The following is a 71,657-nucleotide window of genomic DNA, read 5'->3' as shown; positions in this document are numbered from 1 at the left end:
TTACCACAACGAAAGGACCTGCCCATCAAGACTTAAGCTTTCTGGGTAAAAGCTTCAACCTCGAATTAAACAAGAGAACTTTTTGACCTGGCTCAAACTCGCAATGTTGGATGTGCTTGTCATGCCACCTCTTGGTCTTTTCTTTATACAACTTGGCATTTTTATACGCGTACAATCGAAAATCATCATGTTCGTTGAGTTGTAGCAACCTCTTCTTGCCGGCTAAGTCCATATCAATATTTAGATTTTTAATCACCCAATAGGCTTTGTGTTCAAGCTCGACGGGCAAGTGGCGCACCTTCCCATAAACTAACTTATACGGAGAAATACCTATGGGTGTCTTGTATGCAGTTCCATATGCCCATAATGCATCATCCAGCTTTGTGGCCCAGTCCTTCCTATTTCCACTTACCGTTTTCTCCAGAATATGCTTCACCTCTTTGTTTGACACTTTCGCTTGACCACTCGTTTGGGGGTGATAGACGGTGGTAACCTTGTTCTTAAATCCATACTTTACTAAAACATTATTCAACAACTTGTTACAGAAGTGAGTTCCTCTGTCACTTATCAGCACCCTTGGAGTCCCAAAGCGTGTGAAGATGTGCTTTTTTTACAAATTTTACCACTACGTTTGCGTCATTAGTAGGAAGAGCTATGGACTCCACCCGCTTAGACATATAGCCGACCGCCGCCAAGATGTGCTTGTGACCATTAGAGTATGGGAACGGTCCTATGAAATAAATCTCCCAAACATCAAAGAGCTCTACTGCCAGAATATTTTGCAAAGGCATCTCGTGCTTCTTCGTGATTGTTCCGATTATTTGGCACCTGTCATACTTTTTAACAAAGGCGTGTGCATCCTTAAATAGTTTTGGCTAATAGAAACCCGATTGCAACACTTTTTGGGTAGTCTTGTCCCCCACTATGATGACCTCCATATGGAGAAGCATGACAGTCATGAAATATTGCATTCATCTCCTCCTCAGGGACACACCTTCGTACCAACTGATCTGCGCACTGCTTATATAGGAATGGCCCATCCCACATGTTGAGCCTCACATCATGTAGAAACCTTCTTCTATTATCGGGTGTCAATTCTGGTGGAGTCACCCCACTTGCAATAAAATTCACATAATCTGCATACCATGGGGCTTCACTCGAGGTGATTGCTATAATTGCTCATCCAAAAATATTTCTTTGATCAAACCTCCCTCAACCACATAGTTCCGATTTTCTAATCTGGACAAGTGATCAGCCATTTGATTCTCTTTTCCTTTTTAATCTCGGATCTCCAAGTCGAATTCTTGCAAGAGGAGAACCCATCGAAATAGCCTTGGCTTGGCGTCTCTCTTTTTAAACAAGTACCTTATAGCTGAGTGATCTGTGTAGACGATAACTTTGGTTCCCACTAGATAAGATCTGAACTTGTCAAACGCCCACACCACTGCAAGTAACTCTTTTTTAGTAATAGTGTAGTTCATCTGTGCTGGATTCAGAGTTTTTCTCACGTAATAAATGGAGTGAAAAACTTTATCCCTCCTTTGCCCCAAAACAACTCTGATTGCTATGTCAGTCGCATCGCACATCAACTCAAATGGTTGCGCCCAATCTGGGGCAATGATAATTGGCCCAATCACCAATCTTCCCTTCAGCTTCTCAAATGCGTTCATACAAGCATCATCAAACTTGAAGAGGGTATCTTTCTCAAGAAGCCTACATAATGGAGAAGAAATTTTTGAAAAATCTTTAATGAAACGACGATAAAAACCTGCATGGTCCAAGAAATTGCGAATGCCCTTGACGAATGTCGGTGGGGGCAATTTTTCAATCGTCTCCACCTTTTCTTTGTCCACCTGCAAACCATTTTTGTAAACCTTGTGTCCTAGGACTATACCTTCACACACCATGAAATGGCACTTTTTCCAGTTTAGCACCAAGTTTGTCTCTTCACACCTAGCAAGCACATTATCAAGGTTCATTAAACAATTATCAAAAGAGCACCCAAATACAGAAAAATCATCCATGAGCACTTCTACAAATCTCTCAACCATGTCAGTGAAAATATAGCCATCATACACCTTTGAAAAATCGCAGGTGCATTATAGAGACCAAAGGGCATTCTATTAAATGCATACATGCCATAAGGACATGTAAATGTAGTTTTCTCTTGGTCCTATGGGGCTATAGCAATCTGAATATACCCCAAATAGCCATCTAGGAAATAGTAGTAATATTGTCCAGCTAAACTGTCAAGCATTTGATCAATAAAGGGGAGGGGAAAGTGGTCCTTTCAGGTGGCATTGTTTAATTTTCTATAATCTATGCAAACCCAGTCACAGTTCTTGTGGGAATCAGGTCATTATTTTCATTAACCACTACAGTCATCCCCCCTTCTTAGGCACACATTGAACGGGGCTTACCCATTTGCTATCAGAGCTTGGAAATACAATACATTGTGTCAAGCCACTTAATCACTTCTTTTCTTAGCACCTCTTTCATGATTGGATTTAGGCGGCATTGTTGCTCTACACTCGGCTTGTGCCCTTCCGACATGAGGATTTTATACATACAGAAGGATGCAATAATGCCTCTTATGTCAGACATCGTCCACCCAATTGCTCGTATGTGCTCGCGTAGCACTCTCACTAGCTTTTCTTCCTGCAATTTAAGATCCAATTTTGGAGCTTCTTCAATTAACAGCTTTGGAGGAGTCCCACTTGGCCTATTTAGGGGCTCAAAGGGGTTTAATCTATGTATGTAAGTATAGGATGCATCTAGGTTATGCATCATCTCCTCAACCTTATCATCAATCTCCAAGCTATCGAACAACATGAGTGCTTTCTCTAAAGAATCATCTAGATATACACTCATGTTGATAAGTTTCCCATCCACCTCAACAACAGATATCATAGAGAACTCCTCATAATGGCAGGGAAGTTGGATTGCCTTGTAGGAATTAAAGACTACTTCCTCATTGTCCATCCTCATAATCATTTTTCCCTCTCTCACTTTAACAATTGCATCACATGTAGCCATGACAGTTCGTCCCAATATAATTGGAACTTGTTCATCAGCCTCATAATCTAGGATAATGAAGTCTGATGGGAAGATGAATTTCCCAATTTGCAGCAACACATTTTCAATCACTCCTTCAGGGTAACCTATGGATCTGTCTGCTAGTTGGAACATCACATTAGTTGGTCTTGGAGCTCCCAGAGCCAATTGCTTGAACAAGTATAAGGGTATCAGATTTATGGCCCAAATCACAAAAAGCACGACCCATATCTATATTACCAATCCGGACAGGGATGGTGAAACTGCCAGGATCTTTAAGCTTTTGAGGAAGCTTGTTTTGGACCCTTGAAATGCACTCCTCAGTAAGTGCGACTATCTCAAATTCATCCAATCTCCTCTTGTGATATACTATACCCTTGATGTACTTAGCATACTTTGGAATTTCGTGAAGTACATCTACTAATGGAATATTCAATTGAACCAAGCTCAACATAGAGAGAAATTTGTTAAACATGCGACCATCGTTCTTCTTCTGCAATCTTTGGGGGAAAGGTAGTGGTGACCTTGCAGCATTCACTGGCTCTGAACTTGCATCATCTTTATTTGACTCATGTGTTGCCTTATGAATCATCTCTCCCTCAGGTATAGGCTTGTCCTTTCTCTTCTTCGGAACTTCTTCTAATTCCCTCCCATTTCTGAGTGTAACTGCATTAACTTGAGGGTTCTTCTTTGTATCACTAGGAAGAGCGCCTACAGGCCTAGTATTTTGACTCGACGCTAACTGCCCCATTTACGTCTCAAGATTTCTGAAATGTTATATCCCGTACTTTTCTACATTGGATTTGTCATAGATAATTGACATAAGTTCAAGGAAAAGACTATTTTTGAGGTTATAAGTATTTGTGACATTCCAAAGAAATGATAAGTAAGTGATGTGAAGGTCAGAGGGTAAACAAATCGAAGAAAGCGAGTTTCGTTGATGATTGACATTTTGGGATAAAATACGGTCCAAGCTATAATACCCTATATTTATGGACTAGTGTTATACCACATGACCATGATAGTAAGGTATATGAAACATATTAGTATTTAAGTGAATCGAGACCTAGAAATTATTGTGTGAATAATTGGTTAAATGTTGGTATAAAGTCATGGAATTAGTTATAAGTGAATAAGTGTCATTTGTATGAATCCACGTGGAATCATGAGGATAAGAGGGACTTATAACTAATCAACTTTATAAGGATTGAGGTGGCAGCAAGTAGGGAATTTAATATTGACTAGGCAAGTCTTGGAGCTAGGTGAAAAGATTAGAGATTTTTGGTGGCTTAGTCATCAAATTATTGGGATGGATAAGTAATTAAAATATTTGGATAGGCTTGATAAGCCTCCCAACGTGGAAGCCAAGGAAAACCCAATAAATTGGTGGATTTAGGAAATTGGTGGATAAGTTACGTGGGAATATCACCCCCCCCCCACGTGGCAACAAGTGAAAACGACTCAAATAGCTAAATGGTGACTCTTTGGTTATGAGATTAGGTGGAATTTTAGGGGAATTTGTGGGTTGCCACATGGCATAAAATTGGCCAAGGGTGGCACCAAAGTGAATATGAGTCATAGCACTTGGTGTGCGTTGTTTACACGTGATAATGCAAGCCTTTAATCCTTCATATTATACATCTTTTACAATTGAGATATAAAAAGAAGGTTGAAATCTTTTCTTCTATTAATAGTCTCTTACTTTAGAAACATAGCAAAAACATACATCCATGATACTCCATATGTCTAGCAATATGAAATATGCCATGATCATAAGAAGTGCTTAGTTCTTGTTCAAAGATTTAGAAGGAGCAAACATTATTCTTGCAAGCTCAAGTAAAAGTGTTCAATAAATTCGTCAAGTAAGGTATATTTAAACTATCCCTTCTTTCCTTTTGGCATGATCCATATGATGCAATGAAACGAGCAAGCACACAACTTTCATAAATAATTCTATTCCTAGAAGTACTAGAGTAGCCTATGTTCTTGATTCACCATATGTCCTAATATTATATCGTCTATTTATGGGTTTCGTGACATTCCGAGAGATCTTATTAACTTACTTCATTATGCATGGCATTCATTTATACATGTATATTGATCTATGACCAGATAGCATTATATACGTGTATATTATATGTATATGGGGTATGAAAAAAGGTTATGACATTATATACGCACCACAACCTGATTAGTTGGTATACATTGATGATTTTGCCCACAGAGGCTGAGATGATATGATGGGATGCCCTCAAAGGCTTCATGATGTTATGTACGTACAGACCTATGCATTATATGACATTTATATGCATATGCATGACATTATAAATATTTCATAATTTACAGAGCTATCCAGACTTATAGGTTGAGTCCTTTACTCCATGTTTCTTCCATGTCCTTTATATACTGATTTACATGCCTTAATACTCGGTACGTTATTCGTATTGACATCCTTTTATTAAGGACGCTGCATTCATGCCTACAGGTATAGATAATCAGTTTGACGAGCCCTCATAGTAGACAAGGTTAGCATTCAGCAAAGGATCGGTATGACTCCACCTCATTCGGAGTGCAGTCGAATCTATAAGTCATCGTGTCAGAGTTTTGCTACAGACTTATGGGTAGACCGGTACCCTGTCCCATTTGATGTCAATAATCTTAGAGGCTAGACACATATTCATTATTTACAGTATGTTAGAGGCCTTGATGGCACGTATGTATTCACGTTTTAAGAACGATGGTTCATTGTTGCAACGTTTTCCCACTTTTAGTTATACATTACAAGTTGTGGCCATGTTGGCCCATGATAGTTATAGAAGAAAAAAATGAGTTATAGAGTGGTTCGATCGGGCCAGTACGACACCGGGTGCTAGCCACGCCTCCCCAGGTTTGGAGCATAACAGAAGTGGTATTAGAGTAGGTTGTGTCCTAGGGAATATACAAAGTTGTGCCTAATAGAGTCTCACTTATGGGTGTATTGCGCGCCACATTTATAATTGAGAGGCTATAGGGATTTAGGAAATGTTACCCTTCTTTTGTTTCCATATCGTGCGATAAAGCTGAGTCATAAGAAGTCAGTATGAGCTTTCGCTAGATTTTGTATGCACTAGAGGTGCTATCATAATAGAGCTTTAAGGCGTATATATAATTTCTACCTATGTAGAAGGGAGATTATAAAAGCGACAGAAGATACGATGCGATATTGAAAGGTACGTAAGGTAAAGGTGAAGAAGATACGAGATACTCAAGTACAAAAAGTTGTGAATAGTCGAGACTTCAAATAGAGGTTGGGTTTAGTTTAGTTTAGTTTACAGAGAAGATCCTAGTAAAATTTTTGTAAATCTCTAAGAGTTAACATTCAAGGACGAATGTTTCTAATGGGGGAAAGGATGTTATATCCCGTACTTTTCTACATTGGATTTGTCATAGATAACTGACATAAGTTCAAGGACAAGACTATTTTTGAGGTTATAAGTATTTGTGACATTCCAAACAAGTGATAAGTAAGTGTTGTGAAGGTCAGAAGGTAAACAAATCGAAGAAAGCGAGTTTCGTTGATGTTTGATATTTTAGAATAAAATACAGTCCAAGCTATAATATTATGTATTCATGGAATAGTGATATACCACATGAACATAGTAAGGTATATGAAATATATTAGTATTTAAGTGAATCGAGACCTAGAAATTATTGTGTGAATAATTGGTTAAATGTTGGTATAAAGTCATGGAATTAGTTATAAGTGGATAACTGTCATTTGTATCCATGTGAAATCTTGAGGATAAGAGGGACTCATGACTAATCAATTTTATAAGGATTGAGGTGGCAGCAAGTAGGGAATTCAATATTGACTAGGCAAGTTTTGGAGCTATGTGGCAAGATTAGGGAGTTTTGGTGGCTTGGTCATCAAATTATTGGGATGGATAAGTAATTAAAATATTTGGATAGGCTTGATAAGCCTCCCAACATGGTAGCCAAGGAAAGTTCAATAAATGACTCTTAAGTCATAGAGCAAGATGGCATATTTAGGAAATTGGTGAATAAGTTAGGTGGGAACATCACCCCGCCACGGGGCAAAAAGCGAAAATGACTCAAACATCTAAATATTGACTCTTTATTTATGAGATTAGGTGGAATTTTAGAGGAATTGGTGGGCTGACACATGGCATAAAATTGGCCAAAGGTGGCACCAAAGTACACATGAGTCATAGCACTTGGTGTGCCTTGTTTACACGTGAAAATGCAAGTCTTTAAGCCTTCATATTATACTTCTTTTGTTATTAAGATATAAAAAGAAGGTTGAATTTTTTTCTTCTATTAATAGGGAGTCTCTTACTTTAGAAACATAGCAAAAACATACATCCATGATACTCCATATATCCAGTAATTTGAAATATGCCATGATCATAAGAAGTGCTTAGTTCTTGTTCAAAGATTTAGAAGGAGCAAAAGTTGTTCTTGGCAAGCTCAATTAAAAGTATTTGATAAATTCGTCAAGTAAGGTATGTTAAGACTATACCTTCTTTCCTTTTGGCATGATCCATATGATACAACGAAACGAGAAAGCACGCAACTTCTATAAATGATTCTATTCTTAGAAGTACTAGGGTTTCCTATGTTCTTGATTCCCCATATGTCCTACTATCATATCGTCTATTAATGGGTCTTATGACATTCCCAGAGATCTTATTAACTTACTTCATTATGCATGGCATTCATTTATACATGTATATTAACCTATGGCCAGATAGTGTTATATACACGTATATTATATGTATACGGGGTATGAAAAAAGGGTACGGCGTTATATACGCACCACAACCTGATCAGTTGGTATACATTGATGGTTTTGCCCATAGAGGCTGAGATGATATGATGGGATGCCTTCAGAGGCTTGATGATGTTATGTACGTACAGACCTATGCATTATATGACATTTATATGCATATGCATGACATTATAAATATTTTATGATTTACAGAGTTATCCAGCCTTATAGGTTGAGTCCTTTACTCCATGTTTCTTCCATGTCCTTTATATACTGATTTACATGCCTTAATACTCAGTACATTATTCGTACTGACTTCCTTTTGTTGAGGACACTGAATTCATGCATGTAGGTATATATAATCAGTTTGACGAGCCCTCATAGTAGACAAGGTTAGCATTCAGCGAAGGATCGGTAAGACTCCACCTTATTCGGAGTGCAGCTGAGTCTATAAGTCATCATGTCAGAGTTTTGCTACAGACTTATGGGTAGGCTGGTACCCTGTTCCATTTGATGTCAATAATCTTAGAGGCTTTGTAGACACATGTTTATTATGTACAGTATGTCAAAGGCCTTGACGGCCCCGTATGTATTCACGTTTTAAGAATGATGGTTCATTTTGTTTTGGTAATTAAACTTTTATATATACTAGGGAAAGTATTTACACTCAATACAGAACCCTTACAAAGTTTCCTATACTTTCCTCCCTCCCCAGTACACAATATTTCTATCCTTCTGCTACTCTAGCTATTATATTGGATAGTAATCCATTCTACTTAGAATTCTTGCTATTTCCCTATTGCTTCTACAGTGCACTTCTTGTACAATTAGCTTGCTAAGAATCTCACAGTTCCTCGCTTTAGCTTGAAATAGTCTTGCATTCCTTTCCTGCCTCACAAAATATACACAGCCTGCTAAGATAATCTTGAACAGCTCTGTTGTTGCACTTCTATTTCTTGCCCAGTTCTCTGCCCATTGTAACTCCTCAGACCAGCCATAGATGTTTCTATTGATACCTTGCCAGTTGAGCAATATTTTCCATACTTCAGCTGCATATTGACATTCAAAGAATAGGTGTTGTATAGATTCATTTGCTTGTGAACATAAAGGACATGTTTGATCATTGTGAATTCCCCACTTTAGCAATCCATCCTTTGTGTACAGCCTACCATTTGCCACCAAGATTAGCATGAATATCCACCTAGGACATCCTGCATTGTTGCAGACCAATTTCCTCCAGCTCACTTTGTTAAAGTCTTCTTGCAATTTATAGTATAAGTGCTTTATAGAGCAAGTCATCATCTGCCTGAGATATTCATAATTGTATCCTACTTTCTCAAAGTTTTCTTTAGCTTTCAATATTTTCCTCATGATCCATGATGCTTGGTTCATTTGCACCTCCCATACATGTTTACTTTTTATGTAATAACAGTGTACTCATTGTATCCATAGCTTGTTCTTTTCTTTGCAGATTCCAGAATTATTTGCTGACAACTGCTTTGTTCCATAAGCTAATATCCATAACATTGAAACCTCATGTTGACCTGGGTTGGCATACTTTCTCCCAAGCTAGTAAAGCTTTCTTTGAAATGTTGCTATCTCCTATCCATAAGAAGCTTCTGCAAATTGTCTCAATCAGCTTGGTGATATTTTTTGGTAGCATGAAAATTTGAGCCCAATAGGTTTGAATGGAGAACAAGACACTTTTGATGAGTTGCATTCGCCCTGCATATGAGAGTAGCTTGGCTATCCAAGATGTGATTTTTCCTACTAGCTTGTCAATTAGAGGTTGACATTGTGCTAGTGAGACCCTTTTAGAACTTAAAGGTACTCCAAGGTATCTTACTGGAAGCTCCTCTCTTTGGATTCCAAGGTACTCCAATATGTATTTTTGAACATCTTGTGATACTCCTCCAAAGAAGATGGAACTTTTCTTCTTGTTAATTTCCAATCCTGATGCTTTTGAAAAATCCAAAAAAGTAGTCATATAGCAGCTGAACTGAACCAAGGTCTCCCCTACAAAACAACAAAAGGTCATCTGCAAAACCAAGTTGCATGATCTGCATCTTTGCACATTTAGGATGATAGTTGAAGTCTGGTATGTGGTGCAATGTCTTCAATCTTCTTGTTAAATATTCCATTGCCAACACAAAAAGAAATGAGGATAGTGGATCCCCTTGTCTAAGCCCTTTCCTGGCTTCAAAAGGCTGAGTTGGTGAACCATTCAAGATGATAGCATATGTAACACTTTGTACACAAGCCATTATCCATTTCACAAACTTCTTTGGAAATGCTAATGCACTCAAAACCTGCTCAAGAAAAGTCTATTCAAGTGAATCATATGCCTTCTGCATGTCCAGTTTCATCATGCATCTAGGTGACACTCCTTTCCTTCCATACCCTTTTACTAACTCATGTCTTAGAAAGATATTATCAATAATGACTCTTCTAGGGACAAAGCACACTGAGTCTTATTTATGAGATCATCCATGACTCCTTGTAATCGACTGGTCAAGACCTTTGAGATGATTTTGTAAATCATGGTACAACATGAAATAGGTCTATACTCCTTGATGGTAGCAGGATTTCTGACTTTAGGAATTAGAGTTATTGATGTGCAATTAACTGGCTTAAACATATATGATGTCTAAAAGAAGTCCATCATAGCTTGTGTTACCTCCTCCCCTATGATATGTCATGACTTCTTAAAAAACTGCATTGAGACCATCATATCTTAGGGTCTTCAAGTCATTTATATCTAGTAGAGCTTCCCATATCTCTTGCCTTGTGACAGGCTGAATCAATTTAACTTGTTATTCTCTTTTGAGCATTGTCCCTTTTTGCATTACATTTAGATCTATTATTGGGATTGCAGGAGCATTTGAACCTAGCAATTCTTTATAGTGTCCAAGTATTTCTGCCTCTATTTCCTCCTCCATATGTATCTGTACCCCTAGATCATTCGTGAGGGCATGTACTCCCTTCAAAGTGTTCCTCTTCTTCATATGAGCAAAGAAATATGCAGAGGTAGTATCTCCCAACTTCAGCCACTGTACCTTGACCTTTGCCTATAAATGCTTTCCTCTATCAGTATCCACTTCTCTAGGTTCTTTTTCAGTTCCTTTTCTTCCTCAATTAATTCTGTATTCATCATTTTACATCCTATTTTCTCTTGCACTTCCTGTAGTTCCCTTATGGTTTCTTTGATTCTGTCCTCAACACCTTTGTAGTGTTGTGTGTTAAGCCCCTTAATAACTTGTTTGACTCTCTTTAGTTTGTTCCATACTCCTTGTAGCTTCCCAGTATCTCCATTTGTGTTCCATACTTGTTCTACTCATTGTATAAATTGAGGGTGATCAGCTATGCAATTAAAGAATATGAATAGACTGTCCTTCTTCCTCCGCATTTGTGAAATCATCAGTTTAAGTGGAGAATGATTAGAGAAAGATGGTTCTAGGATTTGTATACACAGGTCGGGCATTGTCATCATCCAGTTTATGTTTACCAATCCTCTGTCTATCCTACTATATGTATGGTTATTTGTCCATGTATAGTCCCTTCCCATAGTAGGTAATTCATTCATGCTAGTATCACTCATGAACTCCCTAAAATCCTTTGTTTCCACATCTTGTATTATAGTGCCATGTTGTCTATCCTGACTATTCAGCACTGAGTTGAAATCTCCCATTGCTAGCCATGGTCCTTGCTGTATACTGTTTATCTGCCTCAATTTCTGCCACATACTCAACGTGTCTTTGATAGTATACAAGAAATATATTGTTGTGAATCCAAATGCTAATAATCTTGAATGTGTTCTGACTTGCCCATGTATGTATTGGCAATCTATGTCAATTGGTTCAAACTCAAAGATTCTTGGGTCCCATAGTATCCATATTCTACTCTTATTGTTGCTGCTAAAATTTGATATCCACTGCCATCCAGGTGCAATTTTATTGGTAATACCGGTAGCTTTCTGTTCCTTTATTCTGTGCTCTACTAATGTTATCACTGCCTTTTTATTCTGCTTTATGAACTCCTTTGTCTTCTTTTGCTTGTATGCTTTATTGAAACCTCTAACATTCCATGTAATCACGCTCATATTGGTATGAATTGAGTATCATGGAATATCTCATGTGCCCCATAAATCCTCATCTACATATTGCTTGATCCTGGATCATTGGTTGCTTGTACACTTACCAAGGATTGAAACCCATTGCTGCCACCTATGATCTTGCCTTTAGCTTGCTTTGTTTTTTCCATTCTTGCTGCTGACTTCCCACTAACTGTTGTCCACCCTTCTTATTCAGGTTGTTTAGAAGCTACACTAACCTATATTGTGGTATTCTCTAATGGTTTTGTTATTTCCATCCTTTGTGTTTGCTCCTTCTCGTATTTATTGTCCTTAGGTCCAGCTTTCTCAGTCTTCTGCCAGACTTGTTTGACTTTATTTCTTCTCCCTCTATATGCCTGCCTATGTGGTTGTTGCATTGTGTTTTTATTGCAATTGTATCCTATCTGTAGACATTTGTTGCAGTGTGTTGATTCCCAATCATAGCTTATCTCATGTTCAATTGTTTTGCCTATTGGATCCTGCATCTTCACCCTTCTAGGAAGGGGTTTTGTGATGTCCATCTCAATCAACATTCTCGCATAAGAGATTCTGACTGTACCAGTTGTATAATCATCAGCATACACTGGATTTCCCAGGGCACTCCCAATCTTGCTTAATGCCTTCATACTCCAACAAATCAGGGGAAGATTTGGGAACTTCACCCACAAAGGAATGGTTCTCAGTACTTCATCATGCAAATTAAAATCTGGTGTCCATGCTTTCATTAGAATGGGACGATTGTTGATAGTGTGAGGTCCAGTATATAACACTTGATTCATTTCCTCCAAATTTGCAAATCTAATTACAAAATAGTCTTCACTATGATAACAGATCTGAGGTTTTATGGAGTACTTACCCACTAAATTTAGGAATCATTCCATTGCACCAATGGATGGTGAATCCCCAATTACATACAGTACAATTACTGTACTCCATTTTGCAATTTCATGCTCAACATCCTCTAGATCTAATTTCACAATTTTCTCCCCATCTTGAATCATTGGTGCAATATATTGAAGATTCATTCCTCTCGATGCCAGCTTATTCCTTGCTACAACATTTGCCCATGACTGAGTTCCACTTGCCTTCTCTATTTGTTCAGTACCTTTGAGATTTTTAGCCTTTTCAGCTTTGCATGGCATTATTACATTGTTGTTGGGTGTAGTAGAGTTCATCTGTGTCTTTCCGCTCCCAGATCCATAAACTATTCCACTATTAGATACAGGTATAGCTATCACTGCTTTCATCTTGACATTGTTGATTGCTAGATCTGAATCTAGCTTACTCTGCTCACTCATCATGTCCTAGAGTATTGTTTCATGTTGGTTCTTCTATTCTCACCCCTTTTGGTGAGACAAAAAAATCCATTATTGCCTTCCTTGCATCTGTTGATCTCGGATCAGTAGTTGGAATTTTCGTTAGATTCCGATTAGGTTGTCCTCTTCCTCCCATGGCTTCCATCTGCGTACGTTAGCAAGGCCACATTAACGTGTGCCAAGAGAAAACGTGGAAGAAAGTTCATTGATGCAACGTTTTCCCACTTATAGTTATACATTACGAGTTGTGGCCATGTTGACCCATGATAGTTGCAGAAGAAAAAAATGAGTTACGAAGTGGTTCGCTTGGGCCAGTATGACACCGAGTGCCAGCTACGCCTCCCCAGGTTTGGGGCGTAACATGAAATCGGTCCTGAGTTGTTGATTGTCAAGCAACAACTTCTACAACAAGTCATTCGTACTCTCTTCTATTTGCTAGGGTAGCTTCTGAGGTTGATTAAAATTTCCTTGGGGCCTATAATGAATTGAGTCGGCTGATTTCCACCCTAAGAGAAGTAGGATGATTCTTCCAATTTGGGTTGTAAGTGTTCCCATATTGTGCATGCTGATTTATCGGACCTCTGCTCTGTTGCCCCACATAGTATATAGATTCAGGATTCATGGGGCACATGTCACTCGTGTGACTGTTACCACATAATTCGCAGCAAGTAAACATCTGTTGTACATGTTGTATCTATTGTGTTTGGTACATTGTCATCCTATTCATCTGGTTTGCAAATTCTGCTATATATGCTCTCATGGTCGAGAAGTCATCAAGCTCAATTACACCGGCTTCGTTCTGCATAAGTGCTCTTCGTGATTCCCCATCTCCTTGCCAATTATGATCATTAGCAGTGAAGTTGTTTAGCAGGAGTTAGATTTCACTATACGGCCTCGCCATGCAACTAACCCCACAAGCTGGGTCAAGATTCATCTTTGATGTCTCGTCTAACCTATCAACAAAAGTATGACCCAACACCTCATCAGTCAGACAATGATGCGGGAAATCTATGAGTAGCTTCTTGTATCTTTCCCAAGCTTGACGAAGAGTCTTGCCATCCCATTGTTGAAACCCAAGAATCTGGCTCCTCAGCGACGTTGGTGGGAAAAAACTTGATTAAGAACTTTCTTGCTAGATTATCCCAACTGTGGATTAAGTTCGTGGGCTCCTTTTACAACCATTCTTTGGCTTCCCCCAGCAGTAAAAAGGGAAACAGTGTCAGCCGGACATAGTCCTTGGAAGCAATCGGATTATTATAAGTGTCTGTAATTTTCAGGAAGTTTTGAATGTGCCGCTGCGGGTCTTCATGAGATAGACCCACATATTGCCTTGTGGACTGAATTAGTTGTACCATATATTGTTTGAGTTCAAAGTGACCCGTGATATCAAGCTTCACAATACTCTGAGTCATATTAGCAAGATTGGGCCTTGCGGCTTCTATCACCGGACGCTCTTCATTACCTGCCATCTCTAGCGGTTGTGGTTGAACTATGATGTCCAACTCTCTTTCTATTCTAGTTCTAGCTTCGACTTCCCTCCTCACTCTATGAAGTGTTCGTTCAATTTCAGGATCAAGAGGAAAGAGGTTGTTTGCACTTCTACTCCTCCGCCTTCAAGAGAAGAGCTTGTGTTAACACAAACAAGACAAACTAAAAACTAAAACTTGAACAAATAACTAATAAAAGCTTAACTCAGTCAAGTAGCTAATTTCTAAGTCCCCGTCAACGACGCCAAAAATTTGTTGCGGCCAAACGCACACGCAAGTATATGCGGTCGTCAAATAATAAAGTAATAAAATAAAGTGTCGAACCCACGAGGACTTGTTATCAACTATTAGCTAGATCAGACTATCCTAATTATCTAAACAAGGATTAAACCCAAAAGTAGTGATGCTAAAGTAATTAAATTAAAAAGAAAATAAATAATGAACTCTGAACAAAGGAAGAATAGATTTTTATGTATCAATGTAATAAAATGATCCATGGTTATGGGCTATCTAACATTCCTATTGTATTCTTCAATTGACTTGACTAACTAATTCATCTAGTTTATTGGTTAACACGGTTAATCTTGCTCATAAGAATCTATCGAATTCTTACTCAGCTATTCAAGCTAACATAACATATGTCAATGAAATTAGAATTAACAAGAATAGATTTATAATTTTTGTAAATCAACCAAGCAAGGCAATTAGATACATGTCTATCCTAACCGAGAATCCGTTCCCCGATGCCCAGGTTTAAGAACTTGCTCTACTCAATCCTATATGCAATCTAGAATTCTCACTTTCGAGTTCAATTCTAGATTCGTAGATAGTATTCAATTGGTGATCAAACAATCAAATAATTAAGTGCATGATTGAATAAATAAACTAATACGACAAATCAAGAAATCAAAATCAATATTCGTGAAAGAACTATAACCCTAGAACGTGAAGTTAGCTCCATATAGACATGGTAAACAAACAAAAATTCATACAAAGAACCACAAAAATGACAAAGTTTGGTGAAAGAAAAGATGAAACCCGACCTCCACGGTTGCTCTATGTTATCCCTTCGTTAAAAGTTACTCTAAAAAACTCCCCCTCCCCCCCCCCCAAAAAAATAGGTTTAGGATGACTTTTATATAAGTTGGGGGCGTCTTGAGGTCGAAATAACCGAGTCCCGATCGAAATAGGACACTTTCATGTCTTGAGCGCCCAGGGCAGCGTGGGGCGCTGGCCCTGGCACTCAACTTTTTAGCACTCTTTTGTGTGCCACAAGTAGCACTCCACGCTGCTTGTGGCCCTCAAATGTGCAGTTTTGCTTTTTCTTCCCATTTTCGCTCAAATTCGCACACTTTCGTCCCAAATTGCATCTAAATGATTCTTATACATAGAAATACCACAAATTAGCACAGATCATTATATTATACATCCGAAATCTACGAGACATGAGCACAATGTGAGGCAATATACATCAAAATATGCATACATTTAATTCGCATTGTTTAGGGGTTGCACACATCAAGCGAAGTTCTTTATTAACTGAGAAGTTCATCGGCTTGCCTTTGGCTCTATCTCTTATTTAATTCGCTACTTCGTCAACTTCTTCTTCGTGATTGTGGCACATATCTTTACATATTTTTCTATCTTTAATCAGGGTATTGCTGCTTATAACTACTAGCTATCCATCTAGTCTACGCTAGTGAAGACCGAAAAAGAAGAAGATTGAATGAGGTGAGTGTGAGCCGAATGAACTTTGTATATGAAAATTGTATCCTCCTAATTCTATATTCTTACGTGTGGTTCGATGTTTCCTTTTCTTGGATCTTAATTAAGTAAGAATAAAAACACTAAAATCGTTATTCCTATTTATTACTACACTTACACTGCTACTAGCATTTCTTGGGATTCTTTATCTTGAATTCCTCAAAGTATGTAAATTCCAAGAGATTTCGTCAAAACCCAACTTAGAAAGAACAAGAGAATTGAGTTCGTTTTAGACCTTCTTCTCCCTTAATTTTTTTCTCCGTTTGTAACATATTGGGTATAGAGAGTAGGGATGATTTTATAACTTCACAATTTATGATTCTTCATTTTTTGTTTCTCAATTATGAATGGTCGAAAGGTGGAAAGAAATCTGAAAAGAAAATAGAAACTGTCAACTACAAAGGATGCACTAACTAAAGAGTAGAGATTGGAGGTAAGAGCGCTAATAGAAGATTATTGGATATCACTGAAAGTGGCTTAGCTTTAAGCCTTTTTGGTCATCTCCACTTTAAGAAAATATTAAAATAAAGAAAAATATGATCGTAACTCAACTCAAAAATTAGTTTATAAAATAATACTAGTATTCCAAGATCATATATATATATATAGACAACAACTTATTTACTCAATCAACATAGGTCACTTATTAGTGGCTATTCTACATACTTTCTCCTCTTCACTTTAACTGACTTTTTGGCTTTATTTTGTGGTCCACAAATATTTAATTTTTCAAATATCAAGAAAGAATTAACTTTCTTTTTTTAAAGTTGACATTGGAATAAAGAATCTTAGAATATCGGTTATATTTTCAAAGAATAAATTAAGGTTAATATGATAACTTATTTTTTAATTAATGTTAAAAGGTGAATTCTTTAATTTGTGTGCAAATAGCTAAAAAAAATAATTAAAGTGAACCGAGGAAGTACATGAATATAAAATAATAATTTTTGAGTGTATCTTCAAAGAATGAACGAATGAAGGAAGAAGGGAATATTGTGACGAGGGGCTGCCCTAAAATGCCTTATATATGATAATCCCACCATTAACTATAATAATCCGCATTATTATCACATCTTACCAACCAATTATACAACCCTCAATAACATCTCCATTATCCCCTATGGAATATATCCAGATGAGACCCCCACCCCCATAATCATTCACAAAGCATGTCGTAACCACTATTTCTTCCTTTGGAATTATATAAAACTAAAATAATTATTTATAATTTTTATGAATATTGAATTCATTGGAGTATCCCACCTTTGAACTTGAATAGATACGGTGATTTCATATAACTAACCTCAGCAGCCAGGGAACGATTGCACTAAACTCCCGCTATGCGAGGGATCTAGGGAAAGGCCGGACCACAATGGTCTATTGTACGTGGCCTTAGCCTATATTTCTGCAAGAGGCGGTTTTCACGGCTCGAACCCATGACCTCATGGTCACATGGCAACAACTTTACCAGTTACGCCAAGGCTTCCCTTCAAACTAAACCTTTCAAATTATCAATTATCAACTCTATAATCATGTAGACTAACAAATTAAAAGGAGATAAACTCCTATTATATATAGAAAATAAATTTCCATGAACTGCTCAAGTTTCAGGAATGTTACAATGTAGAGCAACCAGCAGTGTGTACAAAGGGGGAAAAGAAATGAGGAAACTAAGCAATGTGTATAAAGGAGCCCCAACCAAGGTATGGGAAGGAGCCTTAAATTTGTGAATCCAGAGTTTCCAGTTAAACAAATCTACATTTCACCCCTCTTGGTGTACACTGCAGGCTGCAGTGATGTAGCTCGCAAACGGAGTGCAGCTCCTATATACATGAATTCGGTTGCTAATTTGCGTAGAACATTCTAATGTACCCATCCCGAGTGCTTCCTACATCTTCTGGGGCATTAAAATGCACCTTCCCTGAACTTCAACAGCCGCCTCCATGCGATAACCTGCTTTCTGAACAGTCATGCAGTGTTGAAGAGTATTCTCTAAGCATGTAACGGAACTGCATGGGTTGTCTTTTCTTCTAACAAAATGTAACCACCACCGTGTTTTAAATGCTACTTGATGTTTCATCCTCATTAGATGGTTCTAAGCATTCCCACGGGTTGGAGTAGAAATAATCCTCTTCTTTAGGCCGGTCTGGAATCACCAACCTCTTTGTAGGGTTTCCCATGCGTTCAGTGTGAGCTTCCTTAACAGCAGCAGAAAATTCATCCCACGTCAAGGACCCAGCATAATATTGGTCTATCAAATCTACTAGATGCTTTCTGTCCAGCAAGATCGTTTTCTTGAATCCAAGATATCTGCATAGAATGGGAAAACTTTAAGTCCTTAACGAAAAGCTACTTACAAAGTACATTCTCAACAACGGATGCTAAAATTTGTATCAAGACCAGTAACTCCTCGGATGTCGTGCGCGCAAGCTGGCCCAGACACCATGGTTATTAAAAAAAAAAAAAAAAACAGTACCTGCGATGTCCTTCAACAACTTTAGCCATGTTTCCATCATATGTCGGGACAAAAATATCACTCTCCAGTGAAACAAGATAATCTAATGCTGCCATCTGTGACGAGTGATTTTGAAAGAACCTAAGCTCAGAAGGCTCAAGTAGTGTTTCCTTCCTCACCTGCTCATAACAAGGACCAAGCACAAAAGGTGAGACGGCAAGTTCAGGCAATATATATGAAAGCTTTTAAGGAAAAGTTGCACTTTCTGACTACCAGATTTGGATAGGCTGCCGTAAGGCTAGCCATTCTCCTTGTCCCACCATATATCTCCCCAGCAGCAATATACACTTGGATGCTAGGATCAATGTCCAATGCCCTTAATGTCAAGGCAGTCTCCTCGGGTGTCAAAGGACAGAGACCATCTCTCCTTTTCAAATCAGAGTTTATGATTTTTTCTTTCCACCATGGATAAGCGTATCTGTAAAAAGGATTGGATCAGCCGAAGAAAGAGGGAAAACTTAAGGCCGCCACTGAATACGAGATATTATTTTACCTCATTCTTGTCAACTCTTCAACCTCTTCCTTGTTGCAGCCCTGAGTACAGCCAGAGAAAGCTAACATATCCATTTCATATCTCAGGTGCAGCACCATAAAAGGACCTTTTTGCCTTAGAAGTCGGATAACCTTTTTACCCAACTCTTCTATCTGAGGGGTGAATTTTAAGGCACTAAAATTGACTCGGCACCGCAGCTTCTGAATTTCCAAAGGTTGACCATTATTAGCAAGCCGAGCATCAGTTCTATTCAAGTGAACAACTTTGTATTTCCGAATTAAAGGAAGGACCTGTATTCAACAAATGTGGCCTTCATCAATACTAGGAAAGAGGATGCAAGTAACAAGTACAAAGCAATTGTGGCACGAAAGCACAAACCTGATTGTGGTAATAAGAAATATCAGACCAACTAATAGGAGGCATGGTATAAATCATTCCTAGTTGTACTCTCCTCTTCAGTCTTGGGGGTAGCTCTCTCAATATTCGAACTTCATCCCTCAAGGACATTATAAAATTATCAACATCAAATATGTCTTGAAACTCACTGCAAGTCAAAAGAAAAGAAGACATTTTAGATTGTACAACAGTCCACAGATCATCAGACATTCTTTCTAAAGAGCTGGTGATTTGAACGACCAAAAAAATGATGAAGATACTTAAGGAAACATACCTTGGATCAGCCCAAAAGGAGGTTTTATCTAGCCCAGGCACTATAAGAGTCACATTCAAATATCTTGCAATAGCAACCATATCACATATCTGCAACACAGGGGAAGATATCAACGGTTTAGTCTTGTCTTATTACATCCTTATGTATGAACTGATAATATCTAAAGTTACTTACTGCTGCCCGCATTTGATTAAGACCTCCATTACATGAAACCATGAGATAACCATTATTCTTGTAAGCCCCTGGATTCAGAAACCATCAGAACTGTCAGTCCCATGAAGTGTTCAGGTTAGACGCCATAACTGAAAATCAATTGGAGAAAACTGCGACAGAGCAAAAAGAAAACGGATCCATAGAAGGACATCGCCCAATTTTTTTGAGCCATAATAACTGCTGATCAAAAACTTTAGATAACCTGAATTGATGTCTTCTTTAGTTATTCAACCAAGATATCCTAGCGATACTCTCAAACATTTCAACTACACACTTCATGATTCTCTCAATCAAAATCATCATTACGCTACAAACTTCCTCCTTCATCAATATGCATACATGAAATTAATTAAGCTATATGCATCAATATTTTCAAATTCTCTTTTCTAAAACAAAACACAATATGGAAGGTGATTTCTCTTTTATCCACCGCTGTCCAACATACTACTGGTAAGATATTAGGAAAAACATTTAATCTATCCACAACATCTCAAAATGCCAAACTAGTTAGTCTGGGTCGGCTTTCATCATAGTTACTACTTTTAAGCTGATTTAACCTATTGCAACACTCATCATTTATCTGGACTTGGGACGAGCTACTAGTAAAACAAATTAACAAGACACATGGACATAAAAATACATATATACACTAAAAATGAGAGTTGTAAGTTAAAAAGACTACTCACTCTTAGGGGGAAGAACTCTAGCAGGGACCTCGAGTCGCGATTTAACAACCAATGCTGCAGCAGACTCCTGAGAAAAGCAACAAGGCCAACCTTTCAAAACTCTAGGCCCCCAAAGTTCCCCCAAAGTTGTCAATTGGACCAAACAAGTCCACAACAATATCATTGTTGTAGCCCTTATCATCCATAACTTCATTCTAGACCGCGAAAAAACTACAGAACTCTTCAGTTTCTCAACACGACTATCTCCTAAAGTTGTCCCTTTTAACCCCATTACACCCAATCCCCACCTCCTTCTCCTCCTTTCTCTCTCTTCCATTTCTCCCTCTATTCTGCACATATCCCTCCCATAAATTTCAAATTACACCAAAAAGCTCATTTCTTTCGGATAATGTAGGATCCGAAATCTCATCGACGGGTTTATCCGACACTTATATTCATAAACTATAGCAGATTCTCCAGTGGATCACTCAAACTGCATACAAACTGACTCGAACACTACCATTAAAAATAGGATCCAATACCAATCAGAAACGAAAAGCAAATTATTCCTAGTCCAGTTTCTTGATAAATTGAACAAATCTCGGACAACCCCACGTGTTACAAAGACAAACAATGTCTATCAAAATGTTCAAATCCGAGCACTAAATGTGATAAAATTTTGGATTCTTAAACCTCTATATAAGGTTTTCTTAGCAAATATAGCAGAAAAATCCGAAAATATCGAGCACAATATAGAAAAGATTCGATCTTTAAGTGATCAAAGAAGATAAAACCAACTGGTTTTTTGTGCAATAGTAAGAATGAATGAATGTATGCTCTGTATGGGTTTTTCCGGCTATGCGGTGGTGTAATCACCGGAATCTTAAAACGCCGGTGGGGGGAAAAGGTTGATGAGGATGAGAATAGGAGAGAGAAAAAAGAGAATGATAAGCACGAACCGTAGCGTAGGATAGAGAATGGTGTGGTTGAATGTACTTGATTATTTCTTAAACGTGGTCATTGGTTGGAGAGTGGTTATCTTATGTGGAGAAGTTCACATTTGTTTCGTGTTCTTGCTTTGCTTATTATGTGCAGCAAGCATGTGGATATGGTGAGCTAAACTATGGGTATTTATAGTGAAAATAAGGTAAGAAATAAATTTTTTTTTGTTTTGTTAGTAGACACTAGACAATATTAACATTCAAACAATATCTGAACATTCATGAAGCAAATCAAATATAGTTTTGTTGTTGTCTCTTTTTTACGAATTCAACCAGGTGGACCAGAGGCGGATCCAGAATTTTAAAAGAATAAGTGCATTATGATAAATGAACGGATTTAGGACTTAAATATGATGTTCAACCTTTAGCTTATTGAAACAATTGGGCGAGCGCGTCCAATTCTAAAGTCCTTTCTTATTCTTAAACCACTTCTCGTTCAGTTGATGAAAGATAGAGATCAGGCTTTCTAAATGAGATTGAGTTCCACAAATATGCAGGCTAGAAAGATGTTATTTGCTGCTATTCTATCACAAATATACACTTCTCTCCCCGTCTCTGCTCATCTCCCCTTCCTTTTCTTTTCTTTTTCTTTTTCTTGTTCTATTTTTCTTCTTCTATCTCCCCCCCCCCCAAAAAAAACTGCAAAGATCCCGTATCGGAGCTCCGGCGACCTTTCGGGTTTGATCCTTTTCGACAACGGGTTTCCTCTTAAAAAATTGTAAGATTTCTACCTTGCAATTATTCAGTTTGTTGTACCACGGTAGAACTTGGTGAATTTTGTATAGTTCTCTGCTTTTTCCCTATAATTCCACTACTACTGTCAGGGTTACACCAGTGGTAGCGGTGACAGCCCTCCTGCTTTTTGGATCGTGGTATATTTTGTGTTCAGGGAAGTTCGCGAACTTGTCGAAGACAAGTTGGGCGTACAAGCACTAGAAAAGGAGAGCAATCTGAGCGAGCGTCATCAAAGGGCGGTGGGAAGCGGTGCGTGAGCGTATAACTACACCAAGTAAAGCCAGTCAACACAGGTTTGGTTCTCGGGAGTTGGTACCTCCCGTTCTACGGTTTCCCTTTTGGTGTTTAGCTAAATTGTTGTCCATTTAGTTCACAATAGTTCAATCATTCTACAAGTGTACTTGTAGTGACTTGTTTCCTTCTAGTTTGATTCGTTGGCCGTTGGGCACTAGCAAGCCCTCTTTAGATTGTCAGTAGGGGTAAGTGGCTGCAGTCTGGGATGGTAGATTAAGGGCATGTCCTCGTGTGGGGCAGAGTGTGGGGCCAGGGTCAGGGTGTGGGACGGGAGGCAGGGGAGGTAGAAGGGGCAAGGGAGCCTATAGGTTGAGAATCGGGTCATGGAACATAGGTTTGCTGACGAGTAAGTCCATAGAGTTGGCAAAGATCCTCCAGAAGAGGAAGATTAATATAGCGTGTGTCTAGGAGACTAGGTGGGTTGGATCGAGGGCGAGAAACGTGGATGGGTATAAGTTGTGGTACTCTGGAGTCCACAGGGGTAAGAATGGAGTGGGTATCCTGGTTTATAGCCATTTTAGAGAGTCGGTGGTTGAGGTCAGGAGGGTGAATGATAGACTAATGAATATTAAATTGGTGGTGGGTGAGTGTACTTTAAATGTCGTTAGCGCGTACGCGCCGCAAGTTGGCTTGGATGAGGAGATTAAAAGGCGCTTTTGGGAGGGGTTGGATGACATCGTTCGTAGCATTCCACCTTCCGAGAGGTTATTCATAGGAGGAGATTTCAATAGTCATATTGGGTCGTCCGCAGGTGATTATACTGAGGTGCATGGCGGCTTTGGTTTTGGGGAACGAAACGGAGGGGGCACTTCGCTGCTGGACTTTGCCAAGGCATTCGATCTAGTGATTGCAAACTCAAGTTTTCCGAAGCGGGAGGAGCATTTGGTTACTTACCAAAGTTCGGCGGCGAAGACTCAGATTGACTATCTCCTCCTCCGGAGATGCGACGGAAGGTGGTTCGAGGATTGCAAAGTTATCCCAGGTGAGACCCTTGCAACGCAACATAAGATTTTGGTGATGGACATTGGTATTACGATAAAGAGGAAGAAGAGGTCAGTACGAGGCCACCCGAGGATTAGGTGGGGTGCCTTGACTGAGGATAAAGCTCAGGAGTTGGCAGAAAGGTTATCGGCAATGGGAGCTTGGAGAAGTAGTAGGGACGCAAACACTATGTGGTCGCGACGACAGACAGCATAAGGAAGGCGACGACAGAGGTGTTAGGTATATCTTCTAGACGCACCGGTGGCCACAAAAGAGACTGGTGGTAGAATGCCAGTGTCCAAGGTAAAGTGGAAGCGAAGAAGGTGGCTTACCTGCGACTAGTAGGGAGCACTGGCGATGAGGAGAAGACAGTGAACAGAGAGAGATATATGGTTGCTAGGAAGGAGGCGAAGATGGCAGTAACGGAGGCTAAGGCAGCAACTTTTGCTCGTCTGTATGAGGAACTAGGGAACAAAGGCGGGGAGAAGAAGTTATTCCGACTCGCTAAGGTGAGAGAGAGGGAGGCTCGGGATCTGGACCAAGTGAGGTGCATAAAAGATGATGACGATAAAGTTTTGACGGGGGAGGACCAGATTAAGAGGAGATGGCAGTCCTACTTTCATAGACTTCTAAATGAAGAAGGGGATCAGGATATTACACTAGGTGAATTGCGGAATGCGGACAGCCCCCATAAAATAAGTTATTGTAGGGACATTGAGGTCGATGAGGTCATGGAAGCAATGCGTAAGATGAGGAGGGGCAGAGCTACCGGGCCAGACGAAATTCCGGTTAAACTTTGGAGAGGTGTGGGTAAAGCAGGCTTGGAATGGCTTACTGGGTTGTTTAATGTTATATTCAAGACTAATAGGATACCTGAAGAGTGGAGGTAGAGTACAATGGTTCCGTTGTATAAGAACAAAGGTGATATCTAGAGCTATAACAACTATAGGGGTATCAAATTACTGAATCATACCATGAAAGTCTAGGAGAGAGTGGTTGAAATGAGAGTGCGAAGGACGGTGTCTATTTCAGACAACCAGTTCGGGTTCATGCCGAGGCGATCTACCACAGAAGCTATCCACCTTATTAGTAGGATGGTGGAACAATACAGGGATAAGAAGAAGGATCTTCACATGGTGTTTATCGATCTAGAGAAAGCGTATGACAGGGTACCTAGGAAGGTCTTATGGAGCTGCTTAGAGGCTAAAAGGGTCCGGGTTGCATACATTAGGGTGATTAAAGACATGTATGATAGAGCTAAGACTCGGGTTAGAACAGTAGAAGGCGACTTCGAGCATTTTTCGGTTGTTACAGGGTTGCACCAAGGGTCGGCGTTCAGCCCTTTCCTATTTTCCCTAGTGATGGATGCCATAACGCACAATATTCAAGGGGAAGTGCCATGGTGCATGCTATTTGCTGATGACATAGTCCTAATTGACGAGACCCGACGCGGCGTCAATGAGAGGCTAGAAGTTTGGAGACAGGCCCTTGAGTCTAAAGGGTTCAGATTGAGCAGGACGAAGACGGAATACCTCGAGTGCAAATTTGGGGACGAGGCGACGAACGAGGGAGTAGAAGTGAGGCTTGAATCTCAAGTCATACCTAAGAGGGGTAGTTTCAAGTACCTTGGGTCAGTTATTCAGGGGACTGGGGAGATCGACGAGGATGTCACACATCGTATAGGGGTGGGGTGGATGAAGTGGAAGTTAGCGACGGGAGTCCTGTATGACAAGAAAGTGTCACCGTTACTAAAAGGTAAGTTTTATAGAGCAGTAGTTAGACCTGCTATGTTGTATGGTACCGAGTGTTGGCCGGTTAAGAACCTACACATCCAGAAGATGCAAGTAGTAGAGATGAGGATGTTGAGGTGGATGTGCGGGCATACAAAGATGGATAAGATTAGGAATGAAGATATTCGAGAGAGGGTGGGCGTGGTCCCAATAGAGGACAAGATGCGGGAAGCACGACTTAGATGGTTCGGGCACATTCAGAGGAGGTGCACTGATGCACCTGTGAGGAGGTGTGAGCGATTGGTGGTGGTGGGTACGAGGAGAGGTAGAGGGAGACCTAAGAAGTATTGGGGAGAGGTGATCAAGCAGGACATGGCGCGACTTAGGATTACTGAGGACATGACCCTAGACAGGGAATTGTGGAGGTCGAACATTAAGGTTGAAGGTTAGGGGGAAGTTGTGAATATCTATACAGCGCACTAGAGTGAGACTAGCCCGTTAGGAGTTAGGCTTAGGATACTACTGGTTAGCTACTGATGCAGGGCTTTATACGCTGGATATTAGTTTACCTTCTATCTCTCTCGTATTTCCTATATTCTCTTATATGGATGTTATTTTGCTATTTTAATTTCTTTTATGTATGTTATGTATTTTATGTTATTATATTATGAGTCTATCAATAGTACTAATATATCGTCACTTGGTGCTTTCTTGAGCTTAGGGTCTCCTGGAAATAGCCTCTCTGCCCCTCGGGGTAGGGGTAAGGTCTGCGTACATACTACCCTCCTCATACCTCACTTATGGGATTATACTGGAATGTTGTTGTTGTTGTTCTATCCCAATAGCTTCGCGGGGACTGCTTTAGGACGACGGACGACTGCCTGTAGGGGGTTTACTGCACATGGCCCCCGCAGAGGAAAGGTTTTATCGTGCTTGTCATAACTTGAAATACGAAAAAATGCTTGACTACCCAAGACAAATAATATATAAACAAAGAAAAAGGGAAAAAAATTAACTTTACTAATATAAATTAACGTGACATCAACATGAGTACTTACTTCAGTATCATTGTTGTAGAGATTGGGTTATCTTTATAATCTAAATAATAATACATCCCATTTAACCTTTTTCTATTGTGCAATCAGTGAGAATATAAAGTCTCAGGGAGGGGAAAAAGTGAGATTCAAAATCATATTAAGCTATTGATTTTGTCACTTATTCAATGTTAATAAATTGAATAGCAAGCGATGTTGAAATTATAAGTTTAATTTTCTTTTAGACATTTTCTTGATATATCTATACTCCATATCGAAAATTTGTTTGTCAAACATGTTAATTGACTCTATACTACATCCTCAATTGCTACTAGTTTTAATATAAGACATTTCGTTTAATTATATAAAATTTTGTTACATTACATAAGGAGAACAGGGAATTCGATAGACTTTGGGGATTTTAAAAACTAAACTAAATAAAGAAAGAAAAATAAAGGAGAAAGTACTTAATCAAAAGGCAAGATGGACAAAAAAAATTAAATCCTTGACCTCACTTGGTGCACCCATTAACCATTACACCATATGACTCTTTGAGCTTGGGTGCACACGCCCATATTTATATCATTAATATAACATTATTATGCATGGTTCAGGAAGGAGAATGTGTGATGACCTTTCGACCCGAAAGGTCATCACTTGATTTAGAAACAAATCATGTGTTCCAAGACCTTAAAACCTCCTTTTTACCTCACCTCGATTTGCGTGCGTGGTTTAGACGTATATCTGGAGAGCTTTTATGTGAAAATATGAGAAATAGAAATTTCTAGAGTTAAAATTTGATTATGGTTGACTTTGGTTCATATTTTGAGCAAACGGACCCGGATCCGTGTTCTGATGATCCCGGGAGGTCCGCAGAAAAATATGGGACTTGGGCGTATGCCCGAAAATAATTCAGAGGTCCCAAGCCTTAGAAATTAATTTTTGAAAGAAATTATTTTGCTGAATTATCTATGAAATAAAGAAAATAATTAATATTTGAAAACATTGGTATCGGGCCCGTATTTGGTTCCGGAGCCCGGTACAAACTTGTTAAAGTATTTAAATGATAACTGTGAAATTTGGTAAAAAATAATGGAGTCTATTTGACGTGATTTTGACTTCCGGTTGAAGAGTTATGAACTTTAAGTGTCCTTGATGAAAATGATGAGTTTTGGGGTTTAATTCATAGTTATTGATGTTATTTTGAGGATTCGATTGCACGAGCAAGTCTGTATGATATTTTTAGGTTGGTGTGCATGTTTGGTTTGAAGTCCTGAGGGCTCGGATGAGTTTTGGATAGGCCACAGAATATTTTGAACTTAGGGAAAAACTGTTGTGTGTTGCAGGTCTGCAGGCTTCGCAATTGCAAAGCCTGGCTCGCAATTACGAGCTCGCATTTGTGAAAAACCCATCGCATTTGCGAATACTGGACTGGGTAGGGAACCTTCGCAATTGCGAAGCTTATGTCGCAATTGCGACCTTAGCAGGCACCGCATTTGCGACCAATGGTTCGCATTTGCGAAGTAAGCAGAGCTAGGCATCCTTCGCAATTGCGAGTTCGCATTTGCGAACATATCATCGCAATTGCGATACCTGCTCCTGTGTAAATCATAACTTAGCCGAAAATTTCTCATTTTTCAAACTTTCTCAAAACCTAAACATCTTTGGGCGATTTTCCAAAGGCAATTCTTCTTCCCAATCGATTGTAAGTCAATTCTAACTCGTTTTCTTCAATCTTTAACATTTTTTCACATGATTTCAACTCAAAATCAAGGGTTTTCATGGGGGAAATTGGGTGTTTTTGGTAGGACCTAGGTTTTTCAAATTTTGGGGATTTGGACCCCGATTTGAGGTCCGATTTCAAAATAAATTATATATTTGGGTTCGTGGGTAAATGGGTAATCGGGTTTTGGTTCGATTCTCGTGTTTTGACCATGCGGGCCCGGGGTCAATTTTTGACTTTTTGGGAAAAACATTAAAAAACTTATTTTCATGCATTAGAATTGATTCATTTAGTATTTATTTATATAGTTAAGTAACTTTTGGCTAGATACGAGCGAATTGGTGGTAGAATCAAGAGGTAAAGCGATAGTTGAGGCTTGAATTGTGTTCGTGGCATCGAGGTAAGTGTTTGGTCTAACCGTAGCTTGAGGGATTATGAGTTGTGTCTTATTTGCTACGTGTTAACTGTGGAGCACGACGTATAGGCATGGTGATGATTATCTATACGTCGGTGTCAAGCATGCCCGTGAGTCTTGTATTGTAATTTTTATGACTCTATTATGGTTTATTCGTGCTTCATATGAGAATTATATTATTGTTCCTTGCCGGGATGTTGTTGTGATATTATTGTTCCCTTGTCGGGATGTTGTTGTAATATTATTATTCCCTTGCCGGGATGTTATTATTATATTATTGTTCCCTTGTCGGGAAGTTGTTGTGATATTATTGTTCCCTTGCCAGAATGTTGTTGTAATATTATTGTTTCCTTGCCGAGATTTATTTATGATTGGTGTTGATAAATGAAATGGGACCGGGTTGCATGCCTGCAATGGTAAGATATGAAATGGGAGCCGGTTGCATGCCTGCAACGGTAATATATGAAATGGGAGCGGGTTACACGCCTACAACGGTAATGTGAAATGGGAGCGGGTTGCACGCCTGCAACGGTAATATGTGAAATGGGAGCGGGTTGCACGCCTGCAACGGTACTATATGAAATGAGATCAGGTTGCACGCCTGCAACGGTATTACATGTGTACTTGTTTTCCTTATTTCCTCATCTTTTATTGGTAATTGATTTATGGCGTTCCTTACATTTTTCTACTGTTATTCTGTTGTTACTTGTTACTCCCCGCAGCATGTTTCCCCTGCCCAACTTTAGCTGTAATTATCTGCTTTTATTTCCGTTGTATATGATTTAACTGCACAGGTTTATTTGGCAGTCTGATCCTAGCCTCGTCACTACTTTGCCGAGGTTAGGCTAGGCATTTACCAGCACATGAGGTCGGTTGTGCTGATACTACACTCTGCAATGTGTGCAGATACTGATACCGGAGCGTTTGGACCGCAGTGAGGGTGCTGTCTTTAGTCCATTCAGGCGACCCGAGGTAGTCCTGCAGGCGTCCGCGGGCCTTGGCGTCTCCTCCTATCTTTTCTCTTCTATTTTTACTTATTCAGAGACAGACTTATGTATTTCATTCAGACCTTATTTGTAGTATTCTTAGACAGTCCGTGACTTTATGACACCAAATTCTGGGTAGTGTTGTATTTCGGATTCATGTAACAATATTTGGTTAAACTATTAAGTTTTCGTCTTCCGCATTTCTGGTTATTTAATTTATTCCGCTGTTTGATCACCTATCATATTAAACTATTGAAAATGCTTAATAAAAAGGGTAATGAATTTATAACACTCGGCTTGCCTAGCTTTCACGAGTAGGCGTAATCACGACTCCTAAGGGTGGAAAATCCGAGTCGTGATAAGTTGGTATCAGAGTTCTAGGTTACATAAGTCTCACAATTCACGGACAAGCTTAGTAGAGTCTGAGGGATTGGTACGGAGACGTCTGTATTTATCCCCAGAGGCTACAGAGTTAGGAAAAACTTCACATCTATTCTTTCCTATCGTGAGGTTTGGTTTCTCAATGCTAATTGAATTTCTACTCTATTCTTTCGCAGATGGCGAGAACACGCGCTTCCTCATCCACCGATCAGCAGCCCGAGCCCCTGGCAGCAGCTCCAACGAGGGGCAGAGGGCGAGGCCGAGGCTGTGCTAGAGGCCGAGGTAGGGGCAGAGCTCAGCCCAGAGCAACAGCACTAACGGCTGATCCTCAGGTTGAGTTTGATGATAAGGTTCTGGCCCAGGCAGTTCCGGTGGGCCCAGCTTAGGTCCTAGAGGGGTTCATTGCTACCCTAGTACTCCAGGATGCTCTGGTCCATCTAGTGGGCCTTATGGAGAGTGTCACCCGGGCAGGCTTGCTTCCTGTAGCACCAGCCATCTCTCAGACTGGAGGAGGAGCTCAGACTCTTGCTACTCGCACTCCGGAGCAGATGGTTCCCCAGTTTCAGACTCCAACAGCTCAGCCAGTTGGAGCAGTTCAGCCAGGTGTGGTAGCTCAGACCGGTGATGGAGCAGCTATGTCTGTCGATGCTTTATGGAGGTTAGACAGGTTCACCAAGCTCTTCACTACCACTTTCAGCGGTGCATCTTCTGAGGATCCCCAGGATTATTTGGACAGCTGTCATAAGGTTCTCAGGAACATGGGGATAGTGGAGACCAATGGAGTCGACTTTGCTACTTTTCACTTATCTGGATCCTCCAAGACTTGGTGGAGAAATTATTGTTTGGCTAGACCAGTTGGGTCACCAGCTTTGACTTGGGAGCAACTTTCTCAGCTATTTCTCGAGAAGTTTCTCCCTATCACTCAGAGAGAGATCTATCCGAGGCAGTTTGAGTGTCTCCAGCAGGGTTCTATGACTGTTACTCAGTACGAGACCAGGTTTATTGATTTGGCCCATCATGCTCTACTTATACTCCCCACTGATAGAGAGAATGAGGAGGTTCATTGAGGGGCTCATTCAGCCTATTCGACTTCAGATGGCTAAGGAGACGGGGAGTGAGATTTCTTTCCAGTAGGTGGCCAATGTGGCCAGGAGAGTTGAGATGGTTCTATCGTAGGGAGGTGGTCAGGGGTCTGACAAGAGGCCTCGTCATTCAGGCGGATTTAGTGGCACTTCGTCTGGAGGCAGGGATTCGTATGGTTGAGGCCATCCTCCTAGCCTTTTCAGTCAGCACTTCAGGTTTCTCACGGGTTTTCAGGTGGCCGTGGTTCTCATATGCAATATTCTGATCAACAGTCCTACAGTGCACCACCAGCTCCTATCAGTGCGCCACCGCTTCAGAGTTTTCAGTGTCGTCAGCCACAGCAGCCGAGGGCTTGTTTTACTTGTGGCGACATGAGGCACATTACTAGATATTGCCCTCGAGCACCGAGCAGTTCTCAGCACCAAGGTACCCGTGCCATGGTTCAGGCACCGAGTGTTCCACCGCCCACCCAGCCAGCTAGAGGTGGGGGTAGAGGTGCTAGAGGTGGAGGTAGAGGTATTGAAGGTGGAGCTTAGGCCGCTAGGGTGGAGGCCAGCAAGTAGCAGGCCATCCCAGAGATGTAGTTCAGAGTGGTGGGGCCCAACCCCGATGTTATACTCTTCCAGCCAGACCTGAGGTTGAGGCTTCCGATGCAGTTATCACAGGTACTATTTTGGTTTGTAGTAGAGATGCTTCAGTTCTATTTTATCCAGGATCTACGTACTCCTATGTGTCATCATATTTTGCACCGTATCTAGTCATGCTTAGTGATTCCTTGAGTGCTCCTATATATGTGTCTACACCAGTGGGTGATTCTATTGTGGTAGATCGTATCCATCATTCATGTATAGTTGTGATTGGGGGTCTTAAGACTTGAGTAGATTTGTTGCTTTTGGACATGGTTGATTTTGTTGTCATATTGGGGATGGACTGGTTATCACCTTACCATGCTATCTTGGACTATCATGCCAAGACTGTGACCTTAGCCTTGCCGGGTTTACCTAGTTTAGAGTGGAGAGGGACTTCTGGTCATCCTACCCGTAGTGTTATCTTATATATGAAGGCTCGGCGTATGGTCGAGAATGGGTGTTTTGCCTATTTGGCATATGTTCGTGATTCTAGTGTCGAGGTTCCTTCTATTGATTCTGTGCCTGTTGTTCGTGAGTTTCCTAAGGTATTTCCTTCAGACCTGCCGGGTATGCCACCCGACAAGGATATCGACTTCTGCGTTGATTTGGCTTCGAGCACCCAGCCCATTTCTATCCCGCCATATCGTATGGCCCCGCCTGAGTTGAAAGGGTTGAAGGAGCAGTTGCAAGACTTGCTTGATAAAGGCTTCATTAGACCTAGTGTCTCGCCTTGGGGTGCATCGATGTTGTTTGTTAAGAAGAAGGATGGATCAATGCGAATGTGTATAGATTACCGATAGTTGAACAAGGTTACAATCAAGAATAAGTATCCATTGCCGAGTATTGATGATTTTTTTGATCATCTTCAGGGTGCCAAGGTATTTTCGAAGATTGACTTGAGATCTGGCTACCATCAGTTGAGGATTAGGGCATCCAATATCCCTAAGACAGCTTTCTGCACTCGGTATGGGCATTATGAGTTCTTGGTGATGTTATTTGGGTTGACAGATGCCCCAGCAACTTTTATGGATTTGATGAACCGAGTGTTCAGGACTTACATGGATTCGTTCGTGATAGTCTTCATTGATGATATTTTGATCTATTACTGCAGCCGGGAGGAGCATGAGCAGCACCTGAGAGTGGTTCTCTAGACTTTGAGAGATATTCAGATGTACGCAAAGTTTTCAAAGTGTGAGTTCTGGTTCAGTTCAGTTGCATTCTTGGGTCATGTTGTATCAACAGAGGGTATTCAGGTAGATCCGAAGAAGATAGAGGCAGTCAAGAATTGGCCTAGACCAGCATCAGCTACAGAGATCTGGAGTTTCTTGGGTTTGGCAGGTTATTATCGTTGGTTTGTGGAGGGGTTTTTGTCTATTGCCGCCTTGATGACTAGGTTGACCCAGAAAGGTGTCCAGTTCAGGTGGTCGGATGAGTGTGAGGTGAGCTTTCAGAAGCTCAAGACAGCTTTGATTACGGTGCCAGTGTTGGTTTTGCCCATAGGTTCAGGGCCATATATAGTTTATTGTGATGCATCTCGTATTGGACTTGGTGCGGTGTTGATGCATGATGACAAGGTTATTGCATATGCTTCGCGTCAGTTGAAGATTCATCAGAAGAACTATCCGGTCCATGATTTGGAGTTAGCAGCCATTGTTCACGCATTGAAGATTTTGAGGCATTATCTATATGGCGTGTCATGGATCACAAGAGTTTGCAATATTTGTTCAAGCAGAAGGAGCTAAATTTGAGGCAGAGAAGGTGGTTGGAGCTATTGAAGGATTATGATATAACCATCTTATATCATCCGGGAAAGGCCAATGTGGTGGCCGATGCTTTGAGTAGGAAGTCAACCAGTATGGGCAGTCTTGCGTATATTCCGGTCGGTGAGAGAGAGCTTGCTTTGGATGTTCAAGCTTTGGCCAATCAGTTCGTGAGGTTGGATGTTTCTGAGCCCAGCCGTATGTTAGCTTGCACAATCACTTATTCTTCTTTACTAGAGCGTATCCGAGATAGGTAGTATGATGATCCTTATTTGTGTGTCCTTAGGGACACGATGCAACACGATAATGCCAAGCAAGTTATATTAGGAGATGATGGAGTTTTGAGGATGCAGGGTCAAGTTTGTGTGCCTAATGTGGATGGGCTCCGAGAGTTGACTTTAGAAGAGGCCCACAGTTCCCGGTACTCTATCCATCCGGGCGCCGCTAAGATGTATCAGGATTTGCGGCAACATTATTGGTGGAGGAGGATGAAGAAGGACATTGTTGCATATGTGGCTCGGTGTTTGAATTGTCAGCAGGTTAAGTACGAGCATCAGAGGCCTGGTGGTTTGGTCCAGAAGATTGAGATTCCTGAGTGGAAGTGGGGGCGTATCACTATGGACTTCATTGTCGGACTCCCACGGACTTAGGGGAAGTTCGATACAGTGTGGGTTATTGTTGATAGGCTGACCAAGTCAGCACATTTCATTCCGGTAGCAGTCTCCTATTCTTCCGAGAGGTTAGCTGAGATCTATATCCGGGAGATTGTTCGTCTTCATGGTGTGCCTGTGTCTATCATTTCGGACCGAGGTACGTAGTTTATCTCACATTTTTGGAGAGCAGTTCAGCGGGAGTTGGGCACATGGGTTGAGTTGCGCACAACATTTCATCCTCAGATGGACGGGCAGTCCGAGCGCACTATTCAGATTTTGGAGGATATGCTCCGAGCTTGTGTCATTGACTTTGGAGGCTCGTGGGATCAGTTTTTGACTCTAGCAGAGTTTGCTTACAACAACAACTACCAGTCGAGTATCCAGATGGCTCCTTATGAGGCTTTATATGGTAGGCGGTGTCGGTTGCCAGTTGGATGGTTCGAGCTAGGAAAGGCTCAGTTGTTGGGTACGGATCTAGTACTGGATGCCTTGGACAAGGTTAGAATCATTCAGGATAGGCTTTATACAGCTCAGTCCAGGCAAAAGAGTTATGCCGACCGTAAGGTTCGTGATTGGCATTCATGGTCGGTGAGCGGATGTTGCTTCGGGTGTCGCCTATGAAGGGCGTGATGAGATTTGGGAAAAGGGGCAAGCTTAGCCGTACGTTCATTGGCCCGTTTGAGATTCTTGATCGAGTGGGAGAGATGGCTTACAGACTTGCATTGTCGCCGAGCTTATCAGTCGTACATCCAGTGTTTCATGTGTCCATGCTATATAAGTATCACGACAATCCATCCCACGTGTTAGATTTCAGCACTGTCTAGTTGGACAAGGACTTGTCCTATGAGAAGGAGCCGATAGCTATTCTAGACCAGCAGGTTCGTCAGTTGAGATCGAAGAGTTTCCCTTCTTTCGTATTTAGTGGAGAGGTCAGCCTACTGAGGCATCGACTTGGGAGTCCGAGTCCGATATGCAGAGCCATTATCCCCATCTTTTCCCCGACTTAGGTACTTCTTTCTTATGTTCGTTCGAGGACGAAAGGTTGTTTTACAGGTAGAGGATGTGATAACCTGAAAGGTCATCACTTGATTTAGAAACAAATCCTGTGTTCCAAGGCCTTAAAACCTCCTTTTAACCTCGCCTCGATTTGCGTGTGTGGTCCGGACGTATATCCGGAGAGCTTTTATGTGAAAATATGAGAAATAGAAATTTCTAGAGTTAAAATTTGATTATGGTCGACTTTGGTCAACATTTTGAGCAAACGGACCCGGATCCGTATTCCGACGATCCCGGAAGGTCCGTAGAAAAATATGGGACTTGGGCGTATGCCCGAAAATGAATTCCGAGGTCCCAAACCTTAGAAATCAATTTTTAAAAGAAATTATTTTGCTGAATTATCTATGAAATTAAGAAAATAATTAATGTTTGAAACTATTGGTATCGGGCCCGTATTTTGGTTCCGGAGCCCGGTACAAACTTGTTAAAGTATTTAAATGGTAACTGTGAAATTTGGTGAAAAATGGAGTTTAATTGAAGTGATTTGGACCTCCAATTGAAGAGTTATGAACTTTAAGTGTCCTTGATGAAAATGATGAGTTTTGGGGTTTAATTCATAGTTATTGATGTTATTTTGAGGATTTGATTGCACGAGCAAGTCCGTATGATGTGTTTAGGTTGGTGTGCATGTTTGGTTTGGAGTCCTGAGGGCTCGGGTGAGTTTTGGATAGGCCACAAAATGTTTTGAACTTAGGGAAAAACTATTGTGTGTTGCAGGTCTGCAGGCTTCGCAATTGCGAAGCCTGACTCGCAATTACGAGCTCGCATTTGTGAAAAACCCATTGCATTTGCGAAGACTGGGCTGGGTAGGAAACCTTCGCAATTGCGAAGCTTATGTCACAATTGCGACTTTATCAGGCACCGCATTTGCGACCAATGGTTCGCATTTGCGAAGTAAGCCGTCCTAGGCATCCTTCGCAATTGCAAGTTCGCATTTGCGAACATATCATCGCAATTGTGATACTTGCGCCTGTGTAAATCATAACTTAGCTGAATATTTCTCATTTTTCAAACTTTCTCAAAACCTAAACATCTTTGGGCGATTTTCCAAAGGCAATTCTTCTTCCCAATCGATTGTAAGTCAATTCTAACTCGTTTCTTCAATCTTTAACATCTTTTCACATAATTTCAACTCAAAATCAAGGGTTTTCATGGGGGAAATTAGGTGTTTTGGGTAGAACCTAATTTTTCAAATTTTGGGGATTTGGACCCCGATTTGAGGTCCGATTTCAAAACAAATTATATATTTGGGTTCGTGGTGAATTGGTAATCGGGTTTTGGTTCGAACCTTGGGTTTTGACCATATGGGCCCGGGGTCGATTTTTGACTTTTTGGGAAAAACATTAAAAAACTTATTTTCATGCATTAGAATTGATTCATTTCGCATTTATTTATACAGTTAAGTAAGTTTTGGCTAGATACGAGTAAATTGGTGGAAGAATCAAGAGGTAAAGCGATAGTTGAGGCTTGAATTGTGTTCGTGGCATCGAGGTAAGTGTTTGGTCTAACCGTAGCTTGAGGGATTAGGAGTTGTGTCTTATTTGCTACGTGTTAACTGTGGTGTACGACGTATAAGCATGGTGACGAGTATCTATGTCATGCCCCGAACTTGGGGGGCATGACAAAGTGGTATCAGAGCAGTTCTATCCTAGGGAGTCTACAAGCCGTGTCTAGTAGAGTCTTGTTTATGGGTGTTTCGTGCACCACACTTATAAGCAGGTGGCTACATGGCATTTAGTATTGTCACTCTTTCTTCTTACTCTAGATCGTGTGATAGAGCTCACTTATAAGAATTCAAACTCCGAAATTCTATTTCATTCGTGATAAGGCGATACCTACATCCGGAATGAAGATTGGAAAGAGAGATTGTTGTGGATGAACTGAGTTGGAGGAATTATATTTTTTATGATGCCAACGATAAGTAAATGTGGGGTCTTTAGCAGATCATGGGTGTACTAAAGGGTGTAAGCTTCCTGATAAGAAGTCTTAAGGCAAGAATGCCTATCTATCATTATGGTAAAGGACAATGAGAGATTAAGAAGATAAGTACAAGTTTTATCAAGTAAATGGAGCAAGGTGAAAATGGGTACAAGGTACCTAGTTAATAAAGGTTAATAGCGTTTATAATTGAGGCAGAGGAACATAAGCTTTTTGAGTTATATTCAATAGTAACCGAGGTATATACAATTGGTCGCACCCATTCCAGATATGCCCTATGAGGGTTAATAGAAGTAGTATAAGAATATATGATGGATTAATTGTTTGTGTCAGTTGACATTTTCGAAGGATAGTGCAAACGTGGATCTCCTTGCGAGACACCCAGATGGCGCACTCTAAAATAGTACAACTAGACATGAGTACTACAAAGACAGGCACTAGAAGCCAGAAAAGGATAAATATTATCTTAGTGTGGCTCGCATCCATAGTAAAGCGAGAATGTTAAGCAACTTGAAGAGCTACTGGATGGAGCAAAGGAAAACTAAAAGAGAAAGAATGTCGTATTGAAATTTCCACAAAAAAGGGATATGCAAAAATATTATCAGAGTATTGAGAAGAAAGATAAGGAAGTATTATGAATAAGGTATGATACATGGATGAAAACAGTAGAGTGTTACAGAACCTATAGTTAAATGAATGAAGAAACGAGAAGTGACATGCCTTAGGACAACAAAAGAGTATAGGCCATACAATCATGTCCTCATTTCAAGAAATAAGTTTGCAACTTTAGCATGGTTACCAAGAGGAAAAGTTAGACTCCAGAGTAATAGAACCAGTACGGATTGGTGAACAAGATAAACTACACATAAATTAAGGACTGAGTGACTGATGATAGTCGCCATCATAAGAATTTCAGATTTTGTTTTGCCAATAATAGAATAGAAGACAGAAGAAGATCCATGATGAATTCAGAGAATGGTCATTCAGGGAGACGCTTCCCTAAAGCAAGCAATGTGAGCAAAGTTAAGCTTAAGAGACTGTATGTGCCAGTTACACTAAGTGTTACCATCACGAGCGAGGGATTTTGTTGTCCTTGGTACAAAAGGATTATCGTAAGGCGAGTAAGGGTAATTGATATTGTGAAAGGACACCAAAGATGAAGAGGAAAAACATCTATAGGCAGGTCGTCATAGCTCCAAGTCTTAGTACTCCCCTAAAGGGGGGAATATGGAGTAATAAATGAAGAATGCGGTAAACACAAAAAAGGAATGAGATTACACTTATTCAGCTTCTACATATATGCTACAATTCCAGAATATTATGCAAATACGACGTCAATGAGAGGAAGTTAGGGTCCCTGCCCGAGATGTTATTGATAGAAAAGGAGTCAGTGTGAGACTTAAGTTAAGACAAAGGAAATAACCCAAGAAAGATTTCGCGGAATATTGATATGAGAATGGGCCAACGAGTAGTTAGTAGTTGATTCAGGAAGAGCCTAATCATGACTAGACAAGAAGTTACAGACAAATCAGCAGATCATGCAAGATAAATGTAGTAAACCCCAACATGGAGAATTCAGCCCCGCAGTTATGACATTGTAATACTTGAGATATATTCATATAGGAGTTGGAGAAGTTAAAAAGGTATTGTATGAGTGTTACGGAAATAAAAGAGAGTGCCACTAGAAAGACGGTCAAGATATCAGTCCAGAAGCAACCCCATAAGCACAAGGGAGTGGAGATAAGTAACTACGGATAAGTATAGGCAATAAAGGATAGCAGAAGGTCCATCGAGTATACGATATAATAAGCTCGCATCTTTACAAACGTCAGAGGATCCTCCCCAAGTATTACAGTGAAGTACTAACTGAGGAAATGAGAAAGAAGGCTTCAGCCTAAGCACCATAACCTAATGAAGAAATGGTCATGTAAAAGCAGTCTCACAACAAAAATTGTATGCCCTCCAAAAGAAAGTGGAACCTACTGTGGCTAATGAACGGGGAGAAAGATCGAAGGTAATATTCAAGATTATATGAGTTGCACAAAAATTCTGGCATGTGTGGGAACTAAGATGAGTTAAGTATGTACGCAACAAGGGGCAGAAAGACCAGAAAAAGTAATTGCACACGTTTATAGAAAGCTAAGATGGAATGAAAGGAATTATTCGATCAATGATTCAGAGTTAGTACATTATGGATACACTCAAGATTTTGGAGCATTATATTTGTTGACAATCATACAGCCATAGAAAACTCCGGTATAAGTTAAAAAGAAGAATTGAGCCAAGGGCATAGACAAATGATTGAATTGTTAGAAGATCATATCATGGATATTCCATAACGCCCATGAAAGGCTAAGGTAATAACTGATACCATGAGCCACAGACCGGAAGATAGCTTAAGCCTACATAAAGGCTGATCAGAAGAAAGAGGAAGCTAAAGAATTACATCACCCAAGTAAATCAGGAGTCTGATTATTGGATCTAGAAAAATTATAGAGGATGTGCTTGAGAACATGACAGAATCACTCTTAATACCAGATGTTCAAGAGAAATAACACAACAACCATAATCTATAATGGCTCTACAAGAAAGCAAGTTAGAAGAAGTACCAGCCTTATAAGAAGTCAGTACAAAGCTCCCATCGGATTGTGTATGTAGCAGAGGTGCGAGTATTATAATAGAGCTTGAAGTTATGGACGTGAATTACACCTAGGTGGAAGGGAGGTCAGGAAAGAGATAGAAGATACGATGCAAAATTTTAAGGTAAGTAAGGAAAAGGTGAACAACGTACGAGATACTCAAAGGCAGAAGATCCTGAGTAGTCCATACTTCGGATAGAAGGCTATAATTATAAACATGGGGATCCAATAACCAGGAATGATCGCGGCATCGTCAGCGGCATGTCTTCCAACCTATAGTTTCTAAGTACTAAGATATCTAGTTAAGAGAGTAGAGAAGAGTTGGAAACGATGTGATGTATCGCTTGACGTTCCAGAATAACATAAGAAAATCTATGGTGTAAAAAAATTGAAGGAAAGTTTATAAATGGATATATATAGGTCGCAAGCTAAAGTATGGTAGTGATAAAGTTTTAAGGAAGCATGAGTAAGGATGAGGAGAGACAAGTGAAAATGTGACGAGAATGGATAAGTCATTAGGATTAAGCCCTAGGGGCAAAATATTACGTAAGAAGCTTTAAGTTATCAATGGTATATTGTAGATCAATATTGAGGTGAATCATCAATAGATGGACAAAAGTCACAAAGTATGAGATGAGATTGAATTGTCATTCTAAAGATGAGCAGTAATGAGGAAGCATTAAAGGACTTAAATTTATACATATGGAATAAGCAACAAGAGTAAGCTGGGATTTGGTAGCAGACCTCAGCAACGACAAATTAAAGTAAGAGTTGTGGCAGTAAATTCATACGGATGGCTAAACGGACCTATGTAATGAGATATAGCAATATTTGTGAATTCAACAAAGTACTGAGTGAAGAACTTCAGTATACTCATATATGCCCAAAGGGACATCTTATCAAGCTCTACATATGAATCCTAGAGATTGGGCACACTTACAAGGTCAAAATTGTACAAGTTGCATGATGAAAGGTAGTAACAGTTACGTGATTGGAAGGATTCCGACTACAAGTTGTGATGTGAGAAGGAGGCCTAAGGGGAGAATGCCCTGGAATTTTGGACTCATTCAGAAAACAGTTGCCTAGATGGCAAGGGCAGTTCTAAAGTATTCGGAAGGTATAAGTTACGAAAATGATAAGTGCATCATTCAATATTCAAGGACGAATGTTCCAAAGGGGGGAATAATGTTACGCCCCGCAATATTATGTCGATATCACGTTCCGAAATATTACATTATGGTGATGTCACGCTTCCAGTATTAAGTTACGACGATGTTGCACCCTGAAGTATTATACGTAGAATTTGTCGTAAGGTAATTAACATCAGTCAAAGTAAACGATTATTTGGAGGTTATAAGGATTATGCTATTTCACAAGTGATTAGTAAATTCGTGAAGGTGAGAGGGGAAGCAAGTCGAAGAAAATGAATTTCGTTGAAAGTGGCCAATTTGGGATAAAATACGGGTCGAGCGATAATACCCGATAATTATAAACTAGTACCATGCGAGATACTGATAAGTAGGATTTTAACATGTTTTATACCCATACTTGCCTGCGCTTTGAGTATAATTTGCTATAAAATAGTCCCAAAATGCTTACAGATTGCGCTTGATTGCAGGTTTGAGCTATAAAGTGACAAATTGTCAAAGATCGGCTCAAATCGGAGTGAAACCTGCTCAAGTGTCAAAGATCAATAAAGTAAGGACATTCAGAACTTGGTGAGGACCGCACTATCATGTCATGTGGCCGCACCATAGGAGTTCAGAGACTGTGAAACTACAAGTCAAACTCATGCGGTCGCGTCCCACTTCATGCGGCCCGCGTCTCACTCATGCGGCCGCACAATCTTGCTATGCGGTCGTGTCCAAGAAGTTTAGAGAGTGTCATATTCCAGAAGCAAACCACGCGGCCGCATCCCACTTCATGCGACCCTCGTCCCTCTCCATGCAGCCGCACTCTATGGTCACGCGGTCCGCGTCAGTGAAGTTCAGAGAAGCTGCCAAAACCATTCATGCGGCCGCACAACAACTTTGTGCGGTCCGCGCCAGTCTTCACGTGGCCGCATTCCAACTTTGTGTGGTCCGCATCACCATCTTCAGAGAGCAAGATTCAGAGGTCAAGTAACCCAATGCGGCCGCGTGCCAACTTTGTGCGGTCCGCACTAACCTCGCAGGGGAATTTTTGTCCAGTTTTTCCAGCCCACTATAAATAGAACATTTTACCATTTTTAGGTTAAGTTTGGTACATATGATAGCTGCTGCACTCGTGAGACTTATATTTTGGCCTATTTTGGGCATTTATAGCTTGATTTCATCATAGATTATTGTAGTTTAACATTAGTAATTAATTAATATGGTTGTTTCATCTTCTATTTCTTCAGTTTCTTCTTTAATTATGTCTAGCTAAACCCATTAGCTAGGGTTGTGGCTCAACCCTAGTGTGGGTAATTAATGGGTGTTGCTTCTTAATGATAGATTGATATTGGGTGTTTGTTATTTGGGTTAATTTTATGGTTTAATTAAGGATTGATGGTTGCAAACATTGATTCTAGCTTAATGGGTCTTGACTCTTCTTGAGAAAGAGAGTCTATGACCCCAGCATTGACCCAACAAGGAATTGGGGTGGACCCATGAGAAATGCTAGTCCCAATTAACGGGTTAAACCTCGAGAGAGTAATCACCCTACTTGAACCCAAGTTGCTTGGTCTAATTGGCCTACCCAATTGGTCTCGAGAGAGTCAATTGGGCAAATTCGCTCTCCCTACCGAGAGGTGTGAGAGTGGATACGATTGTGCAACGGTTATAACATTGATCCCAAATATGTCAATCTATTATTAGTAGTCTCTACCCGTTAGTTAACCACCTAGGTGATGCCACGACCCTAGTGCCTTTCTCTATATTAATCACAACTTAGAACATATCCCTTCAGCATAAATTAGCTTAAACTTGTAGTTGATAATAGTAGTTATTAAACAAAAACCCCAAAAAATGTTAGAAGTACAATTAGGAGCAAACACGCATTCCTAGTCTGAACAAATATGCAACTCCATTCCAAGCTCCCTGTGGAAATTGACCCCGATACCACTATTCGGGTAAACGTCTTAGCGTCCGCTCTTCCTATAGTTGTGTGAGGTTGAGTTTGCTGTGACCACATTTTGGCGCCGTTGCCGGGGAGCTTACGGTGTTGACTATTTGTGTAGCTAATTTAGTGTTTTGCTTCTCTTTCCTTCTTTTTACTAATTTTATTGTGTCAATTCACTCAGGTACACATGGCTTTAAACGCAAATGACCCTCTTGGCAACGTGGTCGTGGGGGAGGAGGTTGAGGATCTAGAACAAGAAGACGTATTACCTCAAGCTCCTATGAGAGGTCGAAATGCTAATGCAAATGCCAATGCAAATGCCAATGCAAATGAGAATATACCAGACCCTCCTCCACCTCCACCAAGAGTGGCACCAAGAGTTCTACCCAATCAAGGGTATGCAAGTGCAATAGTTCCTCCCTGAATCCGGGCGGGGAACTTCCAGATTACAAATGTGATGCTCACCTTGCTCAAACAACGAGGTTATTTCACGGGGGCCGCTGATCAGAATGCTTATAAACACTTGAATGGATTTGTGGATACTTGTTGGGGTAGCAAGCAGACAAATGTTTTGGAGGATGTATTGAGACTTCGACTTTTCCCGTTCTCACTTCAAGGGAAGGCGTTAGATTGGTTGGAGAGGCTCCCCAATCATTCCATCACTACATGGGATGAGTTGGCGGACAAGTTCATCGCTAAGTTTTTCTCTCCAAGTCACATGGCAGCTCTACGAGACGAGATTCTAGCCTTTAAGCAAGAGCCGACTGAACCGTTACACGAGATATGGGAGAGGTTTAGAACAATGGTGAAAGAATGCCCTAACAATGATATGAATGATGTGATGATCCAACAAACATTCTATAGGGGCATCAACACAACCAACCAATGTATTGTGAACCAACAGGCGGGAGGAAATTTTATGAAGCTTCCTTACAATGAAGCTTGTGATGTGTTAGATAAGATGGCCGACACATCGTCGGCATGGCAAAGCCGGGATAATGTGCCTCAAGGTGATCCTAACGTCATACATTTGCATAAGGAGTTACATGATCATGGCCAGGCCATTGCCAAACTTACAACAACAATGAATCAGTTGGCTAAAGTGCAGTTACAATAAGTTCAAAACCCGCGCCAAGTCAACGCCATGGAAGGAGTGAATATGATGAAAAGGAGGCAAAGAGGGCAACAACCTCAAGGAAATTTTGATAAGTATGATAATGGTGGTGGCTATTCGAATGAATGCTATGATGATCAAAGTGAGGAAGTCCAATACGTCAACAACTATCAAAGGAATAGAGGTAATCAAGGGAACCAACAATGGAGACCCCAAGGAAATTGGGGAAATCAACAAGGTGGTAATTGGAACAATAACAACAACCAAGGAGGAAATTGGGGGAACAAAAATTCAGGTAATCAAGAGAATTGGAGCGGAAACAACAACAACAATTGGAACAACAACAATGGGCAATGTGGGTGGAATAACAATGGTGGTCAAGGAAATCAGGGGCAAGGCTTTCAAAGGCCTCTGATGTTTCAACAACCGAACAACCCGTTGCCGTTTTAATCTCAAGGGTCTAGTTCTTCGGGAAATGAATTTGGTAGAATTGAAGTTATGTTTGAGCAAATGATGAAGAAGAACCAAGACTCCGAAGCTCAATTGGCCTCCCACAACACTTCTATCTGTAACTTGGAAGTACAACTTGGCCAAATTTCTCAGTCTTTAAATACTCCACCAAAGGGTGTTCTACCAAGTGATACGGTAGTAAACCCCAAGGGTGGGTACAATAATCATATGATGAAGGTGACAACGCGAAGTGGAAGAGGCGGTGATGTGCATGCCTCAAGAGGAAACCAATTTATGGTGGATGAAGATGAGTTACGAGGTAATGAAATGCCTTTGGTGGTTGAAGATGTAGTTGAACCAAGTGTGAGAGATGATGTGCAGATTGATATTCATGAGGTTGAAGAGGATACACAAGAGGCCGTGAACCCGTCTAGGGAACACGTGATTGATATGCCCGAGCCGGTGGTGCCCAAAGCCAAAACACCCTTACCTCAGCCTCCTCCGCCCTATCCTCAACGGCTGGCCAAGCAAAAGGTGACAACCAATTTAAGAAATTCATTGAGATGATGAAGAGTTTGACTATCAATGTGCCTTTGGTGGAGGCACTCGAGCAAATGTCGGGGTACGCAAAGTTCATGAAAGATTTGGTTACAAAAAAGAGATCAATGGAGTGTGAGACAATCAAGATGACCCATCAAGTGAGCGCAATTGTGCATTCTATGGCTCCGAAACTTGAGGACCCCGGTGCATTCACTATCCCATGTACCATTGGAAGTGCCGACTTTGCAAAAGCCCTTTGTGACTTGGGGGCAAGTATCAATTTAATGCCATATTCGGTCTTCAAGACCTTGGGAATCGGACAACCTCGTCCAACTTCTATGAGGCTTCAAATGGCGGACCGGTCAATGAAGCGGCCTTTGGGGATTATTGATGATGTCTTTGTTCGTGTTGATAAGTTCATATTGCCGGCCGATTTCGTTATCTTGGATTGTGAGGTGGATTTTGAGGTGCCAATTATCCTTGGAAGACCTTACTGGAAAGGCTTTGGTAGATGTCGAAGCGGGAGAGTTGACCTTCCGTGTTAGTGATGAAAAGGTGGTGTTCCATGTGTGCAAATCTATGAGGCAACCGAATAGCACCGAGGTGTGCTCGTTTGTTGACATTGTCACGGCAGTGATAGTGGATGACACAAGCGCAATGGTGAATGTTGAGGACCCACTTGAGGCTGTGCTTTTGAACATGGATGTTGATGATGATGCCGGGAGAATTGAATGTGTAAACTCTTTGCATGGTATGGGCTCGTATTCTTATGAGACTAGGAAGTTATCCTTGGATCTTGAGAATCGAAAAACTCCCCCAACCAAGCCATCTATTGAGGAGCCGCCAGTGTTGGAGTTGAAACCACTTCCTCCTCACCTCAGGTATGAATACTTGGGCCCTAATTTAACTTTGCCTATTATTCTTTTGTCTTGCTTGACTAACGTGCAGGTTGACGCCACTTTGGCGGTTCTACAAAAGTGCAAGAGGGCCATCGGATGGACATTGGCGGATATTCGGGGTATAAGCCCCGCCTTTTGCATGCATAAGATCATATTGGAGGAGGATGCAAGGCCCTCACTTGAACACCAAAGGAGACTCAACGAAGCTATGCAAGAAGTGGTCAAGAAGGAAGTTATCAAGTGGCTTGACGCCGATGTGGTGTATCCTATTTCTGACAGCTCATGGACTTCTCCGGTGCAATATGTACCGAATAAGGGCGGGATGACTATGGTAACCAATGCTAATAATGAGTTGATTCCTACTCGGACGGTGACGGGATGGAGAGTTTGTATGGACTATAGAAAGCTTAACAAGGTGACTCGAAAGGATCATTTCCCGTTGTCGTTCCTCACCCAAATGCTTGATCGTCTTGCGGGTCGGTCGTTCTATTGCTTTTTAGATGGGTATTCGGGGTACAATCAGATTCTCATCGCCCCGGAAGATCAGGAAAAGACGACCTTTACTTGTCCCTGTGGCACATTCGCATTTTCGAGGATGTCGTTTGGATTGTGTAATGCCCCAGTGACCTTTCAACGATGTATGATGGAAATTTTCACCGACATGGTGGAATATATATTGGAGGTCTTTATGGATGACTCCTTTGAAGAATGCTTGACATATTTGGACCGTGTGCTGGCCCGATGTGAAGATACAAACCTAGTTCTCAATTGGGAAAAATGCCATTTTATGGTAGAAGAAGGTATTGTATTGGGTCATAAGATTTCGAAGAGAGGTATTGAAGTTGACAAAGCCAAGATTGAAGTCATTTCAAGGTTACCTCCCCTACTTCTATCAAAGGGGTGAGGAGCTTTTTGGGGCACACGGGTTTCTACCGAAGGTTCATCAAAGATTTCTCTAAGGTAGTTAACCCGTTGTGCAAGTTGTTAGAGAAGGAGGCCAAGTTTGTCTTTGATGAGAAATGCATGGAGGCTTTCGAGCTTCTAAAACACAAGTTGACCACTACCCCTATCATTACCGCACCTAATTGGAGCTCATGTGATGTTGTGGTAGGGGCAGTCTTGGGCCAAAGAATCAATAAGATGTTCCATCCGGTGTACTACTCAAGTAAGACGATGAATGAAGCTCAAAGAAACTATACATTCACCGAGAAGGAGTTGCTAGCTATTGTGTTTGCCATGGAAAAGTTCCGACCATACCTTATGGAGGCCAAAGTGATTATCCATACCGATCGTGCCGCCCTTAGGTATTTGATGACCAAGAAAGATTCAAAAGCAAGGTTGATGAGATGGGTACTACTTCTTCAAGAGTTTGATCTAGAAATTGTGGACCGGAAAGGAAGTGAAAATCAAGTGGCGGACCACTTGTCCCGCTTGGAGGAAGAGGGGAAGCCTTCTGACGGCCTTGAGATCAATGATGCGTTCCCGGATAAACAACTCCTTGCGGTATCTATGCATGATATATCGTGGTTTGCCGATGTGGCAAATTATCTTGTGACCGGTATAATCCCGTATGAGCTCCCTTCTAACCAAAGGAAGAAGCTCAAGTGGGATAGTTTGGATTATTATTGGGATGAGACATTTTTGTTCAAGATTTGCACCGATGGTGTGATTCGCCGATGTGTCCCAGAAGAAGAACAATTGAGTATTTTGGAGGCTTGTCATTCCTCTCCCTATGGTGGCCATCATGGCGGGGTGAGGACGGCTTCTAAGGTGCTTAGTTGCGGTTTCTATTGGCCCTCCTTGTTTAAAGATGCCGGTGATTTTGTCAAGAGATATGATGAATGCCAATGAGCCGGTGGGATTTCAAAAAAGGATGAGATGCCTCTCAACACAATTCTAGAGGTGGACATTTTTTATGTGTGGGGTATCGACTTTATGGGGCCGTTCGTGAGTTCTTGTGGGAACACCTATATCTTGGTAATGGTTGATTATGTGTTGAAATGGGTCGACGTCGTCGCTTTGCCCAACAACGAAGCTTGAAGTGTGGTGGCGTTCTTGAAAAAGAGTATCTTCACAAGGTTTGGCACTCCACGTGCTATCATTAGTGATGGTGGTTCTCATTTTTGCAACCAGGCTTTTGATTCATTGCTTGCCAAGTATGGTGTAAATCACAAGGTAACCACTCCTTATCATCCTCAAGCGAGTGGCCAAGTTGAGGTTTCCAACCGAGAGATCAAGAGTATTTTGTCCAAAACTGTCAATGCCAATAGGACCGATTGGTCGAAGAAATTAGATGATGCTCTTTGGGCCTATCGGACAGCTTACAAGACCCCGATTGATATGTCTCTGTACCGGTTGGTGTTTGGGAAAACTTGTCATCTTCCGGTGGAATTGGAGCATAAGGCTATGTGGGCCTTGAGAAAATTGAACTTAGAATGGGATGTCGCTGCGAATCTCCGGGTTGAGCAACTCAATGAGCTAGACAAGTTTAGATTTCATGCCTACTCCAGCTCATCCTTGTACAAGGACAAGATGAAGTACCTTCACGATAAGTATGCCCGAGGGAAGGAATACAAAGTTGGTGACATGGTTCTTCTGTTCAACTCCCGGTTGAGGTTATTCTCGGGAAAGCTTAAGTCTAAGTGGAGTGGTCCATTTGAAGTTGTTGGTGTAACCCCATTTGGTGCTATTGATCTCAAGAACAAAAATGGTGAAGTTTTCCGGGTCAATGGGCATCGTGTCAAGCATTACTTGGGAAAGTTTGATGACAGCCACATGGTGTCACTCATTCATTTGAAGTGACTTTGATGGTAACATGCGTCGTGCCGCGATGTTAAATCAGGCGCTTCTTGGGAGGCAACCCATGTCTTTTTCTTTCTTTTTGATTTCTGCTGTAAATTAGGATTTTTGAGCTAATGGTTTGTGAGATGTTGCAGGAATTGTGATTGAACCAGTGCAAAACAACTATGCAAAAAGTGCACAATCTCTGAACAGTGACCGTGCGGCCGCAATCCCACTTTGTGCAGTCCGCACCGGCCAAAGAAAATATTGCCAAGTTTCTGAAGATGGCTAGTGCGGCCGCACCCTTGCTTGTGCGGTTCGCACCGGTAAAGGCCAAGAATGATCAGTCTCTGAACTGCGTTCACGTGGCCGCGTCCCACTTTGAGCGGCCAGCGTGGTTCTCATGCGGCCGCAACCCGTCTCATGTGGTCCGCGTGCCTTCATTTCAGCAACGGGTAAATGGTAAAGTCCCAGCACGGCCCGCGGTCGTGTTCACGCGGCCGCGCTGGACGGTAAGTGTTGGGCCCCACTGTGTTTCCTATAAATAGGCCATTAGGGTCTTCATTAGAACTTTTCGCAAAAATTGACCCCTGAGCCCTAAAAGTTACTGTTCACATCAGAGATCCTTCTTAGTGTTAATATCAAGAGCATTTCTTCGCTTTCCTGGTAACATATCTCTCACATTAGTCTTTACTTAGTATTAATTTAAACTTTATACATGTTTCCCTAGTCATAACTTCTTCGTTTTTCTTTTTGTTCTTCGTCGTTTCATGATTAAGATAGTTTTATATTGTTCTTGTTGTTCTTTGAAATGATGGGCATGTTATAAATGAGTAGGGACAAAGTAGGATGCTAAAACGTGAAAGACTTGAGTTTTTTTTTAAAACCCTAATTGCCCCTGTAATGAAAGCCCAGCGCGGCCGCACTCCCTGATTATGCGATCCCCATGCCTTTAACGCGGCCGCATAATTCTATTACGCGGTCCGAGTAAGCCTTGAGCCTAAAGGTTAATAATTCCCAGCGCGGCCGCATGCCTGGTTTGTGCGGTCCGCTCCATGCCCTACGCGGCCGCATCCCATGTTTGTGCGGTCCGCGTGGGTGAGGTTCAGAGGGCACCAGTTTTTAATAGTATGGCCCACACGGCTGCACCCCTTGTTCATGCGGTCCGCATGGTTCCTAATCAGAGAGGTGTTCATTTCCCAACTTGGTCAGTGCGGTCCGCATGCCTTGTTTGTGCGGTCCGCACTGCTATCATCTGTTCTCTGTCTGTGTTTCTGTTCTGTACTTAAACTCTGCAATTGCCTGAACTAACAATGTTAGAATTATTTGTGTGCAGAAAATGGTTAAACAACGAGGGCATGGAGCTAAACAACCCGGACGAGGAGGTGACCCCTTCTGGGGAGGTAAAGCAAAATTGAAGAAACTCACTCCCCAACCAAAGCTAAAAACAAGAAAGCAGGTGATGAGTGATGAGGAGCAGTCGGGGAGTGAGTACCTCCCCTCCCAGGATGTCTCAACTGATTCGGGGAAAGCCTCCGCAGGCCCAGCTAAAGCTCCAACTGTTATACAACCTGAGTCGTCTGAGGGATCAGAAGCAGGTAGTGCCAAATACTCCACCTCCCTCACAGCTTCAGAATCCAGGGAGGGTGCAAAAGATAAAAACAAGAGTGATGAGGAGGTCCCGGATAGTGGGGTACTTGGAGTTGGGGGAATTGAAAGAACTAGAAACCCAGTTGTATGGAAGGACAGATTTGTCAGTGAGGTGGCCTTTCATAAATTCCGGGAATTATGGCACAAGAAGAAGGTGATTCCAGAAAGAAGAGTAGTCACCCGGGATTTGTTACCCTACCTTCCCCGAGTCCATGAACAATTTATTACTAGAGTGGGGTGGGATTTCTTCAAAGATGAGCTGGTCGATGCAAATGAACATATGGTGAAGGAATTCTACAGCAATGTGGCCCACACCAAAGAAGTGTCAATTGCAACCAAAGTGCGGGATAAGAAGATAGTGTTCTCGGGAGAGGCGTTGAACGACTATTTGGGTTTCAATGAGGAGGATGAATTTCTCTACACAGATAGAAGTTAGAGTTGAAAGAGGAAGCTCGTCCTTGGGTGGCACAGTTCTTAGCTCATTCGGGTACTGTTCCGGAGTGGATTCAGGTGGGGAAGAAAATACTGTAAAAGGACCTCAATTTTGAGGCGAGAGGATGGTTAACTTTTGTATGCAACAGGTTGGACCCTTCGTCCCATGACCAGACCATTCCAATCGCCCGAGCGGTTCTCATTGCGTCCATTATGGCAGGTTTCCCCATCAATGTGGGGAATGTTATGTACAGTGTGATCGCATCCATTGGCATTGATACGGACAGAAACTACCCCTACCCGAACACCCTCACAATGTACTTTGAAGATGCAAATGTGAAGAAATACCCCTTCGATGTTGGAGTCCGGCTGGTGTCCCTGTTTTCATGGTTTAGTATTCAGGGGCCAGACAACCCGAAGGGGGATAAGAAGGGAAAAGCATCCACCTCTGCCCCGACTGGCCAGTATGAGGAGCCAGTTGCGGTAGAGGCTTCTGTTGAGCCACCTACTTCTGCTGCCACTACTGTTCCGGACATCCCATCCTCCTCTGCGGGTCCCAGTTCTTCAACTGGACCAGTGGTTCCCACCTCCAAATCCAACCCCTTCACGGGCCAGCAGTTAGCAAAGACATTAGCCAGTTTGAACAACTGGATATCAGTATCGACATCCAAGTTATCCACTTTGGCTACCACAGTTGCGGCCCAGTCTGTTCCAGCCACCGTTGAGATTCCTCAGTCCATTGAGGAGACATTGAAGACACTCCTGGCCAACTAAGAGAAGATTTTGGCTACTCAGGCTGCCTTGACAAAGGCAGTTGATGCACAGGGCAAAGCTCTAAAGGAGCTTGCCAGAGAACATAAGAAGATGAGAAAATCCCGGGAATCTAAGGAAGAGATGAAGGTGCTCCAAGCTGAGGTTGACAAGCTAAAGGCAGACCAGCTACCTTTAGACTTGTTCTTTGATGAGTCAGCACCTCCACCAGCAGTAGTTGTACCGGAGCCACAGCAGGAGGAGGAGCCTAGGCACCCAATGAAGAAGAGGAAGCTTCCTAGCACTGAGGGTGTTGTGATAGAGGTAGCACAGGTTCAGGAGGATACTTCCAGTGCTCCACCAGATGTTCAGCCGGTCCATGACCCGGCCCCTGTCCCAGCAGTAGAGCAGCAGCAAGCCGGGAACCAGTCTGAGGTTCCCGCCAGTACAGAGGACCAGGGGACCACTGATCAGCCCATGACGACGGATCAGGCTTGAGGAGCCACTCTATATTCTTTCTCTGTTTATATGCTTATTTTGGTAGTTGGCATTAGGGACAATGCCAGCTTTTATTCGTGGGGGTGCGCCCTACTATTTTGATGGTTGATACATTAGGGATGACTGTACATATTTATTTGACTCTTAGCTTATGTTGCTAGTTGATAGTTGGCCTGTATATAACTTTTCATTCTAGTTACTTTTCTACTTTATGTACATATACATTCCCCCTGCTGTATATTTTACTCCCCTATTGTACATATTCATTCGGTTTTTCTATTTTCGTTAAAATATTTCATTTTTAGCTTCATAGTAGGCTCGTAGCCTTTTTGTTTTGTTTTGGCGTTTGCAATAAGCCCTTGGTTTTCTTAATGCCACAGTTCTTTCCAAGGGTAGAGTGTTGTGCGAACCGGGTGGCTCTTCCTAATGATAGATGGCGTGACAACCTTCTTAAGGGTTTGAGTCCATTTTTTATTTTTTATTTTTTTTTATTTTCAAGTTTTGCAGTCAAGGGTACCTTAGGCAAAGCTTCACTTGGGCCTAACACATTTGCCTTTGATCCCATGGTCAAAGACATAATGTTGTGCTCAGGATGGTGAAAGTCGTGGCCTTAAGACTCTTGTGTTGACCAAACAGTCATCATGTGGTCGTATTGGACCATTGTGCGCTTGAATCGTAACTAAGGTCGTTGTGGGCCTTCGACTCGATATCTTTAGCAATCTTTGAGTGTGTGTGGTGAGAATTCGATTTGCGAGTCCAAGTCCCGAGCCGATGGTCTAGAACTTGCCCCGAATGTTTGTTGAGGCAAAATCCTAGGTGAAATTTGGCTTGAGAAGTGATTGTAGGCTCTCCTTGATCCAAAATGCTAAGATTGAACAATTTCATGACCTACCAATGAAATGATCCCTAGTTAACCCTTTTGATCCTTGAACCTTCTTCTTTCAAGAACCAAAGCTACAAGCCTATACCCATTCTTAATGGTACCCTCTCTTGGCACCCAAATCTTCCCTTGAGTAGATGGCAAATGTTTAAGTTTTGGGGGGGAGACAAGAAAGGAAACAATGTGGTAAAAGGTACAAAAGCAAAAGAAAAGAAAGGTAATGAAAAAGAAAGAAAAGATAAGACAAAAAGAAAGACCGAATTGAATAAGGTCAGAAAGGGGATTCAAAGAAAACAAAAGTGAAAAAGGGTGTGGAAAAAGTAGAAAAAGGAGAAATGTGTTGAATTGCATAAGAAAGGGTGACAATGTGTCTCTCTAACCCCTTGAAAAAGAAGTGAATACTCAAATGAGTCAAGAAAGTGTGCCAAAATGAATCAAAAGAAGTGCTTAAGGGAAGATTGAACCCACTTGAACAAAAATATGTCCTACCCTTACCCAAAAGCCTTCACAATGACTCCACAAAAGCCCTACATGATTTTGAGTTGAAGGGAACCTACATTAGTGGATACTTACATAAGGGGCAAACATATGGTACTTAGAGCCGGACTTGTGGCCTCGTCCTTGAGAGAGATGAGTGAAAATCCATCAACCTCGGTTTGTGTGTCAATACTCTAAAAGGTGAGGTTCACTTAGGGAGAGTTGAGGATGTGTGAGTTTGGGTTCCACAATGACCAAAGTAATTGATAAAAGTTCTTTAATGAAATGTGTTAACTCTTGATGCTCTTGTGTCACACTTGATCCACAAGTTTTCAAAGTTTAAATGTGTTAATGATGCATTCGCATTGAGGGCAATTGTTAGTCCCAATTTATGCTTGTTGAGGTTACTTTAGGATAAGCTAAAATTGCTTAGATGTTGCCTTTGAGGGGTGAGTCTTATTTTGTTTGCTTGAGGACAAGCAAAGGTTTAAGTTTGGGGGAGTTGATAAGTAGGATTTTAACATGTTTTATACCCATACTTGCCTGCGCTTTGAGTGTAATTTTCTACAAAATAGTCGCAAAATGCTTACAGATTGCGCTTGATTGCAGGTTTGAGCTATAAAGTGACAAATTGTCAAAGATCGGCTCAAATCGGAGTGAAACCTGCTCAAGTGTCAAAGATCATTAAAGTAAGGACATTCAGAACTTGGTGCGGACCGCACCATCATGTCATGCGGCCACACCATAGGAGTTCAGAGACTGTGAAACTACAAGTCAAACTCATGCGGCCGCGTCCCACTTCATGCGTCCCACGTCTCACTCATGCGGCCGCACAATCTTGCTATGCGGTCGCGTCCAAGAAGTTCAGAGAGTGTCATATTCCAGAAGCAAACCACGCGGCCATGTCCCACTTCATGCGGCCCGCGGCCCTCTCCATGCGGCTGCACTCTATGGTCACGCGGTCCGCGTCAATGAAGTTCAGAGAAGCTGCCAAAACCATTCATGCGGTTGCACAACAACTTTGTGCGGTCCGCGCCAGTCTTCATACGGCCGCATTCCAACTTTGTGCGGTTCGCATCACCATCTTCAGAGAGCAAGATTCAGAGGTCAAGCAACCCAGTGCAGCCGCGTGACAACTTTGTGTGGTCCGCACTAACCCCGCAGGGGCATTTTTGTCTAGTTTTTTCAGCCCACTATAAATAGAATATTTTACCATTTTTAGGTTAAGTTTGGTACATCTGATAGCTGCTGCACTCGTGAGACTTATGTTTTGGCCTATTTTGGGTATTTATAGCTTGGTTTCATCATAGATTATTGTAGTTTAACATTAGTAATTAATTAATATGGTTGTTTCATCTTCTATTTCTTCAGTTTCTTCTTTAATTATGTCTAGCTAAACCCATTAGCTAGGGTTGTGGCTCAACCCTAGTGTGGGTAATTAATGGGTGTTGCTTCTTAATGATAGATTGATATTGGGTGTTTGTTATTTGGGTTAATTTTATGGTTTAATTAAGGATTGATGATTGCAAACATTGATTCTAGCTTAGTGGGTCTTGACTCTTCTTGAGAAAGAGAGTCTATGACCCCAAAATTGACCCAACAAGGAATTGGGGTGGACCCATGAGAAATGCTAGTCCCAATTAACGGGTTAAACCTCAAGAGAATAATCACCCTACTTGAACCCAAGTTGCTTGGTCTAATTGGCCTACCCAATTGGTCTCGAGAGAGTCAATTGGGCAAATTCGCTCTCTCTACCAAGAGGTGTGAGAGTGGGTACAATTGTGCAACGGTTATAACATTGATCCCAAATATGTCAATCTATTATTAGTAGTCTCTACCCGTTAGTTAACCACCTCGGTGATGCCACGACCCTAGTGTCTTTCTCTATATTAATCACAACTTAGAACATATCTCTTCAGCATAAATTAGCTTAAACTTATAGTTGATAATAGTAGTTATTAAACAAAAACCCCAAAAAAAGTTAGAAGTACAATTAGGAGCAAACACACATTCCTAGTCTGAACAAATACGCAACTCCATTCCAAGCTCCCTGTGGAAATTGACCCCGATACCACTATTCGGGTAAAAATCTTAGCGCCCGCTCTTCCTACCATTGTGTGAGGTTGAGTTTGCTGTGACCAGATACCATATGACCACGGTAGTGTAATATTTAAAGTATGTATGAAGTAATTTGAAAATAAATAGAATTTTAAGTACTTTGTGATAATTCTTAAATTATGCGAGTAATAGATTAATTACCAGGTAACGAAACATTACCCGGTTAACTAATAATTGGATAAATTTAACAAAAAGCACCTCCCAAGGAGGTACGTGGCAGCCCCTCCCTTTATCAAGGTGACTTATTAATCACCTTTAATAGGTGTCACAAGCACAATATGAAAGTCTTATGAAGACTTTATAGTGAACCTTATAACAAACATTTCACTTAAAAGATTAAGAAAACCATTCTGTCAAACTAACGTTTCAAGCCAAGAAACATATCAATTTCGTCCAAGTTCCTTAGCTAAATCAAAATTCTGCCATGGTTTTTAAAATCCAAAAAAACTTGGAATATAGTTATTTTCGTCCAAATTATTTAGTTAAGGTTCGATTGGAAATTCAAAGAATAACAACAATTTGGTTCAAATAAATTCCAGGAACAGGTATGTTAAGGCTAAGCTCTTCTTTCATTTGGCATAATCTCGTCATTACATTCATATCCTGGAATTTACGTATATTTTGCTAGTTTCGCAAATTGCGTATATTTTTCTAGTATTGTAAGTTATAATATTCTCCTTATCGGGACTTCATATTCAGGTGAGTATTTCCTTCTTCCAGTCAAGAGAGCAGAGAAGTTACATATATACAGTATTAAAAGTATTTTCATTATCATCGAGCTATAATCGATGGGCAGACCCCTATTGGGCAACCTCTGATCAGATGGTAAGTTATATGACGATCCTACTGTGGCCGAGCACATATGAGCGAGCCCAGTTGGTCGAGATACAGAGCCTAGTATGGCCGAGCGCTTATGAGCGAGCCTACTATGGCACAACAGATATATATGTATACCGATCCTTATAGGGCCGGACAACTATTTTACTTACTATATTGAGAGAGTTGAGTCAGTATCAGCAGGTAAGCATATCTTCAGATTATCTTTGACTTCCAGCTACTTGCAGTTATTATATTATGAGTTCAGTTTTAGCTTTCAGTATATCGCCTTACATACTTAGTACATCATTTCGTACTGACATCCCTTTTCTGGGGGCACTGCATTTCATGCGTGCAGGTCAGACAGACAGACGGGTAGGCCTCCTCAGTAAGTATTGCCCGAGTTCAGCTTGATCGGTAGGCTCCAGCCTTTCGGATTTCCCGGGTCTAGAGCCTTATGTACATCTTGTATATATATATGTTATGAGTAGGTTGAGTAGCTGTTTCGATCACAATATATCCATAAGTAGAGGCTTGTAGACATATCCTGTCAATTAGTGCAATATGTTGGGCTTGCAGGTCTTGTATGTATATTTGGTTGGTTTATCAGCTGTAATAGTTATGATGGCCTTGTCGGCCCAGTTATATATTGACATTTAGTCAACATTCGCAGTTATCTTGCAATGTGGCCCATAGCCAAAATATGACATCATATGTTCAGAGTCCCTAAGTTGCAAGTTAGTACACAAGGATAGATGAGGCACTGGGTGCCGGTCTCGCCCTCCAAGTTTGGGGCGTGACAATCTATACGTTGTTGTCAAGCATGCCCGCTAGTCTTGTATTGTAATTTTATAATTCTGTTGTGATTTATTCGTGCTTCATATGAGAATTATATTATTGTTCCCTTGCCGGGATGTTGTTGTGATATTATTGTTCCCTTGCCGGGATATTATTGTAATATTATTATTACCTTGCCGGGATGTTGTTGTGATATTATTATTTCCTTGCGGGGATATTATTGTAATATTATTGTTCCTTTGCCGGGATTCTTTTATGATTGGTGTTGATAAATAAAATGGGAATGAGTTGCATGCCTGCAACGGTAAGATATGAAATGGGAGTGGGTTGCACGCCTGCAATGGTAATATATGAAATTGGAGAGGGTTCCACCCCTGAAACGGTAATGTAAAATGGGAGAGGGTTGCACGCCTGCAACGGTAATATGTGAAATGGGAGCAGGTTGCACGCTTGCAACGGTACTATATGAAATGGGATCGGGTTGCACGCCTGCCACGGTATTACATGTGTACTTGTTTTCCTTATTTCCTCATCTTTTGCTGGTAATTGATTTATGGCGTTCCTTATATTTTTCTATAGTTATTCTGTTGTTACCTGTTACTCCCCACAGCATATTTTCCCCGCCCAACTTTAGCTGTAATTATCTGCTTTTATTTTCGATGTATATGATTTAACTGCACAGGTTTATTTGGTAGTCTGATCCTAGCCTCGTCACTACTTCGCCGAGGTTAGGCTAGGCATTTACCAGCACATGGGGTCGGTTGTACTGATACTACACTCTGCACTGTGTGCAGATACTGATACCGGAGCGTTTAGACTGCAGTGAGGGTGTTGTCTTCGATCCATTCAGGCGACCCGAGGTAGTCCTGCAGGCGTCCGCGGGCCTTGGCGTCTCCTCCTATCTTTTCTCTTCCGTTTTTACTTATTCAGAGACAGACTTATGTATTTCATTCAGACCTTATTTGTAGTATTCTTAGACAGTCCGTGACTTTGTGACACCAAATTCTGGGTAGTGTTGTATTTCGGATTCATGTAACAATGTTTGGTTAAACTATAAGTTTTTGTCTTCCACATTTCTGGTTATTTAATTTATTCCGCGGTTTGATCACCTATTATATTGAACTGTTGAAAATGCTTAATAAAAGGGGTAATGAATTTATAACACTCGACTTGCCTAGCTTTCACGAGTAGGCGCCATCACGACTCCCGAAGGTGAGAAATCCGGATCGTGACAGCATAGGTGCATGTGAACCCTCTTCCATCCTCTTAGATACGCCTCTGAAGTGGACCATTTAACCAATCATCACTTTATGGGAAGAACATGCCACTAAAAGGGACGCGAAATTCATCACTCTTAGGGATCTCGAGAAGGAATTCAACCAAGTGCACTATTTGCCAGTAGATAATATTAAATTAATTTTAGAAATAAAATATTTAATTTAACCGAAATCATGAGTTCATGTGCCCTATATATTAGGCTATAAATCTGCCCCTGGTATAACCTCGACACTTAAACCATCTAATCATGGATATCCTACAAAATAATTTGTGTAGAATTTTCATGATATAAGTGATTCAAGTTTGGTGATTTTAAAATATAAGAACCACGTCAATAACTTTATAATAATTGAAGTGAAACTATCAAAAATGCAACTTGCAATTACAAATGGAGAATAATTCTTATAAATTAAGTATTGCAAAATAACAAGTAAAATTAATTGCATGTACAAAATATTTTTACAAACAATTGATAGCATACACTATCAAATATTTATTTATTATTTTCATATTCAAGTGTGCTAAAAGATGCATAACTTAAAAAAAACTATTATCTACTAAACAGAATAATATTAAAATGAGTTAGTAAAATACATATCAGTTCACTCAAAATTTCATAAAATTTTGATATACAGGAATGCATTTTTAAGTTAGTTTATAGTTTTCATTATATCATGTCAATTATATTGATTTACTTATTTGAAAATATATCAAAACTAAACACTTTATTTTCTCACATAACGAAAATAATATGTAAATAAAATATTTGTATAAGATTCTAAGTATCTGATTTTGAAACAAATGAGACGGATGTTTAGTGCAAGTTAAACTAGAAATAAAACTTTTGGTCAATTTTCGATTAAACCTAGAACACACAAATTAAGAAAATCTCAGTGGTAAATGTTTCTCCTATGTAAGCCAAACTAATTTTCTACCCTCATGGGTCCCATACTTTTAAGTCCAGCCTGACGTGTCAGAAAAACAAGCTGCCTCAGCCTTACACGTGGCTTACGGAGCTGACTGTACAACCTCCTTATCGCTTATTTATCGAAACACAGATTTCGCGTCCCTTCAAATTTGCTATTTGTAGAGACACTGGACACAATATCTCGTACAATATAATCGCACAACTTCTGTAACGTATATTTTCTAGTATATTAAGTTTTGCACACTTAATACAAAAATTTAAAAGTTAATACCAATAATGCCGCTAAATTATTCACTTTTTTTGGTAAGTAAAGAATTCTATTTTTACCAAGTGAAAAACTATAATTATGGAGTGTTATTGTTATCCTCTATAATATTTCTTATGCAAAACCCCGCATTATCAAGTAGTACGGAAAATGGTTTCATTCTCTTTATATTATGTAGGAGCTAGAAAATATGCCAAAAGGAGTATGCATATGGCATTTTACATTCAGTTTTTGTATTTTTTTTCTTTTTCTTTCTTCTTCTTTCTTTTTTTTCCTTTCTTTTTTTCTTCCTCAAAACTCTGTATCTTTTGATGATAGCAGTAAATTAGTTAAAAGTCATAATCTTAGAATAACGGCAATACTAAAAATAATTTAATAAAAAAATAATAAACCTAGTTGTCAATCAAAAATAAATTTTGTCGATAACAATAGACTCAGTTAAAAAACATAACTCATACGTGAACAAAAGTTATTATAAGTGCATTTTAATGTTCAATCTTCACAATTGGGTTGATTATTATTGAGTAATTAATTTTTGTTCAGATTTACAATTAGATTTACTATTATTGATTTTTTTTGTTTACATGTTATTTTAGGAATATGATATTTCAACTAAATTTATTTTATAAATAAAAAGTTGCTCGGTTTTGAAGAAGAAGAAAAATCAATGGCCAAGGCAAGAAGAAAGAACAAATAAGAAATAATTTGTTCTACGTTTTGATATTTAGTTTATTTCATCAGTCCTGATTTTCAATTAGATTTGTTGTTTTTGATTATTATATTTCTGATGTTACTATTCAACAAGTATACTTTATTAACAAAAGATTTAAACAAGAAGAAAATAATTGAGTAAGAAAGAAAAAGAAAAAACTATCAAATACAAAATAAGAATAAGTAAACTAAAAAATGAACGAAAATGCCATATGAATGCTCTTTTTGACCTAATCTCTAGCTTCACACGCTACAAAGAGTGAAGGTGGTAAAAGTATATTTATTGATGATTTTTCTATATATATACTAAGTTGTATTTGCTTAGAAATAAAGATGATGCTTTTAATGCTTTTATTTTTTATAAAATTGAGGTTGAAAATCAACTTAGTAGAAAAATCAAGAGAATTAGATCTGATAGAGGTGGAGAATATTTATCTTTAAATGATTTTTGTGAAAAGAATGGAATAATTCATGAAGTAACTCCGCCTTATTCACCTGAGTCAAATGGAGTAGCTGAAAGGAAAAATAGAACATTGAAAGAGATGATGAACTCTATGTTAGTTAGTTCTAATGCTCCTAATAATTTGTGGGGTGAATCTATTTTATCTGCATGTTACTTACAAAATAGAATACCGCATAGAAGAACCGGCAAAACTCTTTATGAATTCACTACAAAAAAAACTGGAATTAGCTACGAATGTCGTCTCTAATCTGTCGCAAAATCGCCTGTAGCTAGTAGAATTTTTTGATAATCTGTCGCTAAATGAGATTAGCGACAGGTTTTTTTGTTTAGCTACAGAATTTGTCTGTTGCTAAAACCAGATTTTTTAGTAGTGATTATGGAAGGGTTATAAACTTACTTTGAAATATTTAAAAGTGCGGGGGTGCCTTGCTAAAGTTCTTTTGCCTGAACCTAAAAAAAAAAGAAAAATAGGTTCTAAAACTGTTGATTGCATGATTATTGGATATGCTGAACATAGTGCTGCATATAGATTCCTTGATTGCAATACTATAATTGAGACAAAGAATGCTGAGTTCTTTGAATATATTTATCCATTGTCTGATAATATTTCTCATACACCTGTTGAAACAAATAACGAAATTACCTCTAATGAAGAACTAAGAAGGAGCAAAAGGCCTAGGAAAGAATATTTTCCTTATGGAAATGATTTTCAAATTTTTCTTGTCGATAATGAACCATCAAATTATTTTGAAGCTATATCTTCTTCAGAAGCTAATTATTGGAAAGGGGCAATAAAAGTTGAAATTGATTCTATTAAGAAAAATAATACATGGATTTTAACTGATTTACCTCCTGGTGCAATGCCTATTGATTGTATGTAATGACCCAAAAGGTCATCACTTGTTTTAAAATGAAATTATGTATTCTGAAGCCTTAAAAACCTCTTTTAGCATTACCTCAATTTGTGTGCACAATCCGGGCGTGTAGCCGGAAAGCCTATATGTGAAAATCTGTGAAAAATGATAAGTTTTGACTATAAAATGAATTAATTTGACTTCGGTCAACGTTTTGGATAAACGGACCCGGACCCGTGATTTGACGGTCCTGGAGGGTCCGTAGGAAAATATGGGACATGGGTGTATGTCCGGAATTGAATTCCGAGGTCCCAAGCCCGAGAAATGAATTTTTTTAAAGAAAATTATTTTCTGAAATTGTTTAAAAGAATTTGAAATGAAATTTGATTAAAACATGATAGTATCGGGCCCATATTTTGGTTCCGGTGCCCGGTACAGGTCTTATATATGATGTAAGATGTTTCTGTGAAATTTGGTAAAAAACGGATGTCATTTGACGTGATTCGGACCTAAATTGCTAAAATCGATGTTTTAAGAAGTTGAGATAATTCTTTGATTTTGAGGTTTAATTCGATATTAATGATGTTATTTTGGCGATTTGATCGCACGGATAAGTTCGTATGATGTCATTTAGTTAGTACGTATGTTTGGTTAGGAGCCCCGAGGGCTTAGGTGTGTTTTGGGTGTGTTTCGGAAGGTTTTGGACTTAGGAAAAGTTACAGGTTTTTCAGCTGTTGGTATTCTGGTATGCCCTTATTCGCATTCGCGGGAGGACCCTCGCGAACGCGATGTGTTAATTTTTGCTGAAGGAAATTCCTTCTACGCGAACGCGTAGCCCAGGTCGCCAACGCAAGGCATTGGAGGGTCTTCCCTTCGCGAACGCAGTCCTGGCCACGCGAACGCGAAGGGTAATTGAGCCTGGGCAGGGGGTGGGCATTTGACCTATGCGAACGCGATCCATTGCACGTGAATGCGAGGCTCGAGGAGTTTCTTCTCCGCGAACACGAGCCGCCTTCCGCGAACACGAAGGCCTAACCCATCGCGAACGCAATGGACTTATCGCGAATGCGTAGAGTAATTTCGCCCAGTTATTTTAAAAGTTCAGAAACAGTAGCATTACAGGACTTAACCCAAATTTCATAAATTCTTCTTCTCCACACCTCTTGGGTCGATTTTTGAAAAGCTTCTTTACCATAACCTCTTAGGTAAGTAACCTTTGACTTGTTTTCTTCCATTTTTATCATCAACCATTAGATTTTTAGGCTTAAATCAAGTAATTAAGGGTAGAAAATTAGGGATTTAGGTAGAGTTATGGCTTTTTGATTATTTGTGATTTAGACCTAGTTTTGGGGTCGTATTTCAAAATAAATTATATATTCGGGATCGTGGGTGAATAGGTGATCGGGTTTTGGTCCGAACCTCGTGTTTTGACCAAGCGGGCCTGGGGTCAATTTTTGACTTTTTGGGAAGAATGATTAGAAAGCTATAATTAAGCATTGGAATTGGATTGTTTAGCGTTTATTGATGTTATTAAGTCGATTATATCTAGACACGATTGATTTGGAGCTAAATTCAAAAGGGAAAGCGGTTTTTGAGGCTTGAGTTGGCCGTGGAAGTTCGAGGTAAGTGTTTGGTCTAACCTTAGCTTGAGGGATTAGGAGTCGAGTCCTATTAGCTATGTGATAATTGTTGAGTACAAAGTATAGGCATGGTGACGAGTATCTATACGTTGGTGTCAAGCATGCCCGTGAGTCTTATATTGTGATTTTCATGACTTTGTTGTATTATCAATGCTTTAGAGTTGATTTCTATTTGTTGTGAGAAGTTTGTGGAAGGAATTGTGACCTTTGAACATCAAGGAGCATTGGCTCAAGTTATATTACGAATTACGAAAGTATATGAGTTGATTGAACCCTTTGGAGCATTGGCTCAAGTGGTAAAGTGAGTTGTGAAGTAAAAGTGAATAAGAGAAAGAAGTCACTAAATTGTTCCCTTGCCGGGATATTGTTGCTTTATTGGTTACCTCCCTTGCCGGGATGTTGATATTATTGATGTTGCTCCCTTGCCGGTGCTTAATTGTCAAATTGTTGTTCCCTTGCCGGGATTCCTATTATAATCTTGTTTATTCCCTTGCCCCATTGTTTGTGATTGTTGTTTGGGTGAGGAAAAGTGTTAAAGCACGAAGGGTGATGCCGTGTATTGTTTGTTTTGTGAGGAAGAGTGTAAAGTACGAAGGGTGATGCCATGTACGATTGTGAGGAAAGAGAGTAAAGCACGAAGGGTGATGTCGTGCCGCACGATGTACCATTCCGTGCCGATTTTATTGATTATATGGCGAGGAAAGAGAGTAAAAGCACAAAGGGTGATGCCGTGCACACTTTTATTATATAATTGTTTTGGTAAGGACGAGAGTAAAAGCACGAAGGGTGATGCCGTGCATTTGTGGATTCTTGATTCTTTGTTGATATCCGAGTTATGTTGTTCTTTCATTACTTGATGTATTTCTATTCGGAATTGTTATCTCCCCCACAGCATGTTTTCCCCTCCCATATTTACTGGCTATTTCTGTATTTCTTTTCCGCTGTATATATTCGAACTGCATAGGTTTATTTGGTAGTCTGGTCCTAGCCCCGTCACTACTTCGCCGAGGTTAGGCTAGGCATTTACCAGCACATGGGGTCGGTTGTGCTGGTACTACACTCTGCACTATGTGCAGATTCCGGAGCAGTTTTTGGACCATAGTGTGGAGGCTACTTTCAGTCCACGCGGAGATCCAAGGTAGACCTGCAGGCGTCCGTAGGCCCTGGCATCTCCCTCTATCCCTACTTTCCTGTTTCATTTTCCTTACATTCAGAAACAGTGTATTATTATTTCTTTAGACTTTGTATGTAGTAAATCTTTGACCGTCTGTGATACTGTGACACCTGGTTTTGGGTGGTTAAGACTTAAGTATCTGTAATAGATGCAGATTTCAGACATTTAATTTTTATCTTCCGCGTAGTTATTTAAAGTTCCGCTATTTTCATGTTATCGACTTATATTTGTTAAAAAGAAGTAATTTGATAATGAAGTAAGTAGTTAATGATTGTCTTGCCTAGCTCTCATTAGCAGGCGCCATCACGACTCCCGAGAGGTGGGAAATCCGGGTCGTGACAAGTTGGTATCAGAGTTCTAGGTTACATGGGTCTCACAGTTCAAAGACAAACTTAGTAGAGTCTGAGGGATCAGTACGGAGACGTCTATATTTATCCCTCAGAGGCTACAGAGTTAGGAAAGCTTCACATTTGTTCTTTCTTGTCGTGCGATGTTGTTTCTCAGTGCTAATTGAATTTCTACTCTGTTCTTTTGCAGATGGTGAGAACACGTTCTTCCTCATCCACCACTCAGCAGCCCGAGCCCCCAGCAGCAGCTCCCACGAGGGGTAGAGGGCGAGGTCGAGGCCGTGCTAGAGGCTGAGGTAGGGGCAGAGCTTAGCCCCGAGCAGCAGCACCAGTGGCGTAGCCTCAGGTTGATTTTGACGAGGAGGTTTCGGCCCCAGCAGTTTTGGTGGGCCCAGCTCAGGTCCCAGAGGGGTTCATTGCCACCCCAGTTCTTCAGGATGCTCTGGTCCGTGTAGTAGGCCTTATGGAGAGTGTCACCCGGGCAGGCTTGCTTCCTGTAGACCAATTGTCTCTCAGGCTGGAGGAGGAGCCCACACTCCTGCTACTCGCACTCCGGAGCAGGTAGCTCCTCAGATTCAAACTCCAGCAGTTCAGCTAGTTGGGGCAGTTTAGCCGGGTGTGGTAGCTCAGACCGGTGATAGAGCAGCTATGTCTGCCGATGCTTTGTGGAGGCTGGACAGGTTCACCAAGCTCTACACTACTACTTTCAGCAATGCATCTAGTGAGGATCCCCAGGATTATCTAGACAGTTGTTATGAGGTTCTCAGGAACATGGGGATTATTGAGACCAATGGGGTCGATTTTGCTACATTTTGCTTGTCAAGATCCGCAAAGACTTGGTGGAGAGATTATTGCTTGGCTAGACCAGCTGGATCACCAGCCTTGACTTGGGAGCAGTTTGCACAGCTATTTCTGGAGAAGTTTCTCCCCATTACTCAGAGAGAGGCCTATCGGAGGAAGTTTGAGCGTCTCCAGTAGGGTTCCATGACTGTTACCCAGTATGAGACCAGATTCATCGATTTGGCTTACCATACTCTCATCATACTTCCCACCGAGAGAGAGAGAGAGAGAGAGGGTGAGGAGGTTTATTGACGATCTTATTCAGCCGATTCGTCTTCAGATGGCTAGGGAGGTCGGGAATGAGATTACTTTTCAGGAGACAGCCAATGTGGCCAGGAGAGTGGAGATGGTTCTATCACAGGGAGGTGGTCATGGGTCAGACAGGAGGCCCCGCCATTCAAGCCGATTCAGTGGTACCTCGTTTGGAGGTAGAGGTTCGTATGGTAGAGGCCATCCTCCTAGGCCCTTTCAGTCAGCGCTCCAGGTTTCTCACGGTACTTCAGGTGGTCGTGGTCCCCAGATGTAGTATTCTGATCAGCAGTCCTACAGTGCACCACCTGCTCCTATCAGTGCACTGCCGCTTTAGAACTTTCGGGGTGGTCATTCAGGTCGACAGGGTTAGCAATCTCAGCAGCCGAGAACTTGTTACACCTGTGGTAATACGGGTCACATTGCTAGGTTTTGCCCTCGAGCACCGAGTAGCTCTCAGCATCAGGGTTCCCGTGCCATGGTTCAGGTGCCAGGTGTTCCACAGCCCGCGCAGCCCACTAGAGGTGGGGGTAGAGGTGCTAGAGGTGGAGGTAGAGGTACTAGAGGTGGAGCTAAGGCCGCCAGAGGTGGAGGCCAGCCAGCAGTAGGCCATCCTAGAGAGGTAGTTCAGGGTGGTGGGGCCCAGCCCCGATGTTATGCTCTTCCAGCCAGGCCCGAGGCTGAGGCTTCAGATGCGGTTATCACAGGTACTGTTCTGGCTTGTGATAGAGATACTTCAATGTTATTTGATCCAGGGTCTATATACTCGTATGTGTCATCTTATTTTGCACCGTATCTGGTCATGCCTAGTGATTCATTGAGTGTTCTTATTTATGTGTCTACACCGATGGGTGATTCTATTATGGTAGATCGAATCCATTGCTCTTGTGTAGTTGTGATTGGGGGTCTTGAGACTCAAGTAGATTTGTTGCTTCTGGACATGGTCGATTTTGATGTTGTATTGGGGATGGACTGGTTATCACCTTACCACAATATCTTGGACTGTCATGCCAAGACTGTGACCTTAGCTTTATTAGGTTTGCCTTGTTTAGAGTGGAGAGGGACTCCTAGTCATTCTACTCACAGTGTTATCTCTTATGTGAAGGCTCGGCGTAAGGTCGAGAAGGGGTGTTTAGCCTCTTTGGCATGTGTTCGTGATTCTAGTACTGAGGTTCCTTCCGTTGATTCTATGCCGGTTGTTCGTGAGTTTCCTGAGGTATTCCCTTCAGACCTGCCGGGTATGCCACCCGACAGGGATATTGATTTTTGCATTGATTTGACTCTGGTCACTCAGCCCATTTCTATCCCGTCGTATCTTATGGCTCTGCCTGAGTTGAAAGAGTTGAAGGAACAGTTGCAAGACTTGCTTGAGAAGGGTTTTATTAGACCTAGTGTTTCTCCTTGGGGTGCGCCGGTGTTGTTTGTTAAGAAGAAGGATGGGTCGATGAGGATGTGTATTGATTACCGGCAGTTGAACAAGGTTACGATCAAGAATAAGTATCTGTTGCCGAGGATTGATGATTTGTTTGATCTGCTTCAGGGTGCCAAGGTATTTTCGAAGATTGACTTGAGATCTGGCTACCATCAGTTGAGGATTAAGGCATCCGATGTCCCTAAGACAACTTTACACACTCGGTACGAGCACTATAAGTTCCTGGTTATGTCATTCGGGTTGATAAATGTCCCATCAGCTTTTATAGATTTGATGAACAGAGTGTTCAGGCCTTATTTGGACTCATTCGTGATAGTCTTGATTGATGAGATTTTGATATATTCCCGCAGTCGAGAGGAGCACAAGCAACATCTCAGAGTGGTTCTTTAGACCTTGAAGGATAGTCAGTTGTATGATAAGTTCTCGAAGTGTGAGTTTTGGCTGAGTTCAGTTGCATTACTGGGTCATGTTGTATTAGCAGAGGGCATTCAGGTTGATTCGAAGAAGATTGAGGCAGTCAAGAACTGGCCTAGGCCATCATCAGCTATAGAGATTTGGAGTTTCTTGGGATTGGCAGGCTACTATCATCCGTTCGTGGAGGGGTTCTCATCTATCGCAGCCCCGATGACCAGGTTGACCCAGAAGGGTACCTAGTTTAGATGGTCGGACGAGTGTGAGGTGAGTTTTCAGAATCTCAAGATAGCTCTGTCTATGGCATCGGTGTTGGTTTTGCCCACAGGTTTAGGGCCTTATACAGTTTATTGTGATGCATCTCGTATTAGACTCGGTGCAGTGTTGATGCAGGATGACAAGGTCATTGCCTATGCTTTGCGGTAGTTGAAGATTCATGAGAAGAACTATCTGGTTCATGATTTGGAGTTGGCAGCCATTATTCACACACTGAAGATTTGGAGGCATTATCTGCAATGCGTGGCATGTGAGGTGTTCAAGGATCACAAGAGCCTTCAGTATTTGTTCAAGAAAAATGAGTTGAATTTGAGGCAGAGGAGGTGGTTGGAGTTGTTGAAAGATTATGATATCACTATCTTATATCATCCGGGAAAGGCCAATATGGTGGCCGATGCTTTGAGTAGGAAGTCAGCCAGTATGGGCAGTCTAGCTTATATTCCAGTCGGTGAGAGACCGCTTGCTTTGGATGTTCAGGCCTTGGCCAATCAGTTTATGAGGTTGGATGTTTCTGAGCCTAGTCAGGTGTTAGCTTGCACGGTCGCTCGTTCTTCATTATTGGAGCTTATCCGAGATCGGCAGTATGATGATCCCCATTTGTGTGTCCTTAGAGACATGGTGCAGCGCGGAGGTGCCAAGCAGGTTACTTTAGATGATGATGGAGTTTTGAGATTGCAGGGTCGAGTTTGTGTGCCAAATATGGATGGGCTTCGGGAGTTGATTTTAGTGGAGGCCCATAGCTCCCGGTACTCTATTCATCCGGGCGCCGCGAAGATGTATCAGAATTTGCGGCAGCATTATTGGTGGCGAAGAATAAAGAAGGATATCGTTGCATATGTGGCTCAGTATTTGAATTATCAATAGGTTAAGTACGAGCATCAGAGGCCTAGTGGTTTATTTCAGAGGATTGAGCTTCCCGAGTGAAAGTGGGAGCGGGTCACTATGGATTTCGTTGTTGGACTCCAATAGACTCGGAGGAAGTTCGACGCGGTATGGGTCATTGTTGATAGGCTGACCAAGTCAGCGCATTTCATTCATGTGGCAGTCTCCTATTCATCCGAGAGGTTAGTAGAGATCTATATCTGGGAGATCGTTCGTCTTCATGGTGTGCCCGTGTCTATCATTTCGGACCGAGGTACGCAGTTTACCTCCCATTTCTAGAGAGCAGTTCAGCGAGAGTTGGGCACATAGGTTGAGTTGAGCACAGCGTTTCATCCTCATACGGATGAGCAGTCCGAGCGGACTATTCAGATTTTGGAGGATATGCTCCGAGCTTGTGTCATTGACTTTGGAGGCTCGTGGGATCAATTTTTTCCCTTAGCAGAGTTTGCCTACAACAATATCTACCAGTCGAGTATTCATATGGCTTCTTATGAGGCTTTATATGGTAGGCAGTGTCGGTCTCCGATTGGATGGTTTGAGCTGGGAGAGGCTCGGTTGTTAGGTTCGGATCTGGTTCAGGAGGCCTTGGACAAGTTCAGGATTATTCAGGATAGGCTTCGTACAGCTCAGCCCAAGCAAAAGAGTTATGCCGACAACAAGGTTTGAGATTTGGCTTTCATGGTCGGTGAGGGGGTATTGCTCCGAGTGTCACCTATGAAGGGCGTGATGAGATTTGGTAAGAAGAGCAAGCTTAGCCCTAGGTTTATTGGCCCGTTTGAGATTCTTGATCGAGTGGGAGAGGTGGCTTATAGACTTGCATTGCCGCCGAGCTTATCAGCTGTGCATCTAGTGTTTCATGTGTCCATGCTTCGGAAATATTACGGCGATCCATCCCACGTGTTAAATTTCAGCACTGTCCAGTTGGACAAGGACTTGTCTTATGAAGAGGAGCCGGTGGCTATTGTAGACCGGCAGGTTCGTCAGTTGAGATCGAAGAGTTTTTTTTGTTCGTGTTCAGTGGAGAGGTCAGCCTCCTAAGGCATCGACCTGGAAGTCCGAGTCCGATATACGGAGCCGTTATCCCCATCATTTCCCCGACTCAGGTACTTCCTTCTTCTATCCATTCGAGGACGAACGATTGTTTTAGACGTGGAGAATGTGATGACCTTTTTTAAAATGAAATTCTGTGTTATGAGGCTTTAAAAATCTCTTGTAGCCGGAAAGCCTATATGTGAAAATCTGTGAAAAATGATAAGTTTTGACTGTAAAATGAATTAATTTCACTTTGGTCAAGGTTTTGGGTAAACAGATCCGGACCCATGATTTGATGGTCTCGGAGGGTCTGTAGGAAAATATGGGACATGGGCTTATGCCCGGAATTGAATTCCGAGGCCCCAAGCCCGAGAAATGAACTTTTTAGAGAAAATTATTTTCTGAATTTTTTAAAGGAATTTGAAATGAAATTTGATTAAAACATGATGGTATCAGGCCCGTATTTTGGTTCCGGCGCCCGGTACATGTCTTATATATAATTTAAGATGTTTCTATGAAATTTGGTGAAAAACAGATGTCATTTGACGTGATTTGGACCTAAATTGCTAAAACAGATGTTTTAAGAAGTTGAGATAATACTTTGATTTTGAGGTATAATTTGATGTTAATGATGTTATTTTGGCGATTTGATCACACAGATAAGTTCGTATGATGTCATTTAGTTAGTACGTATGTTTGGTTAGGATCCCCGAGGGCTCGGGTGTGTTTCAGAAGGTTTTGGACTTAGGAAAATTTGCAGGTTTTTCAGCTGTTGGTATTCTGATATGCCCTTCTTCGCGTTCGCGGGAGGACCCTCGCGAACGCGATGTGTTAATTTTTGCTGAAGGAAATTCCTTCTACGCGAACGCGTAGCCCAATTCGCGAACGCGAGGCGTTGGGGGTCTTCCCTTCGCGAACGCGGTCCTGACCACGCGAACGCGAAGTCTAATTGAGCCTGGGCAGGGGGTGGGGCATTTGACCTACGCGAACGCGAGGCTCGAGGAGTTTCTTCTCCGCGAACGCGAGCCGCCTTCTGCGAACACGAAGTCCTAACCTATCGCGAACGCAATGGACTTATCGCGAATGCGTAGAGTAATTTTGCCCAGTTATTTTAAAAGTTCAGAAACAGTAGCATTATAGGACTTAACCCAAATTTCATAACTTCTTCTTCTCCACACCTCTTGGGTCAATTTTTGAAAAGCTTCTTCACCATAACCTCTTAGATAAGTAATCTTTGACTTGTTTCTTTCCATTTTTATCATCAACCATTAGATTTCTAGGCTTAAATCATGTAATTAAGGGTAGAAAATTAGGGATTTAGGTAGAGTTAGGGCTTTTTGATTATTTGTGATTTAGACCTAGTTTTGGGGTCGGATTTGAAAACAAATTATATATTCGGGATCGTGGGTGAATGGGTGATCGGGTTTTGGTCCGAATCTCGTGTTTTGACCAAGCGGGCCTAGGGTCAATTTTTGACTTTTTGGGAAGAATGATTAG

The 71,657-nt window shown here is 41.1% G+C and overlaps 6 protein-coding genes across 6 annotated transcripts; 2 read left to right on the top strand and 4 right to left on the bottom strand.

Annotated features, from left to right (window-relative positions):
• Positions 1-8,572: 8,572 nt before the first annotated feature.
• On the bottom strand, positions 8,573-9,193 carry LOC104226365 (uncharacterized). Its single transcript, XM_009778342.1, has one exon. The coding sequence runs from the start codon at positions 9,191-9,193 to the stop codon at positions 8,573-8,575; it is 621 nt and encodes a 206-aa protein (XP_009776644.1).
• A 1,672-nt stretch (positions 9,194-10,865) lies between these two features.
• Positions 10,866-11,921, bottom strand: LOC138879055 (uncharacterized). Its single transcript, XM_070158628.1, has 2 exons — positions 11,210-11,921; positions 10,866-11,152 (listed from the first exon to the last, which is right to left on the bottom strand). Exons 1-2 carry the CDS (start codon positions 11,919-11,921, stop codon positions 10,866-10,868), a joined length of 999 nt encoding a protein of 332 aa, XP_070014729.1.
• A 230-nt stretch (positions 11,922-12,151) lies between these two features.
• Positions 12,152-12,712, bottom strand: LOC138879054 (uncharacterized). The gene has a single exon (XM_070158627.1). The coding sequence runs from the start codon at positions 12,710-12,712 to the stop codon at positions 12,152-12,154; it is 561 nt and encodes a 186-aa protein (XP_070014728.1).
• A 5,323-nt stretch (positions 12,713-18,035) lies between these two features.
• LOC104226364 (rhamnogalacturonan I rhamnosyltransferase 1-like) lies at positions 18,036-21,543 on the bottom strand. Its single transcript, XM_009778341.2, has 8 exons — positions 21,078-21,543; positions 20,353-20,420; positions 20,179-20,267; positions 19,887-20,052; positions 19,509-19,798; positions 19,229-19,433; positions 18,977-19,134; positions 18,036-18,810 (listed from the first exon to the last, which is right to left on the bottom strand). The coding sequence occupies exons 1-8, from the start codon at positions 21,412-21,414 to the stop codon at positions 18,558-18,560; spliced, it is 1,566 nt and encodes a 521-aa protein (XP_009776643.1). The 5' UTR covers positions 21,415-21,543; the 3' UTR covers positions 18,036-18,557.
• Positions 21,544-23,647: 2,104 nt separating this feature from the next.
• On the top strand, positions 23,648-24,283 carry LOC138879053 (uncharacterized). Its single transcript, XM_070158626.1, has one exon. The coding sequence runs from the start codon at positions 23,648-23,650 to the stop codon at positions 24,281-24,283; it is 636 nt and encodes a 211-aa protein (XP_070014727.1).
• Positions 24,284-24,456: 173 nt separating this feature from the next.
• LOC138879052 (uncharacterized) lies at positions 24,457-24,957 on the top strand. Its single transcript, XM_070158625.1, has one exon. It carries the CDS (start codon positions 24,457-24,459, stop codon positions 24,955-24,957), a length of 501 nt encoding a protein of 166 aa, XP_070014726.1.
• Positions 24,958-71,657: the final 46,700 nt, after the last annotated feature.

Source organism: Nicotiana sylvestris, chromosome 10 (genome assembly GCF_000393655.2).
Source record: "Nicotiana sylvestris chromosome 10, ASM39365v2, whole genome shotgun sequence".
Classification (NCBI taxonomy): domain Eukaryota; kingdom Viridiplantae; phylum Streptophyta; class Magnoliopsida; order Solanales; family Solanaceae; genus Nicotiana; species Nicotiana sylvestris.
This window is presented reverse-complemented; position numbering and strand designations above follow the sequence as displayed.

What these genes read in the sequence shown, in the direction of transcription:
- LOC138879053 (XM_070158626.1), top strand. Translation starts at nt 23,648, where the DNA reads ATGAATATTAAATTGGTGGTGGGTGAGTGTACTTTAAATGTCGTTAGC.
- LOC138879054 (XM_070158627.1), bottom strand. Translation starts at nt 12,712, where the DNA reads ATGAATCAAGTGTTATATACTGGACCTCACACTATCAACAATCGTCCC.
- LOC138879055 (XM_070158628.1), bottom strand. Translation starts at nt 11,921, where the DNA reads ATGAGCGTGATTACATGGAATGTTAGAGGTTTCAATAAAGCATACAAG. An exon ending in AATGCGGAGGAAGAAGGACA is followed by an intron (nt 11,153 to 11,209) that starts GTCTATTCATAT and finishes TACAATGAGTAG; the next exon opens with AACAAGTATGGAACACAAAT.
- LOC138879052 (XM_070158625.1), top strand. Translation starts at nt 24,457, where the DNA reads ATGGTTGCTAGGAAGGAGGCGAAGATGGCAGTAACGGAGGCTAAGGCA.
- LOC104226365 (XM_009778342.1), bottom strand. Translation starts at nt 9,193, where the DNA reads ATGAGGAAAATATTGAAAGCTAAAGAAAACTTTGAGAAAGTAGGATAC.
- LOC104226364 (XM_009778341.2), bottom strand. Translation starts at nt 21,414, where the DNA reads ATGTGCAGAATAGAGGGAGAAATGGAAGAGAGAGAAAGGAGGAGAAGG. An exon ending in TAGAGTTCTTCCCCCTAAGA is followed by an intron (nt 20,421 to 21,077) that starts GTGAGTAGTCTT and finishes TTCTGAATCCAG; the next exon opens with GGGCTTACAAGAATAATGGT. An exon ending in TTTCTTATTACCACAATCAG is followed by an intron (nt 19,799 to 19,886) that starts GTTTGTGCTTTC and finishes TGTTGAATACAG; the next exon opens with GTCCTTCCTTTAATTCGGAA.